Source organism: Malania oleifera, chromosome 7 (assembly GCF_029873635.1).
Source record: "Malania oleifera isolate guangnan ecotype guangnan chromosome 7, ASM2987363v1, whole genome shotgun sequence".
NCBI classification, from domain to species: Eukaryota; Viridiplantae; Streptophyta; class Magnoliopsida; order Santalales; family Ximeniaceae; genus Malania; species Malania oleifera.
In genome coordinates, this window is record NC_080423.1 from 71,046,407 (window position 1) to 71,118,495 (window position 72,089).

At 36.2% G+C, this 72,089-nt stretch overlaps 1 protein-coding gene, 1 non-coding gene and 1 pseudogene across 2 annotated transcripts; 2 read left to right on the plus strand and 1 right to left on the minus strand.

The window, feature by feature from the left end:
• Positions 1-340: 340 nt before the first annotated feature.
• Positions 341-447, plus strand: LOC131161121 (small nucleolar RNA R71). Its single transcript, XR_009138280.1, has one exon. It is a non-coding gene; the product is annotated as a small nucleolar RNA R71 (small nucleolar RNA).
• A 38,430-nt stretch (positions 448-38,877) lies between these two features.
• Positions 38,878-42,425, plus strand: LOC131159900 (uncharacterized). Its single transcript, XM_058115122.1, has 2 exons — positions 38,878-39,199; positions 39,624-42,425. The coding sequence occupies exon 2, from the start codon at positions 39,643-39,645 to the stop codon at positions 42,052-42,054; it is 2,412 nt and encodes an 803-aa protein (XP_057971105.1). The 5' UTR covers positions 38,878-39,199; positions 39,624-39,642; the 3' UTR covers positions 42,055-42,425.
• Positions 42,426-42,865: 440 nt separating this feature from the next.
• Positions 42,866-49,379, minus strand: LOC131160881 (kinesin-like protein KIN-5D; annotated as a pseudogene).
• Positions 49,380-72,089: the final 22,710 nt, after the last annotated feature.

A 72,089-nucleotide genomic window follows, 5' to 3' on the forward strand; every position in this document is an offset into this window, starting at 1 on the left:
ATTAAAGCAAATTGCACACACTTCTGCATAAGCCTATAGTTGCTATGGTTGCCTTAAGGGCAAGCATTGATTTGACTTTTTAGATATGCTGTGCAGAGTGGGTGCCAAGTCATGGTTTGAGGTCAACTAGTAAACTCCCTAAGGTTTGGAAGCAAATGGATTAAGGGGTCGACGAGCAGCAACATTGTGTTGCTGGGAATTCTCAGCTAGGTTCTCAAAGAGAACCTATGCCTCATTCTAATGCTTAGTGAGGAAAGTACCTCCGCACGATGCATCAACCATTGACCTATCTCTCTCAACTAGCCCTTCATAAAAGGTTTGCACTAATTGCCACTTGGAGACATGACGATGTGGGCATTTATGGAGTAGGTCCCTAAAACGATCCCAAGTCTCAAAGAAAAGTTCCCCATCCATCTGTGTGAATCTCATGATTGCCCTTCGTAATTGGTTAGTCTTCCCAATAGGAAAGTACTTTTTTAGGAATTCATGCTGTATGGTGGCCTAGTTGGTCAGCACCGAGTTCGGCTCTAAGGACGTCAGCCAGTATTTGGTCTTATCCTTAAGAAAGAATAGAAAAAGCCTAAGACGAAGAACATCATCACTAAAATTGGGTATTTGAATGGTGGAGCAGATCTCCAAGAACTCATCCAGATGCTGATAAGGATTTTTTGTGGAGTTCCCATAAAATGTGAGCAGCATCAAGATGATCGAAGTCTTAATCTCGAATTGTGTCGCTGAACATATGGGAATCGGATGCAGGACGACAACGTGTATGTATTAGGCACAAAGTAGTCCCTAAGAGGTTGAAGTGGTTGCTCTCCCACCACAGGTAGGCAGGAAGCTCGGGGTTCTGGGATTTTTTCAGTGGGAACTAGTGGTCGTTCAGCCATGAGTTTCAGTTAAGACAACTTTGCAATCTCAGGATTAGAGGTAGGTTTCCTAGAGGACCTATGAGATTTCTCAATCTTGTGATCTAGAGGAAGTATCTCAGGATCCAAAGAATGCAAACCAAACATACACACTTGAGGCACACATATTTAGCATTTCAGAATCAGCAAAAAAAATAATAATAATAATAAAGTAGAAAGAAAGTAAATAAAAACAAAGAAATAATACTCTAAAATTGAAGTTGGCTTGTAACTGTAACTAAGTCCCCAGGAATGGTGCCAAAATTTGGTAGGCTCGCCAAGGATTGGGTCCTTAACTAGCAAAGATAAAATTTATAAAACCTAACTAATCCTAAGTTCAGTAGAAAGTGGGGTAAGTCAGGTGTCAATCCTTATGGACTTAAAGCGCAGTTACCAAACAACTTCCAAATCAGTTTATTAAAGCTTTATGTGAAAACAAGTAAAAAGATGATATTTTGCAATGGGTGAAATCTAACCAACTACAAAAAAGCAATTAAACGAAAGCATGTAACTTAATAACTATAGGTTAGTAATTAAAGTTTATGTTCCCAACTCTTACAAAGAGATGCTGAGGTCCGAAACAGACGCTCGATGTCGTGCCTATGACTATGCTCCTTCAAACTTTGATAGAAGTACTAACCCAAGAATCTCAGGCCAAAAGTAGGAGAGGGTCAATCGAGGGCACAGGGTAGCGAGGGTGCACCAACCATACGGAGCACGGTTGGGAACCAGAGTATACCCTACCTCAATGATCACGAACACCTCCACGGATCCGTAGCCAACAGTTTCCCTCTATTTGAGATGTAGTAGTTCTTATCCTTATATGCAACCTTTCATCATACACACAACAATAAATCAAAGCAAGTAAACAAAAAATAGTAACTTTAAAGCAGTAAAGGAGAAAGCAAGTAAAAAGATCATCCCTTTAGTACTCAGAAGGCCTGTCACTAACAACAAAAGATACATGAGAGTGATCTTGTAATATATATGGAGAGCACATGAATGCCTCCAGTTGTCACAAACGGTCAGACACTTCACACACAAATCGAAACAAGAATTGAAATCTAATCTACTCCTGCTCTAACTTGGCTCTCACTAACATCTTAGTTCTCTCACTAACCTAAGATAGGCCAAAGAGGAACCTAGAGCTCATGTTCGTAGTGAGTACTTATAGGCTTTAGGGTTTACAAAGTTTGTTTCACAATTTAGGAAAGTTTGCAGTTCATCTTGTGTAGAAGATCATCACCATCGACCAAGTCGCTCCCATGCTCCCTTTGTGCTTGCCTTGGTCGAGTCTTGCGAGAAATTAGGAATTCGAATCTTCATTGTCCTCGACTAAGTTGCACTTCAGGGTCTTGCTGGTCAAGTTGATGGTTGAGACTTGCAGGATCTCGATCTTCAGGAATTCTTAAGAACTTGACATAGTCACCCCTTAAGGTTTCTTGGTCGACCACTTGGTAAATGCTCTCAGCAATTCTGGTCTTACGAGACCTTAGTATCTCTCCTTGGTTGCCCTTGAAGGTTACATGGTCAATCACTTGGTCAACCCTTATAGCATTTCGATCTCAGTATGAACTTTGGAGTTTGCAGTGGAAGACTAGGTCGTCCCTGGTGTTGCTGGTTGCACCACTTGGTCGAACAAAGACTTCCTCTCCTTTAATGATATGTAGCTTCAAGAGTTTGGCGGTGCATTTGATTTGAGCTTTATGTCACCCCAACTTCTCCTCTAGCTTCTTGTATGCCTAACTCCTTGGTTTTAACCTATATTTCCTGAAAATACCAACAAACCTTGCATAACTCCGAACAATGATAATAGTGGGTAAGTACACAATAAAGTAAGGATAAACAAAGTTAAATCAGGGTCTAAAATCATGCATTTTAGGGACTCATCACTTACGATATAGAGACTCCCAAGTTCAATTTATGGGCTAAACCTTACTAGTACATAAATAAAATATTTTGTACAAAATAAATGCTCTCAGAAGGCAGAGATGTACAACATGAAAGCTTTACAGTACACTCTCTAATGATATGAAATAAGATCAAGAGTAAGGGTGCTATTTTCAAAATAATAGTTTTTCAATCTTTGAAAAATAATGTATATAATAAGTGCTTCAAAGATTTTACCCTAATAAAAAATTTTCTCCAAAAATATTTTTTAATACGAAGTAGGAGAACCTAGGGTTTTGGTTTTTCAAATGATTTTTGCAACATAAAAAATTATCTATTAAAGCATGGATGCCAAAATAAATGCCCTAATAAAAATGCTCTCAAATGAAAAAAGGAAAGAGAGTAGAAGAGTAAAAGTTTTGCCCAAAAGGAAAGATTTTTGCAATAAAAATAGGTTTGGGGGAACTTTGATTGAAAATAGCCTAAATAAATTTAAGAGAAAAATTTGGCTAATCAAAGTTTCTAATGAAAGCTTATGAAGGGTTATTTACAGAATTTGAAAAAATTATGATCATGAGGGACACATTCGGTATTTTAGAATTTTTTTAATGAAAAATTAATTACATTTTACCATTGGTAATTACCAAAACCCAAGATGTTTGGTCGACCAGACCAAGGCGTGGGTTGGTTGACCTCACACAGGATGTTTGAATTTCTAAAGGGTTTGGTTGGCCGAGCAAAGGGCGATTTCACGAAGCGATTTCCCTTTCTTCGTGGATTCAATCGGCCGACCAAATGGCTAGTCAGCCAAGCCTTGAAGGCTGATCGGCTGAGGTTGATTTTGAACTAAAGGGATGGTCAGCGGGGGATGGTGGAAAAGTCAATTTCTTTGGTCGGTCGACCGTGGACGCTATGTTCATTTTAGGGTCGGTCAGTCGAGGCTTAGTCAAACATTTGACTGTTGCCCTATGGTCTGGTCAGTCGACTGAGTTATTAATAGGTCAGTTGAATAGGCCTAGTTAAAGACTAAGTTTAAGTTGTATTTTTTACCTCAAAACATTTTTAAACCTTTTGTATGATTTTGGCTTTTGTGAAAAAGGTTTGTCTTTCAAAGGTTTGGTCCCCTAAGGTCAATCTATGGTCATTTTGAGCATTCAATCATATCATATATATGCATGTTGAAGAGACCTAAAAAATAAAATAAATAAAAGAAAATAGAAAAAATGGATTTTTGGCCGAGGCAATAGAAAACCAGCGACGGTTTTCTAAAAGGGGAAGAAAACTGGCGATGGTTTTGGGGTTTTATTGTGAATCGGTAACGAGTAAACGACAAATTTTGGGCCAGTTAAATAGAAAACCAGCGACGGTTTTTTGGGAGTCTGAGAAAACCTGGGACGATTTTCTGGGAGTTTGAGAAAATCGGCGACGATTTTCTCAGCAATACTAAAGATTATAAAGGAACCCGAGAGATTCATTTGAAACATTAAAATTAAACTCTCTCTCTCTCTCTCTCTCTCTCTCTCTCTCTCTCTCTCTCTCTCTCTCTCTCTCAATGAAAACCCTACGACCCTTCTCCCTATTTTCTTTGATTTTGACTCCGTTTAAGCCCGGATTGATGATTAGAAACCACCATGAAATTCTTGGGAAGATTCTCTACAAACTAGGTGGAGTGAAATTTTAGTTTGGGGTTCTGGGGCCCTATCCCAAAACTGAGGTAAGAGTGTTGTTTGGGTGTTTAAGGTTGATTTATTAATTTATTGAAGGTATAGGTTTAGATGTGAATGTAATTTTGGGGTTGAACTAAGGAATTGGAATTTTGTAAAATACAGGGTTAAGGTGCAAAGTTGCAGGCATGAGTTAGAGTTTCAGCTGGTATTTTCCCATAAAATAAGGTAAAAATGATAATATTTGTTTGGTTGATATTCAGTAGATAAATTAGGAATATGCAGGTTCAAGAAAAATGTGAACACAATAATTTTGCGAAATTCAGTTGATTGACTGGGGTAATACATGTGTACAATTTTAGGGCATTGAAATTATGAACACCACAAGCATGAAATAGGAAAATAATAAACAATTCTCATATAGTCAGGTAAGGGAACTATGTTATGCTAGTTAAATTAGAAATTTTATCAGTAAAGCATAGTATTTGATTATGAGTTACAGAGTATGATTTTTGAATAGATCAGAGCATGAAAATTATACAGTATTATAGATTATAATTAATGAGTTTTATTTAACTGTGTGGCATGAGTAGTACTGGAATATTACAGAATTTCATATAGATTACAGAATTATGATTATATAGTTTTTATAAAATTATGCTATACAAATTATACAATTTTATTTACAGAGCTATGGTTATACAGTAGTTTACAGAATTATAGTTTATACGTTTATACAAAATTATGACATATAGTTTATACAGTACCATGAAATTCAAATTACAGGATCATGGAAATACAGTATTTTACATAAACATGTATATATAGTGTTTTACAAAACCATGATTATACACAATTTTACAGAACCATGATATACATAGCATAGAACCATGACATACATAAATACAGTTGACACAGATATATAGTTATATTATAGTGTCATGGTTAATACAGAGAATTACAACATCATGGTATATACAGTTTATATAGAATCATGATAAAACAGATAGATATTATATAGTAATAGTATTATATAGTATCAAACCCTAATGGAACAGAGTAGCTTACAAAGCACGGTACCGTAACTATACAGTATAGACAGTGCAACAATATGTCTCAAATAGAGTATGGTATTGCCAATTGTACCACAGGTAGAGTAGAGGGCTACTTGGCATCCAGACCAGGTGGAGCTGGCCTTTTGTGCTATAAAAATAGATAAATATAATAAGGCTAGCACTGGTAGGCCAACTAGTGTTCACTCCCGCCTAAGAGCCGCACAACCTATCATGAGGGGTCAAGTTATGACATACAACCATCCAGGGAAGTTTTCAGAACTATATACATATACAGTATACACAGAAAACAGAGATTATATATTATAGTTAGAAGTATGATTGAATAATTAACTCAGAATTACTGTATTTTAAATGACATAGATGTGGGTTATAGTACAGATACTTTTACATGATATCTCATTTATAGTTTTAATATAAAGTTATGTTTCGTGTATAAACTCATATGCCACACACTGGTAATAACATATTTCTCCTTACTGAGAGGTGTCTCAGCCCATTATTATGAACAATTCAGGTAACCCAGAGAGACGTGCAATGTCGGCTCAGAGATAGAGGAGGCGGCTGAGTCAGCATAGTTTTGGGGTGAGTCTCAGGTTGAGTAGTAGAGCCCTTAGTATTTTGGAATTTTTAGGAAATGATGTACATATGTGTATTTATTTATAGGTGTATCAGTAGTACTCTCGTATTGTGTATTTTGGGATATGGTTGGGATATTTATGTTTTTCCGCTGCATAGGTAATATACATGGGATGCACAAGTTACCACGGTATCCACTTTGGACCATGATGATGACAGATATTTATATACAGGGTATTAGAGTTATGATATATAGCTTGATAGTAAAAAAAAAATGGTTATAAAATTTGGGTTGTTACACATCATTATTACAGACCAAATAATAAAAATTAAATGCTATACAAATTAAATCAAAATGTCTTCTTCTTCTTCTTTTTCTTCGTTCTTCTGACTTCATGGAATGTCCCTAATCATATAAGCTTTATGCATTTTTATGGCTTCCATTTTCACTTCCTTTATGTGTGTATTGAATAATATATCTAATCACATGCAAAGTACACACATAAGATCCTTGGACTTTGTCAGCATCAAAACAAGAATCAGACTCAAAAATTCAATAATCTCCCCCTTTTGTTGATGACAAACGTAACAGAGCAAAATTGGTTAAGCCTAAAAAGGCTCCCCCTAAGAATATGCATAATTTGAAAGATAAATAGTAAATGTCAAGCATATTAAGAAAGAAGACATTAAAAATAATCATGCATTTAAATTTTTGCCTTAAAGCACAAGCTCGGATATTTGTCCCTATATTTTTGCCCTTAACAAAAATTTCCCTTTTTTTTATAAACATTTTGCTCATAAAAATTCTCCCCCCTTTTGACATTAGTAAAAAGGGTTAAGTTAAGTAGAAAACATTTTAAGTATTTAAAAACAGACTTAGCAAAAGAGAACTCCCCTTTTAAAAAAATTTTGATTTTTCTTCGAAAAGCTCCCCCATTTTTAGTATAGATTATAAGCATAAAAATTTTATAATTGTTTGAAAGATATGGTCATTAAGCATACAAAACAGTATAATTGGTTAGTTAAAAGATTAAGATGACATTTTAACATGATTAGACTAGAAATATCATCAAACCATTGCAATTTTAACCACTTCATAAGACTCGTAGAAGATTTGAGTTAAAAACACACGACATATGAAAGTAATGATAGGTTTGAGCATAGAAGTGGTCTAACTAGTTCATATGCATTTCATATATAATCCATGAACTAGTTATGCAACACCCTTTAAAAAAAATAAATTTCACGACATAAAAATTTAATACAAAGAAGCACAAGTCATGAAAGCATTTAAGCACATAAGCAAGAGATAAAATATATTCTATATAAAATCAACTCTTGCGAATATATATATATATATATATATATATATATATCCCTTTATAATTTTCAATAAATGCTAGGGATGATACTAATGCTTGCTAAAATAGAAACTTTAATTAGAAGAACAAGCAAACAATGTTTTTCTGGTTTGGCCTTTAAGAGCAATCCATAATATAACTAGAAAAAGACAACCATATGGATCCAAAAGAATGAACAATTTAAATACATAACAATATGGCAAATTTTGAAAACTTTTCGTGGCCAAGCAACATATTTTAACTTAAGATTTTCAATAAAATCATTTCATTTAAGCACAAGTCACAAAGAGTTCAAAAGATATCTAAGCATAAAAAGGTTGGTGAGCATAACAGCTCCCCCTATCAATTTGAATTCGTGCTTAGAATTTGTAAGCTACTTTTTATTCTTAATAGATTTTATTGGATATATGCTAAACAATTCGTACTTCACCAGTTAAATCATTCCTAGAACACACATGCACCAGAAATTTAACATTAAGTCATGTGCAAGATGTTCATGCATATCAGGAACAATCCATATCAAAGATGATTCAATGAAGACAGGATATGATGTTCAAGGTACCCAAAAAAAATTCGGACTCAAAAAGTAGTAATAATGAAAATGTGAGTCCATGGGGCAAGTGCTATAATCCTTTTTCATAAGGATGGGGCTTAAGCTCCCCTATAAATTTGCATGCATGTATACTTGCACTTAGTTCCAGGATGATGTTCATTTAAGAGTAGTTATCATATATTCATCCTTTCAAAGAATTTCAACATGCAGCAAATATTAGACATTCAGCACATACGCATGACATATTGCATTTCAATTTGATGCACGGTAGCCAGTCAAGGCTATACTCAATAATTATGTAATAGGGGTTCAATATGAAGGTGACACAACTCAAAATACACAATGAGTGTGTGCGAAATGAAAACTCCTCCTAAGTCATGCAATTTGCCTAGATACATGGACTTAAATTTTATGACATGATTATTGACCATTTGATTCCTACATGAAGTTCACATCCTAAGGATTAGGACCAAATGGTGTCCATGAGATAGATTTGTCTAATTTAAAGCATTCTAGGAAAAATTAAGGATTGTTAAAAAATTGTACATATTTTCAAATTATATAGCTTTTTGGGTTTTATATGTACTAACCTGTTTAATTATTTTGCACGTGTTTTCTACTAAGCATGAGAATTAATATTCTTTTGTGATTCACTCATCATTTCAAAAATATTTTAGCATGCATTAAACACATATCTTGATACATGGTTTCATTCTCGGGAAAAATTCTACTGAAATTTCGGCAGCATGTCGTCTATAAATTGAACATATTCCCATTTTTCCATGTACCTGAAACCTAATAGATTCATGCAAATAATTTATATGTGAGAACCTATATCCACTACCAGCATGCAATTCACATCACTGCATCCGTCATGCAGGAGGCATGCAATACATGCATGCAATTTAGTAGGAAATTCAATATAGACTATCCATTAAATATGTTCATTTTAAAAACAATGGATAGTGGTGTATAGTTCAAGGTAGTTCATATCAAAGATATAATCCATCAAGTGAGATTAAGCATTTACATGAAGGATGGATTGTAGGCATTTAGAGCAATGCTTATAATTAACTATCCATTAAAGGATTTGGACATTTCACAATTTATGGATAGTACTTGGCAGTTCAACGACAAATCATCCAATATGAAATAATAATATATTTTTGAAATTAAGCAGATTGCAATAAAGAGCTTATTGGATGAGATTTTAAATTTTCTGCTCCCCCTCAGTTATATAGCCAAGGAATTATATTCAATTAGCATTAATTGGCATAACTAATATTTTATGATATGGGGATGAGCTTAAGAATTTCTTAGATTAAATTTATTATTTGAAAGTGATTTATCGTTTAAGCTCAATGATGAATTTAGGGATATGTGAGTTATAGTAATATGATATACTTCCTAAAGCTCAAGTTGTATGATGGACAAAGTATGTTATATTTAATATATTTATACTTAAGCATTTATATAACATTATTTCTAAATTAAAAAAAAAAACGTTGTCCGTTTAAAAGGGATTTACGAACTTAATCATGCTATAGCCAATATTATCACATAATAACCAATCATAATGATATATATTAAACACAGATTGGGTATATAATTGAACCTTTTTAACATGGCTAGCTTTTCTAAAGTACTTAGTATAACAATAGTGTAAAAACCCGACCCGAGATAGGTGTATTAAATAAATGAGAAAAAAGAAGGAAAATTAAAAAGGTAAAAATCAGCAGGTCTCGTCGACGAGGCTTCTTTTCTCATCGACGAAGTCTTTTGTGTAGCTCGGTGACGAAATTCAATAGCTCGTCAACGAAGAGATACCGAGAGATTTTGGGAAATTCTGAAATCTCAAGCTCATCGATGAGTTCACCTTGACATCGATGAACTTCCTTCTGTGATGCATTAACGAGGATGATGTCTCGTCGACGAGGCTGGTTGGGTCAACTTGGTTATAAATATCTTTTGGCTTTACTTAAGAGTTAAGAAACCAAAATTCTCTCTCACTCTCACTCTCTCTCTCTCTCTCTCTCTCTCTCTCCCTCTCTCTCTCTCTCTCTCTCTCTCTCTCTCTCTCTAAGATTTCAGGTTATTTGTTCCCGAATCAACAATCCAATGTTACCACATGCATCAGGAGGGGAATCTCTACGTTTATAGCAGATCAAAATTTCGTTTCGAGGATTTTCGCGTTTTGATCCAAAATTGAGGTAAGAGTCTGATTTCGTTTCTAGTTCAGTAGATCTATAATAGTAGTAGTGAATATATTGAAATATTGTTCTTCGATTTTTAGGTTTTGGGGTTCTGTGTCGTTATTTTGGACCGATTAAGTTCGTGTTTCAGTTCGCAGGAAAGGTAAGGGGATTCTGTTTATGTCAATTATTTTTTAAATCGAAATTGGTAAAATTGTAGTTTACAATTCTACATATGTTTTGGATACTTATTTGGGAAAATTTATCAGATGAAAATACGGGATTTTTAGGTTCGAGATCATCTTCGTTTATGTTTGAAAATGTATGTTTGTATAAACTGTAGCATCGAGAAGACCGTACCTGTATTTGTAGTAAACTATATTCTTGAATTGAAAACGATATGATTTTTTGTATACTCAAATAAGTGTTGTTAGTTTTGGTACAACCCCAAAAGGGGGGTGAATTGGGTATTTAAAATTTATTGCCTAGGTTAATAGGTTTTATCAGCAGTGCAAAAGAACCTAGGGTGAGTCTATACAATCCAAAGATAACATACATGTGCAGTAAAGGTAAAGAGCATAAATGTAAAGAACAAGCACAATATGTTATCGAGGTTCAACCAACTGTGCCTACGTACCTGCCTCGGCCACACCAGCACAAGAATTACCACTATAATGCTCACTTAAACGGGTGGAGCGACACCTAATACAATCAGGTCAATTCAAGGGGCTGACCTCAACCGACACGCCTTAACAGGATGATGCACCTAGCTTTCCTAACCAGGTCTAAGCTAATCCGAGACTATTCCACAGGGCTAGTCTCCCTTTTTAGGCCTGCGCGTGGAATACAACCAACGTGTAGAAAATGTTTGTACATGAAAATTTGCTTCGTAGACAAGCAAATGTGTGCACCAGTATAGCTCAATCAATAATGCACGCACTAATGATTTGTAAATATGCTTAGCACTCTAGTGTGTGCTTAAACACTCAATCACGTATAAGATTTCAACTCAAATCTAGAGTGTATACCCAAACAATATTTGAAACACACTATGTGAATAATACAATATCAGATTAGGGTTTCAAAATATGCTAAGCAAGTCCAAACAAACAAACTCAATAATGTATTTTAATATTCAAGGCACAATAGAGTTGTTTGAAATACTAGCTTGTGAAAAGGAATTTTTCACACAAAAGCTAAGTTTAGGTAACTTGCAACACATTGCAAGAACCTTAACCCTCAAAGTCTTTCCACTCTAGGTTTATCAAATGAAACCGGTGGAAAAATTTTAAAGCTAAACTCTCTCTCAGAAAATCGATCAAGTAATAATGTAAATGAGAGTTCTAGCTACACAGATGAAGCACAATAGCCTTTGAAAATACTCACAATGCTTGTAGAAATCAAGAATGAGGAGTATGTGAGTGTGATCAAGTAATAATGTAAATGAGAGTTCTAGCTACACAGATTAAGCACAATAGCCTTTGAAAATACTCACAATGCTTGTAGAAATCAAGAATGAGGAGTATGTGAGTGTTTGGAAATATAATTTGGCTAATGAAGGATTTTGAATGTTAAGAGAATTTTTGTCTAATCAAGTTGGCTAATCCTTGCTAATTATAACAAATGAATGAGTATATATAGGCAAGGAGTAATTTTTACCATTGGGGGCATAATGGGTATAATTAAGTTTGTTCAAAAGACCATTAAGAAAATTGACCCTTTTTACCCCTTTTAAAAATTCGGTAAAAATTAATTTAACCCGCGAGGTTCGGGTGCTTGACCAAAGGTTTGGGTGCCTGAACAAACACGGTAAAAAATTCATCTTTCATAGGTTTGGGTGCCTGAATGATGAGTCGGTTGGATGATACAAAGTCAATAGCAATTTGTTCGATAACTTGGTTGCCCGACACACAGTTCGGTTAACCAAACTAGGCTGTTCGGTCGCCCAAGCCTCCTTTTGAACATAAAGCTTCGATTGCCTGAGTAGTTGAAAAGTGCCTTACTAGGCTTTCAGGTGCCTGAGTAAGGTGTGTTCAAAATAGGTTTGGGTGCCTGAACACCAAGTCAACATGTTGACTGGTTTGGTCGCCCGGGTTGCTTTATATGGCAAAGGTTCGGTCGCCCGAACCCTCTCAACTTTTCTCATTAAGTGCATTTGAGCTTTATTTTGATTCCCCTAATTATGATAAGTGATGTAGGGGACTTGTTGTCCTTAGTGTTGGTACCTAAGGTCTAATTATGGTCGTTTTGAGCATACCTACCTACCATGCATGATGCAAATTATTACAAGCCATACACGCGCATAGTTCATAATAAATTACAACCCAGAATGAAGAACTAAAGAAATGAATATAAATTACAACACATAAATCTTCATTCTTTGGTACAAACACTGCACACCATCATGATAAGTCTTTTAGTCCTGAAGCACGCATAAGGTGATCCTGCATGCAATTCTCAGTACAACCATTAGCACCAAGAGTCTTTGTCATAATCAAAATTGGGTGTGACATATAAGGTCAACAATCTCCTCCTTTTTTATGATGACAAATAATTTATGCAAAATTTCGTTTAGCCAAGAAAGACTCCCCTTGACTTTATGTATAAAGATAATTAAAGTAGTGGGTAATGAAAGATTAAGCATAATTAAGCACAGTCTTACCCCACTTTTGCCTCTTCTCCCCCTTTTGGCAACAGTAAAAAGGGTTAAGCAATAAAGTATGAAGGCAAGGATGTCTTTTAGATACAGAAGGTATATTGGGAGGAATTTTAAAAGATTCAGTAGTATGCCATTTGAAAAAGGTCATTCCCAAACATAACCCTGTGCCTAAGTAACCTGTTTGGAGTTACCATGCACAATATATAGCAAAGTTCAACTAAGTAATTCAAACAGAATGTGCATTAAGGAAGTAAGAGAAATATTTAGCACATGATACCAATTGATAATTTTAATGTTCTATGCTCCCCCAATGGATGATTATGCAAGGTTGAAAATTAAAATTTTCTTTTGGCTTTCACTCATCCTTTCAAAAATATTTTCACGTGAATTTTATCATAATAATCTTTTGTTTGCCAAAACAAGCTTGAATTTCCACAAGGTATAGGAAATGAAAACATGTCGGCAAGATACTAAGTGTTATACTTTCATGATAGTGAACCTACCAACTATAATCATGCTGACAAATAAAAATACGAATATTTGAAAAAACATGATATTTTGAAGGGAGCAGGATATATAATCTAGATGTTGTCAAGACATGCACATTGATATCACCTAATTAATGTATTTGCCAAATGATGTATAGAATGAAAGAACAATACATTTCTATTTCTTAGGGCCTAATGATTTTAATATTGAGTGACTCCCCTTAAGAATATGCATTTTCCTAGTAAATCAACTTGAGAAAAATTCAAATGTCATTTTAGAAACAAACTCAAGTTTTAAGAAGCTTAGCATTTCGAAAATGATATATGGTTGTGTGCAATGATTAAAGAAAAATCTGGCAACATTTTATTTGAAAATATGATCAATTCATAATAACCTACCAGTATCTAAGCACTTCAAATATGTACGCATAACCAGCTCCAAGGAATTTAGAATTTCAAAACAAACGAGCTAAGAATAAATACTTAAAGTCTTAGATCAAATTGTATTTACACACAAGGTATTCAAAGATCGTTTCAACCATTTAGGCAAATGTCTACAGAAAATTCGGCAGCATACCGGCTGTAAATAGGACATTTCCCAAATTTTACCTGCACAAAAGCGATTCTCAAACAAGCAATATCTCAAGAGTAATGCATGCGAGAACCTATAATCTACCAGCAAGCAATTCTCATCAACTGCATCCACCATGCAGGAGGCTTTCTACATTAAGTTTGCATTTCAACAGAATAGTCATCCAAGCACAAATATATGCACATCAAGGTACTACAGATATATATATAATCATAAGAAAAAACACAGTCACCATATCATAGTATCTGCGTGTGTTTGTGGCGAGTGTGATCGTCAAAAGAAATAAATAAAGAAGCTGTTTTAAAATACATACAAACGAAATAAAAGTATATCTGAATAAAATATAATAGATGATCAAATAAGGAACTAGAGTATGATGAAATGGATCCATATGAAGCATTCCTAGGTCTCCCCATCGTCATGATCATCATCCTCCTCCTCACCGCTCAACTCCATCTGTTCATCCTCCCTAATGTCCTCTTCATTCATCTCTCGCAGCCGCTCACCAAGGATATGGAAATTAGCCCGTACCTCGGACTGGAATCCAATGAACTAGTTGTAAAGGGAGTCAATTCTAGCCTATGATGAAGACGCTTGCTTAGTCATGGAGACTCTGAACTCTTGAAACGAGGCGGAGAGATCGGTGATAGCAACCATGATCTCGGCACTAGATGGTACATGAGGTAGCTCCTGTGCGACCTCCTAAGCTCCTGGGTTTCTCTCATGTGTAGTGGGCAACCACATGTTGCTTGTGAGCTCGTAACCCATCAACTTCAAAGTGGTGGAGTTGAAGATGTCAAAGGGCTGGACCTTCTTGATGGTGGCAAGTGGTGACCTATTTAGCCTTTCTCTAACAAATATCCTAGATAGAATCCCACCATAGGGCAAGATGATCCTCTTTCGAACGATTTTTATGAACATCCATCATAGGATCAACCTAGGAAGGTCTAGCTTCTTTCTAGTGAAGAGGCACCACATCACGAAGCAATCCAAATAGGATATGTGGTCCCTCGATCTTGACTTAGGCAATATGTTGTAGGAAATTAGGTGGTGTACCACCTTTGCCTCTAGAGTCAAGGATCTGTAGCTAGGAGTGTGGGTCAGATTAGCTACTGGATTCGTTATGACTAAATTAAAAAAAGTACTCATAGTGAAGTCCTACTCAGCTATCCAGGTGGAGGAAGAATCGGGGCAGATGAAGTCGCCACGCTGGATCTCAAAGGTCTCTACCAGGTCGGCATCGTCAAAGTGGAGATCCATCTCGAGCACCCTGGAGTAGTAGTCCTGCCCATCTTGAACAAGATTTGCATAAGAAAGCCAGATGAACAACAGGTACATCGCCCTAAGCTAAAAGGCAATAAATTCATACAATCCTTGATATCAAAACATGTCAAGAACGTTGTTGAAGTGGGTTTTCATGAATGTGATATCAAGGATTTTTTCTAGAATGGGGTCTTTGAGACGAAAGACTCTCTCATACTTGATTCGCCAATCGAGTGTGGGAAACCACTGTTCTAATGGAACACCCGCAACAACACCTCTCTGTTCCCTAGCCATGGAGACAAGTCTAAACTGAGCTAGATGAGGGAAAAATTGAGAGAGATTTCAAAATATGTGGGTAAAAATGAACTATTTTTCATCAAGAACCATATATATCAGTGTGGTTCAGGCGCCTGAGCATAAATTTGGTCGCCCGAACAACTTTAAATATGAGCACCCTCTAAGTCTTTTCGGTAGCCCGAATATAGGTTCAGTAGGCTGAATTTGAGGCACCATTTTGTATTTTCGAGGGTCGGCCGCTTGAATTAAGTTTGAACTATCTGAACTAGTCACTCGAAGTTCTTTGTTTGGTTGCCCGAATATAAGTTCTGGGAACTGAAGAAGTTTGGCAGCCTGAGAAGATTTGAACATGAAGATTCAACTGCCCGAAGTCTGGTCAACTGCTTGGTCAAACTTCAAGTTTGGTCAGCCGAGATGCAAATGCATTGAGGGGTTCGTTCACTCGAGCTTGGTTACCCCTTTTTTATTTGACCAGTTTTTCAATAGTAGAGACCCTATGGTTCTTCTATAAGATTTGGAGCATTGATAGGGCTTCAAGATGAGTTTAGGACAAGATTTGACTTTAATGTCTAAAAAACTCAAATTTGTACGACGAACAGAGTATGCTTAACATTAGATGTTCATATTTAAGCGAGAGTTAGGCATTTTGAACTTTAAATACAAGGCAAACATGTCGTGTCCATGTGGAAGTAGTTTTCTATTCAAACAGCGAATGATTTATATTCTAACCAATAAGTATATTCATTTAATCCAGATTGTTTTTGCAATTGAATTCACCGATTGGCTTGATTCTTCAAAATACTTAATCTACAATATTTTGAATGGTGGATATACAAAGATCTTACATTTATCAGCCCTAAGCCACTTCCTAACCCCTTATAGAATGCTACCCCCTATAGCTAATCCTAACTACTAAGGAAGAACTATGTGATCATGTAATTCCCGTTTGAGCAAGTTCTTCCTTGACTTTCAAAGGGTTTTCTTTTTAACAACCCATACCATTTTTTTTTTTTTTTTCGATGGGTTAGGGATTGGTGATTCCTTAATTTTCCATACTTGTTTGGGCTTCACACCTTTTCTTTTAAATGGGCAATCAAATTTTATGTGCCCCTTCTTTTTACATAAGATGCATATGGTGTGAATGTATGGACCAGACAAGGTACTAGCATACTATTTTGATTCTTTCACAAAGTGCCCCATGTGTAGGTTTTTTATTTTCTTATTTTTAATTCCATTATAACCTATACCTTCCTTATCTAAGGTCGTCTTTTGTGCACCTAGCAATTTTTCAAAGTTTTCCTTACCTCTAGTGAACGTGTAGATGATCTTAGATTGTTCTTCTATTTTCTTCTCTAGATCTTAAATTTTTGAGTTTTCCAAATATTTGCAAGCATTCTGAAGTTTCAAAAGTTCTTTAGACAAAATGTTTGCTTTTCTTTAGACAAAATGTTTGCTTTACTTTCAAGATATGCAATCAAATGGGTCTTTTCATCATCATTATATGCTTTAGATTTCAAGCTAGCCAATTCCTTTTCTAATGATTCATTCTTGCTCTCTAGTCTTTTAATTTTCAAATAATTTTCTCTTTTAGCAAGAATTTTTGAGTCACATTCCTTAATACATGCATCATACTTGTTTTTCAATACTGAGTATTTCTTATTTGATTTTACAAGTAACTTATGAATCCTAATGTATTCAATTTACAATTCCTCATAAGATGGCATGCTTTCACTATCACAACTATCATATGAATCGCAATCAAACATATCATTCAAATCAGCACATGAATCATTTTCATATTTATCAACTAAATCAAAAGGAGCCAAGATAACCTTATCATTAGTCAAAGCAACAAAACACTAGTTACCTCCCTCAAGCTCAGTGGAGCTCGAGTCGCATAGAAAGATGACCTCCTTTTGCATGGATGCACCATATCTCCTCTCAAGTTCATCCCACACCTGCTTAGCACTACTACAAGTCATAATCTCACTTAAAATTTTAGAATCTAAAGCATGAAATAAGGTATTCATGGCATCAAAATTTATCTGTACTAAGTTCCTATCATGATTATTCATTTCACACTCAGATTTAGGAACATTAGTACACCCAATAGATTTCATAGGCACACAATCACCCTGATCAATGACTTTCCAAAATTTCCAATTCAAAGCTTTCACATACACAGTCATTCTGAATTTCCATATAGCATAATCATTACCAAAGAATACAAGTGCGTGTGTGACAAGTCTTCCCTCACATGAAGGGGATGCACTAATACGAGCCATCGTGATCTTTTACTAAGTGACGTTTAGATCTAAGTTACGAGTCTCTGATACTAATTGTTAGTTTTGGTACAACCCCAAGAGGGGGGTGAATTGGGTATTTAAAATTTATTGCCTAGGTTAACAGGTTTTATCAGCAGTGCAATACAACCTAGGGTGAGTCTACACAATCCACAGATAACATACACGTGCAGAAAAGGTAAAGAGCATAAATGTAAAGAATAAACACGATATGTTATTGGGGTTCGGTCAACTGTGCCTACGTCCCCGCCTCGGCCACACCGGCACAAGGATTGCCACTATAATGCTCACTTAAACGGGTGGAGTGGCACCTAATACAATCCGGTCAATTCAAGGGATTGACCTTAACAAACTTGCCTTAATAGGATGACGCACCTAGCTTTCCTAACCGGGTCTAAGCCAATCCGGGACTATTCCACAGGGCTAGTCTCCCTTTTCAGGCCCGCGCCTGGAATATAACCAATGTGTATAAAATGTTTGTGCACGGAAATTCGCTTCTTAAACAAGCAGATGTGTGCACCAGTATAGATCAATCAATAATGCACGCACTAATTGTTGACTTTATAGGTCACACCCTGATTTTGATAATGACAAACTCAATTGTATTTAATAAATATCCAGTTCATGTGCAGGTTTATACTAACATACATTCAAGGGCACGCGAAAACTTGAAGACAATTTCATATTCCCAATTGTAATATCTCTAAGTGAATTTTGTCTGTAATAGTAATTAGGGTTTTTCGGTTTGTAATAAGCTCACACACATCACATGAATGATTTACTTTGTAAGCTCAAACCGAACCATAGAAAGACCTTAGAGTGTACCTTCGGGCGACCGAAGGTCGACCGACACCGGACTTTTTCGGTGTCTTCAAAATTGGACCCCAAGTGACCTTAGGACACTCACCTTTGCACTTGTATGTAATAGGCACTTGAATAGGGTTTGAATGTTGCAAGAAGGGACCGAAATGCACACTTGGTGCACTTTCGGTCGACCGGCCAACTCAGTTCAATTTGGCTCGGTCGACCGAAACCGGTCCCGGTCAACTGTTTGACCCAGGCCCGGTCGACCGAGCACTTATAGGTCATTTGACCTCGGTCGACCGAACCTCCTGGGGGTCAACAGTTTGACCTCCCGGTCGACCGACCATTTTTGTTCTTCAACAACTTGGTCGACCGAAGGGTCTCGGGAAAATTCCCAGCGGTCCGGTCGACCGAGCCATGTAGTTCAAAAAGTGTCCGGTCGACCGAACCTCGGAATATTGAAAAATCGCCCTGCCCGGTCGACCGACCCCTTAGTTCAAAATTCCCCCGGTCGACCGAGCTACTTGAGTCCCGGTCGACCGAACCACTTTTGGTCGACCGGACCTCTCGGGTTGCCCTGATTTTTTTACCGCGATTAAATTTTTTAAATAGGGTTAAATTTTCTTAAGTGTCATTAAACTTTTCTGAAAATTCCTAATAAGTCCCCAACGGTCAAAATTCTTGGTATGTCTATATATACTCCTTCATTTGGTGGATTAAGTACGGATTAGCAAATAAATTAAGAAAAATTTTCTCTCAAGCCAAATACTCATATTTGCCTCCTACTACTTACATTACTTTGAAAACCTACTCAAGCTTACACTCTTCATCTATCCAAATCATTTGTAAGTGTATTGAGTCTTTTATTTTTGGTTAGCTCTTCATATTGCTGTGTATTTGAATCGATTTTTGAGAGCATAACCTGAGTTTTCTTAGGAGGCTTTGCCAATAAGCCTGCCCTAAGAAAGACTCTTTGTGACATCCCAAGTATTGCACTCTAGTTGCAATATTTTAGGAAGTTCATTTTTGTTTGGAGATTGCAAAAAATACTTTCAAACATACTTGAATATCTTGTGGTGTTCATATTGATATATTTGGGAAAGGATATTCGTGTGTGTGTGATATATAAGTCTTTGTGGTATTGTTTGTACAAGTTTTATAAATATATATCATTTACCGAAAACAAAGATTATCTACTTTGCAATACAAGCACGTACGCATTCTATTGATTGATAATATTGAGGCTTGCTTGGTATTCTGTGTTAACACTCTTGACTGAATATTTTGAAGTGCACAGATTATTATTGACACTCTCACGTACGCGTTACACTGATAGAAAACATAGTTGAGAGATTGACATATTTAGACCACACAGAGCTTACATTTTAAATCACTTGTGGTGTTTGTGTTTGTGCGCATTTGTGGTACATATCTGCTTTACTTGAAAGCACAATTGTATTGTACCTTTGATTGTATATCTGAGAGATTCCAGGCGTGGCCTGAGGGGGCGGTAATCCAGCCCGGTAAGGATTGGTGTAAAGGTTGAGGTCAGCCCCGCTAATTGACCTGGTTAAGGTTGAGGTCAGCCCTGTGGTAATTTGACCTGGTTTGTATAGGTGACGCTCCACCCGTTTAAGCGAGCAAGGTATTGTGATAATCCTTGTGCTGGTTAGCCAAGGCGGGGACGTAGGCGGTTGGCCGAACCTCGATAACATATCCGCGTGTCATCTTCTTTTTACTGCTTTCTGATACTTGTGTGATTGTTTAAACTGCTTCATCTGATCTCTGGCACATTTACATCATTTGCACTAGATTGACCCTAGGCTTGTGAACATACTGCTGCTAGGAGGAATACTTAGAAGGTAAAATTTAAAAATACCAATTCACCCCCCCTCTTGGGATCACGGTAAAGCTAACACTAATGATATGTAAATATGCTTAGTGCTCTAATGTGTGCTTAAACACTTAATCACGTATAAGATTTCAACTCAGATCTAGAATGCATACCCAAGCAATATTTGAAACACAATATGTGAATAATAGAATATCATATTAGGGTTTCAAAATATACTAAGCAAGTCCAAACAAACAAAGTCAATAATTTATTCTAATATTCAAGACACAATAGAGTTGTTTGAAATACTAGCTTGTGAAAAGGAATTTTGCACACAAAAGCTAGGTTTAGGTAACTTGCAACAACAATGCAAGAACCTCAACCCTCAAAGTCCTTGCACTCTAGGTTTATCAAATGAAACCAATGGAAGAACTTTAAATCTAAACTCTCTCTTAGAAAATCGATCAAGCAATAATGTAAATGAGAGTTCTAGCTACACAGATTAAGCATAATAACCTTTGAAAATACTACAATGCTTGTAGAAATCAAGAATGAGGAGTATGTGAGTGTTTGGAAATATAATTTGGCTAATGAAGGATTTTGAATGTTGAGAGAATTTTTGCCTAATCAAGTTGGCTAATCCTTGCTAATTATGACAAATGAATGAGTATATATAGGCAAGGAGGAATTTTTGACCGTTGGGGGCATAATGGGTATAATTAAGTTTGTTCAAAAGACCATTAATAAAATTGATCCTTTTTACCCCATTTAAAAATTCAGTAAAAATTAATTTAACCCACGAGGTTAGGGTGCCCGGCCAAAGGTTCGGGTGCCCGAACAGACACGGTCAAAAATTCATCTTTCAGAGGTTTGGGTGCCCGAATGATGAGTCGGTTGGCTGATACAAAGTTAGTAGAAATTTGTTCGATAATTTGGTTGCCTAACACACGGTTCGGTTAACCAAACTAGGCAGTTCGGTCACCCGAGCCTCCTTTTGAACGTAAACCTTCGATCGCTCGAGTAGTTGAAAAGTGCCCTAACAGGCTTTCGGTTGCCCAAGGAAGGTGTGTTCAAAATAGGTTCGGGTGCCCAAACACCAAGTCAACATGTTGACTGGTTTGGTTGACCGGGCCGCTTTATACGGCAAAGGTTCGGTTGCCTGAACCCTCTCAACTTTTCTCATTAAGGGCATTTGAGCCTAATTTTGATTCCCCTAATTATGATAAGTGATGCAGGGGACTTTGTGTCCTTAGTGTAGGTACCTAAGGTCTAATTATGGTTGTTTTGAGCATACCTACCTACCATGCATGATGCAAATTATTACAAGCCATACACGCGCACAGTTCATAATAAATTACAACCCAGAATGAAGAACTAAACAAGTGAATATAAATTACAACACATACATCTTCATTCTTTGGTATGAACATTGCACGCCATCATGATAAGTCTTTTAGTCCTGAAGTGCGCACAAGGTGATCCTGCATGCAATTCTCAATACAACCATTAGTACCATGAGTATTTGTCATAATCAAAACTGGGTGTGACTTATAAGGTCAACACCGTACCAAGAGTTTCTGTTTGAAAACGTATGTTTGTATAAACTGTGGTATCGAGATGACCATACCTGTATTTGTATTAAACTATATTCTCGAATTAAAAACGATATGATTTGTTGTATACCCAAATAAGTGTGGAATGAACTGTTGTATGTAAAATGTTCCAAGTTTTGTGAAACATCTGTGATAGCTAATTATCGTAAACTAAGACGTATAGGAACATGAGTTCCAAAATGTTCCAGGTTTTGTGAAATTACCATGTCTCGGCTAAATACTGTAGGCAAATGCCACGTCTCAGCTAAATATCGTGGGTAAGAGTGTCTAGTTCCATATATGAGGGTGTGAAATACCATATGTATACCAATTGGTCATCGATGGGTGTTTTGAGACCATATTAGCAATGATAACACTGTGGGGCTAAGACTAATGCCAGGTTATCAGGTGCTCCATGTAATGTGGCCCGGCTTTGGCCAAAGAGTGTGAAGACATTGACCATATGTTTGGTGAAATGTATACTGGGGCTGCATTGTGAAAATACTAGAACTATATTGTGTTATGTTTTATGTCGAAATAACACTGACGTGTCACACACTAATATAACCTATTTCTTCCTTGCTGAGAGGTGTCTCACCCCTATCATACAAATATTTTTTAGGTCCATTGAGTAGCCGACGCTAGCATCCTAGTGTATTAGGAGCGTGGTGGTTGGTTAGCTGTGTAGGAGTACTTGTGTATGTACTGTTTTTGGTCAGGTTGTCATTTTGGGTTATATAGACACCTATGGTATGTATTTTATTTTAAGGAATTAGATCCTATTTTGTATAGACTCTGGTATGGTTTTATAAATGTATTAGGTTGAATTATTCCACTACGTATATGGTATATGGTATATGTGATTGTGGATAGGGTATACGTGAACCCTACTGAGTCGGACCCTTGCATTGTATGGTATCATGGAGGATTGTCTGATACAGGGACATGTTAGGTTACTAATTCACACCCTGTGGCCCATTTCCAGGTTCAGGGCCTGACAACTTGGTATCAGAGCTGTTAGGTCTTGTAGACTTGGTCAGGCGTAGTTATGTGAACATACTAGAGTATAGGATGTAGGAAATGGGTAGAGTAGGATAGGGGTTGTCTTGTAGCTAGACGAGGACTCATTGGCGGTGTTCTGTGTTTTTCTTAGAATGACGATTTTAGTAAAATCATGGCAAACCATTGATGGTTTCATGTTTGTGCGGTAAGGTAGACCTGGACCTGGGAGTCTAGAGTTTAACATGATTATTTTGTAAATAATTGTGTTAACTGTACTATGATGTAGGAATGTTAATTCATTCCTATACTATTTTCACTATGGAGCCCAAAGATAGCAATTGGGATAGTAGTTTGGAAGGGACTACGAGTGAAGGGTCACCTTTCGTGCCTCAGGGTTTAACTAGGCATATCATGCGAGAGATCGAGTGAAGTCGTCCACCTATGGCTGTGGGTTGTACCATTGAGAAGTTCACCCGTATGCATCCTCCAACATTTACTGGGGGATTCGACCCGATTGTAGCGGAGAACTGGGTGCAGAAGATGGAAAAGATATTGAAAGTTCTGCACTACACCAACGAGCAGAAAGTTCTCTATGCTACGTTTCAATTGGCAGGAGAAGCTGAGAGGTGGTGGGTAGCTGTGAGTTTTCTTGAGGAGTAGAGAGCCGATTCACTTGGGATGATGTGGGGCCACTTTAAGGAGGTGCTCTTTGAGAGATACTTCCTGGCTTCTGTCCGTAAAGCGAAGGTAGATGAGTTCTCAATTTTGACTCAGGGGACCCTGACAGTGTAGAATTACGCAGCTAGATACATCAAGTTATCTTGCTTTGCACCGTGTATGATCTCGTATGAGTATGAAAAGGCTTGGAGGTTTGAGAAGGACCTAAGAAAGGACATCCATAGGCTAGTGAGAATGCTACAGATTCGGGAGTTTTCTGTTCTAGTGGAGAAGGTCATTGTAGTTGAGGCCGGTCTCTAGGAGGATGAGGTGGCACGAGATCAAAAGAAGAGGTCAGTTCCTTTTAGTTCTTAAACTGGTTCTAGATAGGGACAGTGGAAGAAGAGGAACTATGGTGCAGGAAATCGCCAGAATATGGAATGGCAAGGTCCGCAGGGGGATTCATTTTGTGAGCGTTGTACCAAGTGTTGTAAGTTGCATAACAGGGAGTGCCAGCCATTCATGGGTAACTACTACCGCTGTGGCAAATCGGGCCATGTTTCTAAGAACTGTCCTACACTGATGACTGGTACGACTGCATCGAGTCAGAATCGGGGACAAAACCAGGTGCCTTGGGCAAACACGGCTCAAGTGAGAGTGTACTCGCTTACTCCAGCAGGCACAAAACATGCTAGCAACGTGGTGACAGGTACCATGTTACTGCTTTTAAATAAAACTGTTGTTTTATTTGATTCAGGAGCAACCCACTCCTTTATATCTACAAATTTTGTGAAATTGTGTGGGGCTGAAACCGAAGTAATGGATGAGGGGTTGTATGTGGCTAAACCATCTGGGAGTGTGATGATATGTAGGAAGATATTAGGGAACTTCCTAGTGGTAATTTAGGGAATGTTAGAATTGGTGTATTCCCAAGAGAGGGGGTGAATTGGAATTTTAAAATTTATCACCTAGGTTGAACTGGATAAATAGCAATATATATACACAACCTAGGGTATGCCTATTCAATTTCCAAATGCGTAGATAAATATAATGTGAAAATTAAGTCATACGCATCATTCACCCATAACATACATGTGCGGTAAATATAAAGTGCGGAAATAAAAATGAACACACGATATGTTATCGGGGTTCGGCCAACCGTGCCTACGTCCCCGCCTCAAGCTCGCAAGCTAGAGGATTCCACTAATAGCTCACTTAAGGGTGGAGCGGCACCGTTTACAACCAGGTCAAATTAACACAGGGCTGACCTCAACCTTAACCAGGTCAAATTAACACAGGGCTGACCTCAACCTTAACCAGGTCAAATTAACACAGGGCTGACCTCAACCTACACGCCTTAACAGGACGACGCACCTAGCTTTCCTAACCGGGTCTAAGCCAATCCGGGACTATTCCAGGGCTAGTCTCCCTCTTCAGGCCTGTGCCTAGAAATATAACAGTATTTGAAATACAATCAAATGGTACAATGAATAGGCTTTCAAGTAAAGCGGATGTGTACCCAAATACGCGCAATTACAAACACCACAGTATGATTCAATATGTAAGCTCAATGTGGTCTAAGATGTCAACTCTCAAATAGATTTACTATCGTTGTAATGAGTACGTGAGAGTGCAAACCTAAATGATCTTTGTATCACAGGCTATTCAATCTAAGTGTTCAAACAAAGATATTATCCAAACTTCATATATTCCAATCAACAAGTTTTCTCAATATATATATGTATATGAAGCTCTAGCAATGTATAAGTTTGGTTTGCAAAAGGAGTTTAATCTTTGTATTCAACTATGGATATAAATCAATGAATATTGCAACAAAGATTTTTCTCACACAAACAAATATCTCTTTAAAGCTTTATCAAGACAAAGCACGCTAGATATTTGAATGTATTTTGAAAATGTTTTGCAACCAAAAACAAATACAATCTTCTTAAGATGTTGCAATGAAGGTGCAAATCTTAGAAGATCTATCAAAGTCTTCTTAGGATAGACTTATTAACAAAGTCTCCTAAGAATACTTAGGTTTAGCTCTCAATGAAAATAAATCAATCAAATATGAATGGGAGAGCAAACCTATTAAATATAAACACTCAATCGACTTACAGAGGATTTAAGAGATCGAAGAAGGTAAGCATGAGTGAATGGGGATTGGATATGAATATTATAGGATTTGGGATTTTCAGAGAATTTCTCTTAATCAATATTTTTAATCCCATACTAATTATCCCAAATGAGGGGGTATTTATAGACAACCCTTGAAATATAACCGTTGGGGACCTATTGGGAATAATTAGGAAAGTTTAATGACCTTTCAAATATTTTAACCCTGCTTAAACCATTTAATCGCGGTAAAAAAAATAGGGCAACCCGAGAGGTCCGGTCGACCAAAAGTAGCTCGGTCGACCGGCACTCAAGTAGCTCGGTCGACCGAGGGCATTTTGAACTAAGGGGTCGGTCGACCGGGTAAGGGCGATTTTTGAAATCTCCGAGTTTCGGTCGACCGGACACTTTTTGAACTACATGGCTCGGTCGACCGGAAAGGGAAATTTCCCAAACTTCCGAGGTTCGGTCGACCGGGGGACTTTTGAACTGAAATGCTCGGTCGACCAGACCGCTGGGAATTCTCCCAAGACCCTTCGGTCGACCAGGTAGTTGGAGTACAAGAGTGGTCGGTCGACCGGGAGGTCAAACGGTTGACTCCCAGGTGGTTCGGTCGACCGAGGTCAAATGACCTATAAGGGCTCGGTCGACCGGGCTAGGGTCAAATAGTTGACCCGGACCGGTTTCGGTCGACCGGACCAATTTGAATTGAAATGGTCGGTCGACCGAAGGTGCACAAAGTGTGCAATTCGGTCCCAAATTGACCCAAATAAGTCTATTTCAAGTGCCTAATAAACATATGTGCATATGTGTGTGTCCTAAGGTCACTTGGGGTCTAATTTGAAATCACCGAAAAAGTCCGGTGTCGGTCGACCGAGGTCGACCGAGGGTTCACCCTAAGGTCTTTCTATGGTTCGGTTTGAGCTTACAGATTAAATCATGCATGTGATGTGTGTGTGAGCTTATTACAACCCGAATGCCCTAATTACTATTACAGACATTTCCTACTTAAATATTACAGACCCGAATATAAATTACAACAAATCAATTATATCAAGGGTCTTCAAGGTCTTCGTTTTCCTCCGGGTCTCCGAGTGCCATCATAGGATACTGCCAAGATAAACCTGCACATCAACTTGGCAATCATTAAATACCTGAGTATTTGTCATAATCAAAATAGGGTATGACCCATAGGGTCAACAGGGAAGATCGCTACCGATGAATCTAGTAGTATACGACATGTACGAGTTTGAAGTTATACGAGGGATGGATTAGTTATCCTCCAGTTTTTCAGTGATTGACTGTCGTAAAAAGGTGGTGGTGTTCAAACCTCATGGGGAGCAAGAATATGAGTTCATGGATCATATGTGCGTTCGACGCCACAGATTCTGTAAGCTATGTAGGTGAGAAGGTTACTCTTGGTCGGTTGTCAGGGGTACCTAGCTTGTGTGAAGGAACCACCTTGAGATGATCTAAAATTTGAAGATATCTGAGTGGTTAACGAATTTTCGGATATACTCCTGGAAGACTTACCCGATTTACCTTTTGATCGTGAGGTGAAGTTCACTATTGAATTGCTGCTAGGTAAGGCACAGATTTCTAAAGCTCCATACTGGATGGCTCTAGTTGAACTTAAAGAGTTGAAGGAGCAGTTGCAGGAACTACTGGATAAGGGCTTTATCAGACCTCGTGTTTTGCCTTGGGGAGCTCTAGAATTGTTCGTGAAGAAGAAGAGCCAGTTGATGCATATGTGCATTGATTACCGTGAGATCAACAAGGTAACAATGAAGAACTGATACCTATTGCCTCGTATAGATGACCTATTTGACCAGCTGCAAGGAACGTAGATCTTTTCAAAGATCGATCTACGATCAGGGTATCATCAAGTGAAAGTTAGGACTGAGGATGTGGCGAAGGCTGCTTTTCGAACCAGATACGGTCACTACAAGTTTCTGGTCATGCCTTTTGGGTTGACTAATGCCCCAATGGTATTTATGAACCTAATGAATAGGGTTTTCCATAAGTACCTGGATCAGTTCATAGTGGTATTCATTGATGATATTCTGGTATATTCCAAGAGTTCAGAAGAGCACGAAAACCATTTGAGGTTGGTACTTCAGGTTTTACAGGAAAATAAGTTGTATGTCAAGTTGAAGAAATGTGAGTTCTAGTTGAAGCAGATCGCATTTCTTGGCCATGTTGTGTCGGGAGGTGGTATCTCAGTTGATCCAGGTAAGATAGAAGCAATAGTTGACTGGGTGAAACCGAAGAGCATACAGGATGTTCAAAGTTTCCTAGGATTGGCTAGGTATTACCGGCAATTCATGGAGGGATTCTTTAAGTTATCTTGCCCTTTGAAACGATTGATAAGAAAAGGTGTGAGATTTGAATGGACCAGTGAGTGCGAGTAAAGTTTCTAGGAGTTGAAACACTGACAGGTCACTGCTCCGGTTTTAACCATCCCATCTAGGGACGATGATTTTGTGATTTACAGCAACACTTCGCTGAAGGGTCTGGGATGTGTGCAGACGTAACAGGGGAAAATAATTGCTTATGCTTCTCGAAAACTCAAGGAGTACGAGAAGAATTACCCCACGCATGATCTGGAGTTGGCGACAGTAGTATATGCGTTGAAGATCTTGAGACACTACTTATACGGTGAATAGTGTGAGATCTTTACAAACCACAAAAGCCTCAAATACTTTTTCATGCAGAAGGTGTTGAACATGAGGTAGAGGAAGTGGCTAGAACTAATCAAGGACTACAATTGCACCATTAGCTATCATCTGGGGAAAGCTAATGTGGTAGTTGATGCGTTGAGTTGGAAGTCAAAGCATGCGACAATATTGACAGTGTTAGCTTAGCATCATATCGAACAAGATCTAGAGAGTCTTGGCATGGAGTTGGTGGATGGTAATCATCAGGCTTTCCTTGCTAACTTGGTGATCCAGCCGACATTATTAGAGAGGATTAAAGTCGCGCAGGCTAATGATGCAGAGTTAGTTGAGGTTGTAGAGAAGGTGCAGCAGGGGCTGGTTGTAGATTTTAACATCTCCAAGGGAGGTTTATTGAGGTTTGGAAAAAAACTATGCATTCCAAACGACGAGGGGATAAGGAGGACGATTCTGGAGGAGGCACATCACTCTTTATATATAGTACATCCAAGTAGCAAGAAGATGTATTGGGATTTGCGCGAATCTTTCTGGTGAAGTGGCATGAAAAGAGAGAATGCTTGATTTGTGGTGCAATGCTTGACGTGTTAGCAGGTAAAGGCTGAACATGAGAGGCCGGTAGGGCCGTTGCAGCCATTGAGTATCTCAGAGTGGAAATGGGAGCACATCTCCATGGACTTTGTCACTGGGTTACCACCATCAGTTCACAGGCAGAACGCAATTTGGGTAATCATGGACAGGTTGACTAAATTTGCTCACTTTGTACCAATGAAGGTTAGCTACTCCTTGAGTAAGTTAGTAGATTTATACGTGCAAGAGATAGTCAAAATGCACCAGTGTCCATAGTTTCAGATCGAGACACGAGGTTCATTTCTCGATTCTAGAAGAGCTTACAAGAAGCACTGGGGACAAAGCTTACTTTCGATACAACGTTCCACCCCCAGACTAATGAACAGTCAAGGAGGACAATATAGATCTTGGAGAATATGTTACAAACTTGTATGTTAGGTTTCTACGACAATTGGATTCAATTTCTACCGTTAGTGGAATTTTCCTATAACAATAACTTCCAAGCTAGTATTGGTATGGCCCCGTTCGAAGCATTGTATGGTCAGAGATGCAGGTCTCCTCTGTATTGGGATGAGATCGTTGAATGGCAGATATTGGGTTCCGAACTCATACAACAGGCTTCTGAGAAAGTCAAGTTAATTAGGAATAGAATTGAATCAGCTTAGAGCCGGCAGAAGAGTTATGCGGATGTTCGCCGTCGTAAGTTGGAATTCGAGGTGGAGGGTAAGATATTTTTAAGAATCGTTCCAATGAAAGGGGTGATTAGATTCGAAAAGAATGGCAAGCTAAGCCCGAGGTATATTGGACCATTTGAGGTACTTGAATGAGTGGATCCGGTAGCCTACAGAGTTGCACTACCTCCAGCACTCTCTTGGATCAACAATGTGTTCCATGTATCCATGTTGAGAAGGTACGTGTCAGATCCATCACATGTGATTAGTTACGAATCCTTAGAGATTGGGGATGCTTTGGCATATGAGGAGATACTCGTTCAAATTCTGGACCAAAAAGTTCAAAAGCTGCATACCAAGGAAATATCGTTAGTGAAAGTTCTGTGGTGAAATCACGTGGTTGAGGAAGCTTCTTGGGAGTTAGAGATAGAAATATGTCGGAAATATCCACAATTATTTTGAGTAGTAACATTGGTAGTAGGATTGGTATGGGTATGTATGTAATATTCTGTTATTGTAGTAATGATGTGTGGATGGTCTCAGGGAGAGTTTTGTAATATTGTGAGCTCCCGAGAGATACGTATGTAACCATGGTATTCCTCTGCCATAAGTGAGGGTATGTATGTATTTGGGATGGGGCTGCTATGTGGATGGTCGCCGGCTCTTTCTAGAGTCGGGTATGCGCTTGGGCATGTTGTTGAGTTGGTAAATGAGAGATTACAAATTTCAAGGATGAAATTTTGTAAGGAGGGGAGATTGTAAGAACCCGACCTAAGATAGGTGTATTAAATAAATAAGAAAAAAGAAGAAAAATTAAAAAGGTAAAAACTAGTAGGGCTCATCGACGAGGCTTCTTTTCTCGTCGACAAAGTCTCTTGTATAGCTTGGCGACGAAATTCAGTAGCTCGTCAACGAGGAGATACCGAGAGATTTTGGAAAATTCTAAAATCTCAAGCTCGTCGATGAGTCCACCTTGACGTTGACGAACTTCCTTCTGCGGCTTGTCGACAAGGACGCTGTCTCGTCGAGGAGGCTGGCCGGGTCAACTTGGTTATAAATATATTTTGGTTTTGCTTAAGAGTTAAGAAACCAAAATGCTCTCTCTCTCTCTCTCTCTCTCTCTCTCTCTAAGATTTTGGGTTATTTGTTACCTGAATCAACAATCCAACGTTACCACGTGGATCAGGAAGGGAATCTCTACTTTTATAGCGAATCAAAATTTTGTTTCGAGCATTTTTGGGTTTTGATCCAAAATCGAGGTAAGAGTCTGATTTCGGTTATGGTTCGTTAGATCTATAGTAGTAGTAGTGAATATATTGAAGTATTGTTCTTCAATTTTTAGGTTTTGGGGGTCCCGTGTCGTTGTTTTGGACCGATTAAGTTCATGTTTTAGTTTGTAGGAAAGGTAAGGGAATTTTGTTTATATCAATTATTTTTTAAATCGGAATCGGTAAAACTTTAGTTTACAATTCTACGTATGTTTTGGCTACTTGTTTGGGAAAATCTATCGAATGAAAATACGAAATTTTTGGGTTATAGTTCTGAGAAAATTGGGGGTTCCGGGTATGATCTTCATTTCTGTTTGAAAACGTATGTTTGTATAAACTGTGGTATCGAGATGACCATACCTATATTTATATTAAACTATATTCTCGAATTGAAAATGATATGATTTGTTGTATACCCAAATAAGTGTGGAATGAACCGTTGTATGTAAAATGTTCCAAGTTTTGTGAAACATTTGTGATGGATAATTATCGTAAACTGAGAGGTATAGGAACATGAGTTCCAAAACGTTCCATGTTTTGTGAAATTGCCATGTCTCGGCTAAATATCGTGGGCAAGAGTGTCCAGCTCTATATCTGAGGGTATGAAATACCACCTGTATACCTGTTGGTCACCGATGGGTGTTTTGACACCATATTAGCAACGATATCGCTGTGGGGCTTCAGCTAATGCCAGATTATTGGGTGCTCCATGTAATGTGTCCAGGCTTAGATCGAAGAGTGTGACGACAATGACTGTACTTTTGGTGAAATGTATACTGGAACTGCGTTGTGAAAATATTAAAACTGTATTGTGTTATTTTTTATGTCTAAATAACACTTATGTGCCACACACTAATATAACCTATTTCTTCCTTACTAAGAGGTGTCTCACCCCTATCATACAAATATTTTTTAGGTCCTTCGAGTAGCTGACATGAGCATCCTAGTGTGTCAGGAGCGTGGTGGTTGGTTAGCTATGTAGGAGTACTTGTGTAAGTACTGTTTTTGGTCGGGTTGTCATTTTGGGTTAGGTAGACACCCATGGTATGTATCGTATTTTAGGGAATTAGATCCTATTTTGTATAGACTATGGTATGGTTTTATAAATGTATTAGGTTGAATTATTCTGCTACGTATATGGCATATGGTATATGTGATTGTGGATAGGGTATACATGAACCCTACAAGGTCGGACCCTTGCATTGTATGGTATCATGGAGGATTGTATGATATAGGGACAGGTTAGGTTACTAATTCACACCTTGGGGTCCATTTTCAAGTTCAGGGCATGACAAATAGTGTGTACTAAAATTTGAAACATTAAGCACAAAACACTATTTAATCATTTAAAGCATTGTGACCCCCTATATATCCAAAATAAAATCTTATGAGTATGAATGAATTTCTTTTCAAGTTCGTCATAAGATAGCATGCAATAATAATAAAAATTAAACTTATGATTCAATAAAAGATTCAACAAAAATATCACATGAATCATGACATGAAATAAATAATAAAGTAGAAGGATAAAGATAAACCTTTTCTTTTTATCCTTCTTAATCATTTAAGCTCAGATGGCGTTCTCCTCTCTCTCAGTTTTTCTATACCTCTAATGGTTCCCAAAATCCTTAGCACTTAAAAATGATAAAAATATTAGTAGCTAAGGTACAATGCAAAATGCATGACACTCTGATGATATGCGTTTCTAACAATGTCATGCTCATTCAAATCATTTTAAAATTTGGGAAACTTATGCATTTAAAAACCATTTTCAATGGGATATGATTTCCATTTCCAAACACTTTTCATAACCTCCAATCAATTGATATTACAAAAGCATTTTCAATTTCAAATAGTAAAATTTTCACAATAAAAGCAGTGGAGGATTTGCAAAGGTTTGATCCTTAAAATAGGGATACACCAAATATGAGCCATTGTAATCTTTATGCAACTAGAAGTTAAGCTTATTGCAACCAGACACTGATACTAATTGATGTGAATGGTGTGATCCCAAAAGGGGGGTGAATTGGGTATTAGAAATTTCTCCTAGTTTCAATCCAGATCACAACCAGTATTACACAACCTAAGGTTTATCTAAGCATTCACAATCCCCCCAATTGATTAGGTATGCAAATATTTAAAACAAATAAGATATTCTTAACAATTTAAATATTTTTATATAATTACCACATCATATCCCATTTTAATTTAAAGCATGTATATAAAATAATTTACATATTAATGCAAACATACATGAGCGTCGCACGTCTCATTTAAATTAAATGTGTGCATGCAAATAATTATAACTGTAAATAAACAATCGTACACATATGAAAATTAAAGTGTGAAAATATAAATGAGATAAAGAGAGAGAGACACATAGTATTTGTTATCAAGGTTCGGCCAAACCAGCCTACGTCCTTGCCTTAGCCATACCCCCCCCCCCCCAAGGGTTTCACTAACCTTACTCACTTAATAAGTGGAGCACAAACCATTTACTACCTTTCCTTACAGGGTAAGGTAAACCTCAACTCAATTACCAGGTTAACCCGAACTGGTCTCCCTCACGAGGCAGAGACACCCCAGATCAATTCATGGGCTGAGCCATAACCAACACTGCTTATGAGGCAAAGATACCTCAACAACACTTTACAGGCGGTGCCAAAACCTAACTCAATTTCCAGGCTAAGCTCAACTGGTCTCCCTTACGGGGTAGAGACTCTCCAATTCAATTTACGGGCTGAACCCAATCGGTACATAAATAAATATTTTGTACAAAATAAATATTTATCAGAAAGCAGAGATGTACAACATGAAAGCTCTACAATGCACTCTCTAATGAAATAAAATAAGCTCAGAAAGTAAGGGTGTTTTTTTCAAAATAATATTTTCAATCTTTAAAAAATAATGTATATAATAAGTGCTTCAAATATTTTACCCTAATAAGAAATTTTCTCCAAAAATATTTTTCAGTACGAAGTAAAAGAACCTAGGGTTTTGGTTTTTCAAATGATTTTTGCGACATGAAAATTTATCTATGAAAGCATGGATGCAAAAATAAATGTCCTAAAATAAAAATGCTCTCTTTCTAAAAGTTTTTCAAATGAACAAATGGAAAGAGGGTAGGAGATAAAAATTTTGCCCCAAAGGAAAGATTTTTGCAATAAAAATAGGTTTGGGGGAACTTTGACTGAAAATAGTCTAAATAAATTTGAGAAAAATATTTGGCTAATCAAAGTTGCTAATTAAAGCTTATGAAGGGGTATTTATCGAATTTCATAAAATTATGACTGTTAGGGACACGCTCAGTATTTTAGAATTTATTTAATGAAAAATTAATTATGTTTTACCACTAGTAATTATCGAAACCCAAGAAGTTCAGTCGACTGGACCAAGACGTCGGTCAGCTGACCTCACGTAGGATATTTGAATTTCTAAAGGGTTCAGTTGGCTAAGCAAGGGGCTGGTTGGCTGAGTAAAGGGCGATTTCCCTTTCTTCGTGGATTCGATCGGCTAGCCAAATAGCCGGTTGGCTGAGCCTTGAAGGTCGGTCGGCTAAGCCTTGAAGGCCGGTCAGCTGAGGCTAATTTGAACTAAAAATACGGTCGGCCGGGGAAGATGAAAAAGTCAATTTCTTTGGTTAGTCAACTATGGACGCTATGTTCATTTTAGGGTCGATCAGCTGAGGCTTTGTCAAACATACTTTTGCCCTATGATATGGTCAGTCGATTGAGCTGTTTATAATATGAATAGGTCGGTCAATTGAGCTGTTTATAATATGAATAGGTCGGTCGATTGAGCTGTTTATAATATGAATAGGTCGGTTGATCGGGCATAGTTAAAAACTAAGTTTAAGCCCTATCTTTGCACTTAATACATTTTAAGACCTTTTGTATGATTTTGGCTTTTATGAAAAAGGTTTGTCTTTTAGAGGTTTGGTCCCCTAAGGTTAATCTATGGCCATTCTGAGCATTCAGTCATATCATGTAGATGCATGTATTATTACAGACCAAATAATAAAAATTAAATGCAATACAAATTAAATCAAAATGTCTTATTCTTCTTTTTATTTACTCTTTTTACTTCATGGGATGCACCTCATCATATGAGCTTTATGCATCTTTATGGCTTCCATTTTCAATTCCCTTATGTGTGTGTTTAATAATATACATGTTCACCTGCAAAGTGTACACATAAGATCCTTGTGCTTTGTTAGCATTAAAATAGGGATCGAACTCAAAAAGTCAACACGCTCTTTCATGTGATTCGTAGCACTTAGGGTTCCTTGAGAGCATTGAGAGAACAAACGTGGCGACTATGACACCTTGTGAGATACTGTTGAGCCTTTCGTTTATTTCTTGAGTTTTTGATGTCAAACTCTGAGTTCATGGAGCTGAACTTTCCTTTTCAGGATTTTCTTTGCCCACTAGTCTCAATTCGTGCATTTTCAAGCTTAGAGGTGATGTCTAGTGGGGAGATACAAACCAAGGTCTTATAGCCTACTCAAGACATGAAAATTAAGCCACCCCTAGAGATAGACTTACTTCATGGACTCTCTTTTCAGCTTAATTTCCTTTCGGTGGTATGAAGACGACATAAAAGTTGTGAAAATTGTCCTAGATAACCATGAAAAAAAATGCATAAAAGAATGAGCAGAAGAGAAAAAGAAATGAAAAATAAATAGAATAACTTATCCAAATATAAAAGGGTCAAGCTAGGGACACAACACATATGTTCCTGCACGTATGAAGATTATTCAGTTGTTTGATGCATAAGATGTACTCATGCTTGGTATATGAATATATCAATATAGGGTGATCTTGGTTGGATGTAGAGAGTAGGTGAGAAGGCGCTAGGGTGAAGGACCCAACACCTTATTAATAGGCTAGTTCCCATTCTTGTGAGACTAGTTTACTCCATTTTTTGCGTAAATTCTTCAAAATATGTGGGATGTTTGATCATGACATTCTTACTCACATATGAGAGTGAACCTATCTTCTTGAGTATTTTTTAGGGTATACTAGTGAGGCTAAGTCAAGATGATCATTCTGTAGGTGTCCAAGAGTTAACCTGAGTGTAACAAATCATGCACTTTACACATGTCTTGTGATATGGCCTATCCATACTTGAATTTACATGTTGATATTAACTCTGAATTGTAATTTCTGGTTGATTCTCTGTGAGCTATTCTTTTCATGATGGATGTACACTGTTGAGACTTGCATGAGTAATTTGTCATAGAGTTGTGAGTATGACGAAGTTATGTATGGAAGAGCCTGCTTGGAATTAGGTTATATACCTGTATGTGAAATGACATAATTGTGTTGCATGTTATCTTATTTGATGTTCACTGATATTGGCGTTTTTGGGTACTGCCCTGGGAACCCTCATGAGACTACAAATAGTCTACTAGGGTCAACCTAGGGGTTTAAAGCCTTAATGCATACGGTAAATGCAATCGTGTTTCCTACAAAATAGGAGGTAGATAGGATTTTCTTAGTTTTCTTAGTTTTTGCTTTGCTCAAGGACTAGCAAAGTGTAAATTGGGGGTCGTGATGAGTCCTTAAAATGCACTATTTTAGGCCCTCATTTACCTTTGTTTTGTCTTTTTTTTTTTTTTTTTAAATTTTGTAACCTTTATTGTCATAGTTTGGAGTTATGCAAGGTTTGTTCATGTTTCAAGAAAAACAGGTTAAAACCAATGAGTTAGGCATTATGAGAAGCCAAGGGAGTGATTGGAGTGCACAAAGCTCAAATCAAATGCTCAGTCAAACCCTTAGAGCCTTAATTCATCAAAGGAAAGAAGACTCTGTTTGACCTTGTGGTGCGACCAGCAACACATAGGGGCAACCAGGTCACAAGCTATAGACTCTAAGGTTCGGACTGAAATAAGAATGTTGCAGGGTTCGACCAAGTGATCGACCAAGCGACCCTTTGGGGCAATTAGGTTGAGATATTGAAGCTTACTGAGCGAGAGATACTGAGAGTCTCGACCAAGTGTTTGATCAAGAGACCTTGAGGGGCAGCCAAGTCAAGATCCTGAAGTTGAGTTCCTGCAAGTCTCGACCAGCGGCTCAACTAGTAAGACCCATTGGTGTGACTAGGTCAAAGATGCTGAAGTTTGAATTCTTGATTTCTCGTGAGCCTCGACCAGGGCGTGACCAGGAGAAAGTATGGGTGCGACTAGGTTGACAGCAACAATCTTCTACATAAGATTTCTTATTAACTTTTCTATTTTGAATTTCAAATCTTGTAAACCATTTTGAGTATAAAACAAAGTTCTTTCTATGTGCTTACGGTTCCTCTTTTGTCTCTTTTGGGTTAGTGACAAACCTAAAAAGCCATTAAGAACCAAGTAGAGTAGATTTACTACTTTTGATTTACATTTTTGTTCTCGTTCATGCTTGATTTCGTGAAGGCCTATGACAACCTTCTCATTCCTTGTGTTGCCAAGTAGATTAGAGTTTTCAGTTGTTTGTTTGATTGTTAATGACAAAATATTGAGTTTGCAATTGAAACCATCTTTACATGCTTTCCTTTACATGCATTCCTTTACTGCTTTCCTTTACATGCTTTCATTTACTACTTTCATTTCAATACTAAGCAAGTTTACATCTTTGAGAGTGATGATACCTAAGGGATAGGATAGCCTAGTTAGGGATTCGGTCATCTATACCGATTAGGCTACAATTTATGTACGGAGTGGATTCATGATTGTTGAGATAGAGTTTACCCTAGTTCCTGATTGTGCTTCAGATGATTGGTGCACCTTCGCTACTCTATGCCCTCAAATGGTTCACTTAGTCGTTAGCCTAAGACAGATAGTTGACCGAACATAACTTGCGCTAAACAGCAGTCTAGGCATGATTTATAATCTTAGATCTGCTTTGTAGGAGTAGTGATAATATAAAATTTACATGCTTTGAGTAAATTGTTAGAAAATCCCATCAAAATCTCATCTTTTTTCTTTTACACGAAGTTATAGTAAACTATGCTGAAAGTAATGAATAACTGCACTTTAATCCATGAGGGTCAACACCCGACTGACTCGCTGTTCTACTGAACTTGGGAGTAGTTAAGTTAATAAATTTTATTTTTTATAGTTGAGGACCCAAACCTTGGCGAGACAAACCCTACTAGTGAGAGACTGCCAAACAAACGAAATCCTCATATCTTGAAGTATATTAATTAGCTTACTCCTAAACTTTCTATTATGTGCAACCAAAATAATGAAATAGATATTGAAAATGTTTATAATTGGATCATCACTTTGGGATGGAGAGACATTATTTGTCATTATTTAGTATTAGGAAAAGTCTAATATGTTTAGTGTGTAACCATGAGAAACAAATTGAAATACTTAACATTATTATATTAAATTAATCTTTATTTTTACTCTATTGCATGAGCTAGACAAAAAATACTGTTTTATCTAACATTTTTTTTAACTAAAACACTTACTTGACATAGCACCTTTTAATGACTCGTGTTTTTTTGTCCAACGTCTTTTATTTTAAAAATATTAGATAATGTAACTTATTTATTTTAAAAAAAAATGCCGAACTATCTAATATTTGGAGACATTACTTTGAAAAATGAAATTTCATTCAAGCTGTTTTTAAATATTTTTTTATTAAAATAATATTAAATTCGGGAAAGACCCTAGAGCTTTTAAAAGAATTTTTCCCTCATTGGCACTTTGAATGAATGCCACGTCACAGAATTTTGATCAATTGAGTAAAATTATGGAAAAACATAATCAATCGTAGCCGTCAAATTTCCAAGAGCGCGCCACTTGGCCTGCATCCCCGTCTCTTATTTATTTATTTATTTATTTATTTATTTTCTCTGCTCTCCTACCTCTCTCAAGTCTTAACCCCATAGCCGATTCTTCTCCCACATCAAACGATTCCCATTCCTCCATGTCACCGTCTTCTTCCTCCGTTCTCTGAGACAGTACATGTACACACACTACAGGAAACAATCGCCTCTCGCTCGCTCTCTCTCTCTCTCTCTCTCTCTCTCTCTCTCTCTCTCGCCGAATCAAAACCCATACCGAAGCCTCGCCTTCGTCAGGCTTCAAAAATGTCGATTCTTGTCTTCGTTTCTGCTTTTGCTCGAGGCTCTCAGCTTTTCTCATTTCCTCGCATTTCAAACGGATGAACCGTTCGAGTGCTGAGCTGAACTAGGTACTATTCTTTTTCTCTCCGTTCGGTTGCTGAGAACACTGAGGAAGAAAGGAGGAAATAAGATTTTGAATTTTTTTTTTTTATTGAGTTGCGTTCAATGAGTTGGACTCTGTTCAGGTAGTGTTTCTATTTTTTCTTGGTTCTGATGTAATTAAAATAGATATCTCTTGCTTGGTGTGGAATAATTTTCTATTTCTCTGCTTTCTGAGCAACCGAGTTGATTTTGTATACAGAGTGTAGTTATTCATTTGTTTCTGTGTACTTCATAGAACAATTGAAAAGTTAATGTTTGGCGGTTCTACCTTTCTATTTGATGATCTGCTTCTCCGATTTTGTATAATCAATTGATACTTTTTTTTTTTTTTTTGCCATTCCCTGACGTCAACCGTGTTTTCTTTTTCTTTTTTTTTTGATTCGGTTTCAGTTCGTTTTTCGATCAGTGCATGTTGATGATGGTAAAGAACAGTGTTAGGGTTTCAAGGTTGAAAGGAGAGGTGCCCCGCGGGTGTAGAGATAGTATGTTGGCTGATAATGTTGATCTTCGGAGTGGATATCTTCTGCCAAAATCTTACAGTGGTGATGTTTACAATGGTACTGAAGTTAATTATGATGAAGGCATAGATGACGAAGTATTTTTGATTCATCATTTTGATGGATTAAGTTTGAGTCCAACTTGGGATGCTTCCTGTCAACGAAGGTCTCTGGTTGACCCAGAAGAAATATGTGGAATGCGCAATGGAGGAGGGGCATTGAAGTATTTGAAGGTTCCTTTGAAAAAAGAATGGTTGGGTAGCCAATTATCATCTATAAAACATGAGTTTTGTAAGGATTGTGCTTTATGTAACAGCTTTCAGGTAAGAGATGATATTGGTGTGGAGAAAACAATACATAAAATGAATGCACAAAGAGATGTAGAGGCGGCACATGCTTTAATGGAAATGGCCAATCATGGGTCAAATTTATGCAAGAATGATTTATATTTGTGTGGAAAGGAGCATGATGTTAAAGGGATGCTGGACATTGAGGTATTGATAACTGAAGTTAATGAAGATGAAGTTTCTTGTAATATTCATTCCCGACTTGCTGCAAAAAAGGCCAAGAAGCATTCTGGAAAGTTTCAGCAATCTGTAGTTGAAGATCAGATAGAGAGACATAATGGTGAAATGGTACCCTGTTCATTGTTACAAAAGAAGAGGAAGAGGAAACTTGAGAATGACTTTTCTTTGCCCTTATCCAAGCATGCCAATTATAGTGGTGGGGAAGATGAAGATCTATGCGAAAATATTGGGCTTCTGCAAGATCATGCACTGCCTAACAGATTGCGTAAAGGAGAGTGGCAGAATAATGAAAGTTGTGCAAGCAATGGCCATCCACAATTAGGAGTGCCATTGGCAAGGAGCAACTGGATCACAAAGAAGCAGAGATGGAAAGCATATATGAAATCTGCCGAAGGGCCAGGCAGAATTGATGACCTGCACTCTAGTTTCTACAATGTGGTTAATGAAGATGCCAAATGCATGAAGAATCCAGAGGACTCGCCGAAAGTGGATATTGCAACTGGTTCTTTATCTTGGGGAGCTAGCAATTTACCATTTTCAAGGGGTTCATCCATTGTTGAGACCGTGGAAAAAAGGGCTATGAAGAAGCATCATTTCACTGTGATCACTCCCACAATTCAATCTGGTTTTTCATTTTCCATTATACATCTCCTTTCAGCTGTTCGCACAGCGTTGGTTACTACACATGCAGAATACGATGCTTCAGCGCATAACGAACATTGGGGGAACAGCAGACATGGGTTTCATTCTCATCACGACAGGGGTATCAGTGATGCAAAACAAACAGAACAGAAGAACTTACCCTCACTCACCATTCATGAAATTGTCAGGCGTGTTAGAGAAAATCCAGGAGATCCTTGGATTCTTGAAACTCAAGAGCCGCTTCAAGATTTAGTCAAAGGAATTCTGAGGATATTTTCTTCCAGAACAGCGCCTTTGGGGGCTAAGGGTTGGACTGCATTAACATTCTATCAAAAAGTTAGCAAAAGCTGGTCTTGGATTGGTCCACTAAGTTCTTTTGACATATCCAATCATAATTGTGTAGGTGAAGAGATATCTCCTGAGGCTTGGGGTGTTCCGCGAAGAATTCTTGTGAAGTTGGTTGATTCCTTTGCTGACTGGCTGAAAGGTGTTCAATTGACACTTCAGCAAATTGGAAGCCTTCCTGCACCACCTGCAACATTAATGCAATCTACTGTGAACGCCAAGGAAAGATTTAAGGACCTAAGAGGTCAAAAGAGTCTCACTACCATCAACCCAAGCACCGAGGAAGTAAGGGCATATTTTCAGAGAGAAGAAACCATTAGGTATCTAGTTCCAGAGAGGACTTTTTCTTATACGGCGGCTGATGGAAGAAAATCAACAGTCGCTCCCCTGAGAAAGTGCAGCGGGAAACCATCATCAAAGGCCCGACATCATTTTATGCTTAGACCCAATCGACCACCGCATGTCACCATTCTCTGTCTTGTAAGAGATGCAGCTGCTAGATTGCCTGGAGGTATTGGTACCCGAGCTGATGTTTGTACTCTCATAAGAGACTCGAAATTCATTGCAGAAGATGTTTCTGAGACGCAAATAAACCAAGTTGTTAGCGGAGCCTTGGATCGTCTTCACTATGAACTTGATCCCTGTGTACAGTTTGATAAAGATAGACAGTTTTGGGTTTATTTACATGGAGGGAGAGATGAAGACGACTTTGAGTACAATGGTGCTTCTACAACAAAAAACTGGAAACGTAAACAGAGGAATGTTGTAGAGCAATCTGTTCAAGAAAACAGTTACTGTCACTCATTATAGGAACTGGAAGAAACACGGGTGCAGTTTGGTTTTTGGATATGATATGAATGTTGAAATCAATTTTGTTGTTTCTTTACAAGATGGAAGAACTGCTGATCAATATTTTGAAGCACGTTCCCCTTTGGACAAGGGATCCTGCATTATAGTAGTTACATAGGTAGGGAAGCCCCTCGTTTTCTTTCCAAGCATAAAAAATTGCCTCTGTATGGATGCGTTTAGGTGTGTGAAAATTGAAGATTTTGATGGAAAAATGTTCAGTTGAAAAGGTTAATAGGGAAAGGTTAGTTGATTCTTGTATATGGCATTGATGTCAAATGTTCAGAGCGAAAAATTTTTAACAGCTAGTTACGAAAATTTCTATATGGACTTCACATTTGATGTGTGAACTTGCTTAGTTGGTCAAATATTTCCATGTGCTTTTGACCTGGAGGTCATATTCAAGGTATATGCAGCAATAGACTCTCTCTCTCTATGTGATACATTTGTACGTTAATCTCATGGCACAATTAATTCTATATAGGATTGAAGTAGCTCAAAAATCTTTATTATCATGAAATTCATTAGAGGGCAAATTTTGAGCTAATGGTTTTCATGATCTTACATGACATTTACTTTTGTGAAATATTTGTACATCTTCAAATGTTTTTGATTGGACCACTCCATGCATGCAAAAACAAGTAACAGAAAATGCAAACCAAATTTCAAGTCACCAACGCTTGGTAAAAGAAAAAAAAAAATAAGGAAAAAAAAAAAACTAAAAATAGGGAAAGAATTTTCAACACAGCTGAAGAGACGGGCAGTGAGCACATATTCAAGCAGTATCTCTGTGCATTCTACGACAGTAGTCAATAGCAGTGAGAGACTCAATTTTCTCGAGGGCTGAACAAGCGTTTGAGTTGCCTCCCCATTTGGCCTCCCAAAATGTGTGTACTAGCTACTCGGATGCTAGGGGTTTTAGTTTTCCAACTGATCCGGTGGTCAGTGCATTAAACGGTCTCGACCTTGGGGTAGAACAAGAAAGTTTGTCAACCTGAATGTTTGATAAAAAGATGAATAATGAGATGGTGAAACTAGAAATCTGAAAGTGTCAAAAAGTTAGGTGTCAGTACTCTTACCATGTATTCTTCTATTAAGCGTTTCTCTACAAGTTCTGTAATTTCTAGAATTTTTTGGCAGTGAGTTCTTTTTATTCCTTCCATTTCCTCGCAAGAAGGAGCAATCAGGGACTTGATATTCCCACGGGCATCGTGGTCAAGTTTTAACAAGTCTGGAAGAGTAAGATTTCCATGTCAAGTATCCTATGCATATATCTTGCACAAGTTTTTACCAGAAATCAATTTGGATGCAACATGCAACATACATTCAATGGAAGAAAGAATAATCTTGTTCGCTGCATCTGCTTCTCCAAGTGCCGATGAAGCAGCAGATGAAAGACGAGAATGGATTGCCTCGTTGGCTTTCATATCACCCCTGGGAAAAATAAAATAAAAATCAAGATAGATTTATAACCGAGCAAACCTCAAAAGTAAGATCAACCCCACATGAAAAGCTTACTTAAGAATGGAGTTTGCAAAATCAATGCATCTTTCTTGTAGACTAAGAAGCAATTCTTGGGCATTCCTCCATTGTGTTGCACACAGTTTTGCCTTGGACATACTACGCATTGACAGCAGGAAGAAACCAGGGAAACAGACAAATAGCATGCTTAGGCATATGCAAATGTGGTCAAGTAAGAATTTAAATAAAAAATTATAGTCGTTGGAAATTTGTAATGGAATTGTCTTTACCAGTGTTGAAGCCCTTCTTCCAAGCAACTCTTCTCACTTTTCTCTGTAGTGCTATCATTGAGATAGTGAGTCTTCATTTCGTTCAGGCAGTTTGTCCATTCATCATTGAAAGAAGAAGTGAAATCTTGCATGTCTAACATTTCCTGCTTTAGCTTGCGGGTTCTACTAGCAGTATTCTCCCTAAGGCTGTGCACTGCTGTCAGAAGCTGAAGAACACATGGATAAATGCTCAAATGTAGCAAATTCCCAATTTCTATGGTAGATCATATGCTTAAATGAATTTTCTATCAGAAGGCCTACGGCACCAAGAAGGTAAGAACTGCTGCTTGGTGGAATTTACGTAAGTCAGACTCATTTGTAATCACTTGAAGGGATGAGTTAAATAGCATCTCAGTATATTCTATTTCACTCAGCTGAAAAATTATGTTTTGTATTCAAATGATTTCAGGAAGAAGCAAAACAATTGTGCATAAAAAAATATTTTATAAAGAAAATAAACAAAACCCCATTGAAATATCTTGAAATCAGTTTTCATCCAGGAAAGAATATTTTTGTATAGAGGCAGAGAAAGATGGCGCATACCCCAACTTAAGTCCAAAGAATATTTTTAAATTTTGAGTTTCTATCTGCAAACAGGTGTGACCATTGACATTTTTCCCAGGGATAAAAAATATTGTGAAGTCATTCTCAGTCTATGCCCCAAATTATGAAAGATAAAGACAAATACAAGAACAAGGAGATGCGGAAGAAAGGATTCAAAAGCAACCAAGTTCTCAAATCTATAAAACTTATATGAAGAACGCTACGAAATAGTGCAAGATTCATTTCATATTACTGTTAGAAAAAATCCAAGCAGATAGGACCAACTGTCAGAAAACATTTCCATAATAATAACCTTTGTCCAATCATTTTATTGTATATATATATAGTATCTTATTACATTAAATTAAAGAGGGTAGGGGTTACCAGAGTTTTCTTCTTAGCATTTGAACTTGCTAGTAGCTCTGCCACTTTTTCTAACAGCTGCCTTTCCTCATAGGCTGCATGCTCCTATAGTGACAAGTTAACTGATCAAGAAATATGCTAATGAGGTTCTGATAACACTGACATTCAAACGAAGGTTTTGTGCATAGTTACCTCAAACTTCTTTTCAAGCTCGCAAAGTTTCTGCTCACTAGTTACTTGAGCTTCTTCAATTATTTGGGTCAGATTGGAAACTTGCATGCTTATGGTCTTGAAGAAATCCACTGCAATTTTAGAAATAAAATGTGTTGTCTGCAGTCTTCTTGAGTGACTCTGTGTATGTCACAAAAGAACAAATTAATCTGAAAGTGATATCAATAATTCAGCAGCAAAGGGTAACCATTCAAAATCTCCAATCTATGATTTTAATGAAATAAGAACTGACAGCTGTTAACCTCTTGGTGCTGTAGTGCATATGCTGCTATATTTTCCCTTTGATTATGAAGTATACATTGTAGATCATTAATTGAAGAATCAGTCTCGAAAGAAATACTCTTAAGAATCTGTTTAATACAGCAAGGATAAGGCACATCAGTAAGCAAGTGACAAACAAAGCACTTGATCATAAGGAAAATATAGTTGCATACTTACATCTGCAAGGGAAGAAGAATGCTGAGATATTTCTGAGCCAAAATTTCCACAAGCTAATTGGGAATTCTCATAAAGTTCTTTGGCTAATTCATTGAATGACTTGATGCCCAAACCATATGAATCGTTGAGATGGACAAGCTGTGTTTTAAGTTGTTCAGTAGCCTGCAAGTATGACAGAAAGACACAAGCTAAATTGTGTCTGGAGTCTATTAAAGGCATACAACTACTCAAAATTAATTTCTTACCATTTCCTTGGTAGATAAAAGGAAATCTGCGTTTTCATCCATTCCTTTCAGTTGCTGCTCCAGCTGTGTTATACAAGTTCCCATACTCTTATGCAAAATTTCTAGTTGCTGCGTTAGTTGCACCTGAAAGTTTTGGAGAAGCATTTTGTTTCCATCTTCTATTTCATTTTTACGTTCTGTTAATCAGACATGGTTAGCCGTATCAATGCTTCAATTTTCTTTGCAAAATAATGCGCAAAACACAGTTAATCTATAGTAACTGAACACAAACCAATTTTGGCAAACATGTGAGATAACTCTGATACAGCATTCTCTCTCTCGGCTTCAAGTTCAGATGCTCGTTCGGTAAGTTCCTTTTCTAAAGAATGACAATGATTATTACCATTTGAAAGCAATCTAGTAGCATAAAAAAAAAAAAAAAAAATCAAGAGAAGCATTCCCCATGATTGCAGACATGAAGCAGATAAATAGTGATGCATAACAATCACAAACAACTGGCCAAAATACACCCCATAATAATAGCTTATACCAATAGTAAGGGATTCAAATATATATGCTCCTGTCGTCAAACTATTACATGCTTTCAAAGTAAATGAAAAATTAATATTGCCCTTCAAATGATTAATTACCAAAGTCTATGATTTTGAAGGAGAATAACTGAATATTTCGTGAATCAGTGGCAACATTTGACACAACAGAGCAGATCTGATTGGAATGCACATCAAATGTTTCTTTGGTATTAAAAAATATTTTTGGAAAGAATACTTCGGCAGTATGCTCACCAGAACTGAGAAGATGAAAAATCATATGTTCCTTTTCTTTAATTGTTGCATTTGCGAGTCTATAGCTGTCTTCTAAATCAATAAACGCCTGCTCGGTTTGCTCATATTTATTCTGCCATTAAAATATTATATGGGGTATTTTAGTCCTTTGGGTTAAAGGAGGTGAATAAGGGTAAGCATGGTCTATAAGGAAAGCTGGGGATGACAAAGTATGATTAGATGTCAAGATACCTGAGTCCTTTCAAGTTTCCTCCTTAATTCTGCTGTCAACCTGTGCTGATAATTATAGAGCTCCTGTAGTTCCCTCATTTGCTGCTCATAACAGTTATTCCTCAGCACTCTTTAAGTTGATATCCTGGGTGAACATAACAAAGTGAATAATCTTTGAAGATTGCGTTATTTACCTTGTTCTTGATGGCGGAATGGTGTTCCATGTACTCAATTTTCTTTGCCATTGCCTATATATAAGATAATAGGAAGATTTAAAGCAATTGTTTGTTGTAAGCATGAGTAGTGAAATTCAACTAAATAGCTAAGATATGAACCTTCCTTTCGGCTTCTTCATGTAGGTAATGGTCCTGTGGAATATAGATGCCATTTTTCTCTCTGGCAGCATTTACTTCTGCAGAAATCAAGAAACATAACATGCATTTGTTCATTAGGTATTAAATTTAATAAGGTATATTATTTTCTGCACTATCTAATTGATAGAGTAATTAGCTGAATTGATTTAATAGTGGAAGCACTCAACCACCTCGCTTAAGGTGCTCTATCTGTGCATAGAGGTCTTTAATCAATGTGGATTTTATTATCTTCTGATTGACCTTAAAATATAAGAACATGAAACAGTTATAGTGTGTTGAAGTGATATGGTTTTTAAATGTTAAGAGTTGAAACGCTGACAAACTACAATAAAATACTTGCCTCAGGTTTGTTCTTGATATTTTTAGCCCGGTGTGCATAATCTAGGGTGCTCAGTGTCTCCTCCAGAGAATGGATTGATGGAGATATTGTGGCAATTATGCATGTCTTTGTTTTCCCTCCCAATGAATCCCTCAATAACCTTGTCAGTTTGCTATCCCTAGTATTCCAATAAATTTTTTTGATAGGTCACGATGGTGTCAAGGTTTTGCCAGACATCCAGATTTCAAGAGAAGACTCAAGTCTATTGCAGTTCATACCTGTATGGAACATGCCCCGAGTTCTCAAATAAAGCGTTAATAACTCGACCAAGTGTTAATAGGCTTTTATTGATCTCTCCAACTTCCCTTGCTCTCACCTGTAAGATACGCATTCTTAATGTCAACGTCTCTGGGGTGAACTGTAAATTTAATGACCTCAAAAAGATCATCTCATATGTGCAAAATATGACATATCTCAGGCCTACGCAAGCATGCCTGGATTATAGAAGTTTGATTGGGAGCATTCCAAGTATATGATAAGTGGTTTATACCTCTCTTGCACCAGACCGTACTATATTCTCCGAACCAGCAAGGTCAACAAGATTGAGTTTTCCAGACCTGACAAACTCCTGGCCCTCTGGAGCACTCTCTCTAGTGTGAATTGTAATAGACAATATTGAGTGAGAACGGCTACTATCCTTAGTGAGAAGCGTATCTGCAGTCCGTCTTTTTGCACTCCCTTTCTCCAAGATTCTATAGATTTCATTTGCACTGGAGACAATTTCCTCTTCTAGGCCTCTCACAAAAACGCTTCTTTTGCCATCTTCCAGAAGGACTATTGGCCTCTTCGATTTGTTATCTAAGACTGTCGGACAGTCATCTGTGGCCAAAAGATCTGTTATTTCCTCATTGTAAAGCTCCAAAAATGTTACTTTCATGCTATAATCTGCATTTTGGGCTTCAAGAATGTTAAATATTTGCTGAACAGCTCTTGGAATTACCCCTCCATCATTCTGGAACGCTTGTTCCTAGAACAAGAAAGAAAATATAAAAATCAAGCCGAAGAAAGATTCATAGAAAAATGCATAAAAGTGCAGAAATTTAAGCTTGAAGCTTGATCACAAATAAAAAGCAACAAAACCTCTGCTCTCACTCCTCCTTGCATTGTATAAGTTTTCCCTGTCCCAGTCTGCCCATATGCAAAAATAGTGCAGTTATAGCCCTCAATAACTTCGTTTATAAGAGGTGATATGGCCTGATCATAAAACTCTTTTTGCATGGATGTTGGACCAAACACCTGGACCAAGTGCATCAAAATTACGAACCTTTGCATTGTTCTTGGTAAAAGAAAATGTGGGTGAAGCTGAATAACAAGAAGGTCGAATCAAAGAAACAATACCAACAACCGACCTTGTCAAATGTGAAGGTCCTGTATATCTGTTTATTAGCTACATTCAGAATTGCAGACACTTCTCGTCTATGCTCATCGCAGGAAATCACAATAGGTGTTTGCTCGCCTGTCTCGTTCTTGCTCAATGGCCTACAAATGCAGAACATCATCAATAAACATCCGGCCAAGGACGCACTTCACAAACCCATGCTCCTTTGGTTAATCATCCGAAGGAAAAACTGAATGTTCCCAAGTTGAAATGTTGCATTTGATTGATCCTCGTAAAAAAAGAAAAAGGGTTGGAATGTTACAACTACCAAATCGACCTTAACCCATTTTAAGATTCTAAATTTCCAGTTGTTCCTGAATATTTCAGCTATAAACTGGAGCATAAGATCAGAGAAACAATTCCATATGCTAGAATAAGTGTAAGCACCAAACTTTTCTCACCTGCAACGAATGATAACCTGGATATTCACCCCTTCATCAGGATTATTGGTCAAATATCCATCTGTGGAAGCCTTCTCGCTTGGCCGTGGAGTTTGAGCTTGTGACAGGGGAATCAGAACCCCTTTCCCTTCTTGTTGTGCATGTGAATAATCCATGATTGTTTCTATGAACTCCTTTTCTGCATGAGAAAAACAGTGATGCAGCAGAGTGTAACAACTGATCTCATTAAGAATCCTCAACTTTGTTCAAAACATAATTTTTAACTTTGCCCCACAAATCCCGCTTCAGCACAAACAACTAAAGTTTATGAATCACTTTTTCAATGTGGGCAATGGCATTTTAACTTCAAATAAAATGACTATGCATAATTAACAAGATTTCTCAACTACAGATCAGAAATCATTCACCACATTTGAGTTAGCTATTGAAGTTTACAACGCAACAACAATACTAACTAAAAGGGCTTAATCACCAAATTCATGTTCTTAACAATTTGATGAGAATATAAGATGGTGAAAAGAGCTCAAAATTACGCTTAATCATAGGCATAAAAGATCGATCAGCTCTCGAAATCCCAGGGAAAAGTTCACGGCAGAAAATTGATAACGAGTTTGGGAAGAGAGAGAGAGAGAGAGGTTGACATACTATTTGTAGGTTAAGAGTTGCATGCAGATACCAATGAAGAAGAAACTGAGACAAATAAAAATTAAATAAAAGTTGGTGATGCAGCCGTTACTTTTGAAATGAATGAGATGCTTTGAGTTTGAGATGAACGTTAAGGACACACATTTCTTGGTCCATGTCCGACCGTTAGAAGTATCAACCGTTTTGTTCCACCCAACCCAAAAGAAGTGTAATTTTCTAAATGGGCCTTTCACTGGAAAATGGTTGCAAATAGGCCCTCTCCTCTGCCTATGACATTGCTTAGGGTTCGCCCGTAGCCCCTACGTATGATCAAAATTACTTAAATTGTATTTAGAAAGTTTATTTTAGATAGGTTAAAATTTGAACTTAAAAAAAAAAATTCTAACTATGTAGAAACAAAATGAAAAGTAATACTACCATAAATGTTAGAAAAGAATTCATATTATTTTGCCATTCTACGAGTTAAAATATGGTTCACAAACATGCAATACAAGTAATTCATATATACTATTTCCATACAAGCACGCAAGAGTTTAAAATTATTTATAATATATTGGAAAATTACGTTTAAACTACGATATCTCAATTAAAAAAAATACAAATTTATAAGCTAAATGATTTGTCGAAAATCCTTTCAAACAAATACCCTTGAGTTTTTAAAAAATGCTTACACATGCATATCATATAATAATCTACTCTATCAAAACAGTACTATTTTAACATACATATTCTTAGCATAGTATATTTGCACATACATACCATCACTTAATCGTTCAAACTGACTTTTTTATTTTTTATTTTTTTTTTTGTGTTGGCTATATTAGATAACATTTCTATTTTAAAATTTTAATTTTAAGAACAATGTGTTTTTTTTTTGGTAAATATACTATAAATATCAAGTCAAACAAGTATAACTACAATAGTGTATTGTCAATTTGTTTGAATTATGGAGACTAAAATGAGATCTATATAACAATTTCATTAGAAAAAAAAAAAAAAAAGAGTTCTCTTAAATCTATATAACATATGCTCAATCTTTCAAAGATTTCAATTTATCTCTACTATTAGAAAGGGATTCTCCTTTTTCGAACTGGTTTTTAATATTCCCATATCTACCCATAAAAATTTTTAAGAAGTCCCTATACTGTATATGTATATTTTAAACATATTCCTATACCTACCCATAAATATTCCAAAAATACCCATAATCACCCGTAACTTTTCTAAAATAGTATTTTTAAAAATATATTTATTTAATATTTTTTAAAATTTATTTTATTATTATTATTACTCAAAAAGCACACCCACGGCTAGTAGTATAAAATATAGTGTTATATGTTATTATAAATTATCATATTTTGATAATTATAGAAGCATATAGCAATGGAACTTTTATAAAGATGTCGTGTTTGTATAATACCAACACTCTTTGAATACTTCGAATATCGTAGACATATTGGTGATGCATTGTAATGTGATTTTATTCTATTTTATACAGAAAAAAAATCATAATTACGATAGAGTACGTAATTTAATATCTATCATAATAATATATCTAAATATCATTATATAATATTAATTAACATATCTTTGTTGTGTCTAGTATTTGTAGGATTTGTCATGTCCCTTACACATTTTATATTTTTGCAATGTTTGGTATTTGTTCATATTTTAAGATTTTAAAATATACATTTTTTATAAATGATTTTAAGATTCATATTTTAATTTATAAACCTAATTATAAAAGTATATTTCCAATTGTTTTTTAAAATTTATCTGAACTCAAGACTATCACTTACAATCACATGTAAAGTACTTGCCATATTATGTGTGTACGTGCTCAACACACGTATGAAAAATGCACAAGAGAAAAAATTATAGATTGTATTATATATCTATTTTCTATTCAAACAACACATTATTCATAAGTTTATTTTTAAAAAATGTTCAACGCCCTTAAATTTTGGACAAATTAAGTTATGACTATTTGTAATAAAAAACTGAAATAACTTAATTTCACTTTCTATAATTCCTTAAGACTATTCTTATCTTTTCTTCATAATTTTTGAAATAAAATTTTAGTGTACATGTTTAGTAAAGGTATTAATTTAGAATTTTAATGTAAAATTAATGTTGAAACTATGATAATTTAAAGAGTCTTTTTTTTTTGGGATGTCACTCCCTACCATTATACTTACTCGAGAAGAAAAAGGATAGGATATGCCATCCTTATCACAAAACTCTTACGATTGAGAAATTGTATTGCAAGATGATTTAGTACACCCTTTTTGGAAATTAAAGGCGATTTCTCTCTAGTAGATTAGGGGAAGGGATTTTTTTTTTCTTTTTTTTGGGGTGAAGTTTTGAAACTTGAGACTACAATTCCTCAATCAAGGTTTACGGAATGGCATCCTAATTTTGTTTGGAGAAATCTAATATTGATAATGTTGGTAGTATGGGTATGATTTTTCAAGTGTTCCTTGTCCTATAATGGCATTGGTAACGTAAAAGTTAAAATGTTTAATGACATTGTTAGAACATTACAGAATGTTAGACATGATTCGAAATTGAAAAATATTATGTTTTCTCTAGGTTACTTAAAAAAAACCTTGCACAAACTTTCAACAACTCCAAGCAAGGGAATTTTGAATTAAGGTGCCAAAAAGGGTTCTATGATTGTTATCTAGGGTAAACAAGTTGACAAAAATTAGTATCGGCTATTAGGTGATACAGTTACAGGTAGTGTAGTGACTGCTTCATTGCATATTGATATAGTTGGCACTATACTCTAGCATATTGGGACATATAAGTGAGTTCAATTTGATGAAACTCCATAAGATGAAATTGTTGAAACGATTGAAAGAGTATAGAGTTTAGTTTTTGCAAGTATTATACATTAGGTAAATAGTGTAGAGTGAAATTCAAGTTAGCCTTCTAGAAAAGTAGAGGCATTTTAGATTGTGTTCACATTGATGTTTTGGGAGCTTGCGGTGTTACCAACTAGGAATGGAGCATAGTGCATTTTTAGCTTCATTAATGACTACTCTAGGGAGATTTAGGTTTATTTCATGGAAAAGTTATTTTCCAAACTCAAGTAGTGGAAGTCAGAGGTTGAAAAGTAGACACAAAGGTTAGTGAAGTGTCTCAGTTAGATAATAGGTTGGAGCATAAGTCAAATAAGTTTTTGAAAGGTTGTAAGTGTTGACTTTTTGAGTCCGATTCCTATTTTGATGTTGACAAAGCACATGTTTTTTATGTATGTATTTAGCATGTGAACAGGTCCATTAATTTAACACACACACACAAGGAAACGACGATGAAAGCTTGCAGGACTTAAAGACTATACAATCAAGCGCATTCCATGAAGTCGGAAGAGTAAAAAGATGAAGACATTTGTTTTTAATTTGTAATTGCATTTAATTTTATATCTCTTATCTGTAATAATGTATGCATTTGCATGATGTGTTTGAATGCTCAGAACGACCATAGATAGACCCTAGGAACCAGCACATCTTACCAAAAACCTTTTCCTAAAAAGACTAAAATCATATAAAGTTTTTGGAATATCTTTAGGGTCAAAATTGAGGCTAAAATGAAGTTTACGAAACTGACACCGAATTTTTTTAGTGTCTTCAAAAGGACCTAGAAAAGACCCTAGGACACTCACCCTTACACTTGTATGTGTTAGGCACTTGAATAGGGTGATTATGTATTGAAATAGGACCGAAATGCACAAAATGTGCACATTCGGTCGATCGAACCCTCATGTACAAAATACCCCAGTCGACTGAACACGGACCTAGTCAACTAATTGACCACAGCTCGATCGACCGAACTATGTAGTTCATTTGGCCCCGGTCGGCCGAACCTCTTAGAGAGTCAACTTTTTGACCACCTGGTCGATTGAGCCCAAAATGTAGTCCAACGTTCTAGTTGACAGAGGGTCCTGGGGAGATGCCCCAACGACCTGGTCGACCGAACTTAATAGTTCAAATCTTCCTGGTCGACCGAACCGCACTATTCAGAAAAATCACCTTTGGGACCCTTGCCCGGTCGACCCACACCTCAGTTCATTTCTTGCCCGGTCGACCGAACCTCAAGAACTTTGTTCGACCGAACTTGTCCTAGTCAACCGGTGCTCTCGGGTTGGAATATTTTTAAGTGTTTAAAACGTCATTAAAACTTAATTAAACTTTTCCAAAATACCGAATGTGTCCCCAACTGTCATATTTTTCACAAACTCTATAAATACCCCCTCATTACTCCAAATTAGTAACTTTTGATTAACTCTAAATTTCTCTTTAATCCTTTGTACATTAATCAAAGTTCCCCTAACTCATTTTTATTACAAAAATTCCTTCTTTAGGGCAAAATTTTTATACAAAACTCTCTAACTCTTTTCCACATTTTCATTTCAAAATTACTTTTGAAGAGAGCACATTTATTTTTGGGCTTTTATTTTTACATGCTATACTATAACATGCCATTTATTTTTGAAAAACGTTTTTGAGAATATAGCTTTGGTTTCTCTTGATTATTTCTTTGATAAATATTTTTAGGAGAAAATTGTTGGTTGCACAAATATTTTTCTTGAGCTTAACTCCTAGATCCTCCAAGTAGTTTTCATTCGCATAAATCTTTGTTGAAGAACATAGTACACATTTTTCATATACATTCTATTTGTGCAAGAATCATTGAAAGAACAACACCCTAGGTTCTCCTATATTATTATTAAAATATATTTTTGGAGAAAACTTTTTATTAGGGTTTAAATTTAGTTAAGCACCCTTACTCCCCTGAGCATTATTTCATATCATTGGAGTGCTTTTTTTATTGAGCTTATTGTGTACATTTCTACTTGTATTTTTCAGAAGCATTTTCATGTACAAAAATGGTTTTAATGTAATGGTTGGGTTCAGCCCGTTAATTGAAGTAGGGAGTCTCAGCCCCGTAAATAAGACCGATTCGGTTCAACTCGAAATTGAACTGGGGAGTCTCAGCCCCGTAAGTGAGACTAGTTTGGCTTAGCCTAGTAATTGAACTAGGGTTTTCCTCACCTCGTAAGGAAAGGATGTAAAAGGCTTTTGCTCCACCCAGTTAAGTGAACAGGTATAGTGGAATCCTTGGGGGTATGCCCAAGGCAAGGACGTAGGTTGATTTTGGCCGAACCTCGATAATAAATCTTGTGTCTCTCTCTCCCTATCTTATTTAAATTACTGTACTTTAAATTTAGTATGTGTATGACTATTTGTTTACTGTTATATTCAGTTGCATGCACACATTTACTTTGAATGAGATACACGTGTATGCATGAACCAATAGCTTAATTATTTTACATACACGCATTTAATATTAAACGGGATATGATATGTGGTGAATCGGCTAAATGTTTTAAATTAGCTGACAAGTTTTAAATGTCCAATTCACCCCCCTCTTGGGATCACTCCAATTCCAACAGTAAGTTGGAGCGAATCGTTGAACATTTTATAGTTCGTTGAACTACACAACAAAAAAGGTGGTTGAAAGGATGAATATGACCCTACTTGCGAAAGGTAGGAGTATGAGACTACATGCAAGATTGCCTTAGATATTTTGAGTAGATATAGTCAGTACAACTAGTTATACTATTAACAAGTTACTTTCTCTCAAGCTCACATTCTTAATTAGCTTTGATCCAAATTAGACCATAAATCTAAAAAATGTATTTTCATTGGCTATAAAAAAAAAAAAAGATTAAAGAGTTCAATCTATGGAATCTAGAGGACAAGAAGGTGTTAATGAGCATAAATGTGGTGTTTGATAAGGCATCCATACTAAAACACAAAGAAGATGAAAAAAACATTAAAGTTGTCAAGGAGGGACCAAAAGTGCAGGTGGAGTTTGGTAGACATTAGGACTAGCAACCAAAGATATCCCAATTTAGAAACATGATTAGTGAGAATATGAGAAACATAGTGTATCGATAGAGAGACTTAGGTGCACTACCCAAGCATCGCAAAAAAAAAAAAAAAAAAATATGCATATGATATCCTTTGCCTAATTTAGTAGCAATGGAAATCCATATTATTTCCATGATTCAAGTTTCAAATCTAAAGAGAAATAGGTGGATAGAAGCTATAATGAAAGAGGTGGAGCCTTTGCACAAAAATCAAAATTGGGAGTTGGTGGAAGCTAAGGGAAGGAAAATAGTGAGGGTGCAAATAGGTGTTCAAGAAGAAACATGATGTTTTAGAAAGAGATGGTAAATTATTCAAGGTTAGACTAGTGGCAAAAGAGTACTCTTAGAAGGAAGAGATAAATTATGATCAATTATTCTCTTCAGTTGTTTGAGAATCCATTTGGGTTTTATTATTCATCACCACATAGTTTGATCTGTTACATAGTTCTAGCTAGTCGTACTAGCCAACCTACACCTTAGCCCTCAAAGACCCCCTGGTACTATGTTTGCAATATTATATACAACATTGAATAAGATAATTGAATATTAAATGTGTTGACCTTAGAGGTCATATCCCGTTTTGATTATGAAAAATACTCTGGTATTTAATGGTTAATGAGTTTGTGTGCAGCATCAATCGAAAGTATCTGATCGGTGCAAACTGTAAGTGCACAGTATCGTAGTTTTATAATATAATGAAATGTAGAGTATCGTCCTTAGGGATTGATGTCTTAACTTTATCAAGTACCGAAATTTTACTAACCTTGATTTTATTTAGAAAGATTAATAATTTTAGACTACAAAATTTAAATAAAACTACTTTAAATAAACTATTCAAGAGAATTTAAAATTGGATGCCACTTATCAAGTTACTGATAGTGAAAACTTTTAGGAAACCGATTTCACCTAATTTCTCACTTTGCTTTACTCATCTATCTAATTAGATTTTCGTTTTGTCTGTTTGTTAGCAAATCTCCAATTTTTTTCCAAAAGCCTCTTTCGATAGTAAATCAGAACCTATTCTTGTTTATTATTTAACATAAGAAAATGCAAATTAATAACGCAAGGACGCAATAAGACCATCGATTTTTAATGCTACGTTGGTTCATTCAAGTCTTTCGATCTTTATATTTACCTACGTTAAATTATCCAAGATCTATCCTATAATCCCCTATTTCGGTAGCAAATCATAAGACTAACATCATCTAATTAATGACTAGTTAATTAAAAGCATTAACCATAGAATGACTCAAACAAATATTAATGAAAACTACTTCAAATTAGCATCAAAGAGTAAGAATAGTTCCATCTGACTACATCGTTATCCTCGAATTCAAAAATTAGTTCATTATGAAAATTAAATCTAACATAACAGATTTCACTATATTTTCTACTATTTGAAGCGTACGGGAAAAATCAGTACTCGCAGCACTGCCGTTGCTCGCCAAACACCCTGAGCACCACCGTTGTTTGCTGCCTTCCGATTACAAAAAGATTTTATTTTTCTATGCCTCTAGCGCTCCTTTACCGCTGTTCGTGTTGTTTTTCAATGCAGCGCAACACCTCTAAATGACTCCAAGAAAGAAGTTCCAAAAATAAAATTCCTCCAACCCTATTTTTCAATCTCCCTTATGCTCCCCCTGTTCGGTCTTCCCCCAAAGAAAAGCAAAAAAGATGCCCCTCCCCAAAGACGTCCTCCGCGTGTGGTGCGGCCTCCCCAGTGTGCTCTTCTGCCTCCCTCTAAAAAAAAGTTTCTTTTCAAGTCTCCAATATTCCAACCCTAGCCTCCGCCCCCAGCGCATCCATTCATGAGCCGTCCAGCGCATGGGCTGCATGCGTGGGTCACATCACCCACTCCCACGGCCCAGCGCACACTCTCGCTTATGAATGCGCATGCACGGCCCAGGTCTCCATTTCAGTTCTTTACTTCACAACTCACACCCATAGCCTACAATTTTGGACTTTCAATTTCATATATATATATATATATATATATATATATATATATATATATGTTTGTGTGTAGTTGGTAAAGATGCAATTGGAAAAATATATCTATATTTGTAAGCACACTATTTTTGACTTTTCCAATTGCATCTTTACCAACTACACACAAACATATATATATATATATATATATAGACACACACACACACATATATATATATATATATATATTTTTTTTTTTTCTCTTTAGATTTTTCTTTAATTGTCCAAGAGAACCTTTGGCGCGTACTTTTGGTACTCATGTACACGGCACGTGCATTTTTATTGTCGGCTTTAAGATCCAAAAATTATCCCGCAATAATAAAACACGAACATCCCTAAATTATCGACAAAATAGGATAATTATTTCAAATGAGTTCAATGTTGAAATCCCAAACATAATTAGACATTTTAATTAAAATAGTAATCTTTAATGCATGATATTAAAGTCATAATTAAGCAACTGTGGCGCGCAATTAGTATCATATGGTGCACGCACATAGGCTTAAAGAAGATAAAGACCCGGAATGTTTATTCATTGTAATTTAATTAAATTATTATTCGGGTCTGTAATAATTAAAGTTTAATGGTTTGTAATAATTAATACATTACATGCATGATAGGGTAGATAAACTCAAATGACCATAAGGAAACCAAATGACCATAGGACGGTCGACCGACGCTGGATTTTTTCGATCGACTCTCAAAGACCTTAGACTAGCCATAGGATAGTATTATGCATGTAAATGTTCTCTATTGACTTAAAATTAATCATCATAAGTATATGGACAACATTATAAGTAGAATGGACCGAAATGCTCAAGGATGGCATGTTCGGTCGATCGAACTCAGTTACACTGAGTTCGTTGGTCGACCGAACCCCCAAGGGTCAACAAGTTGACCGCTCGGTCGACCGACTAGAAGAATATATACAATCACTAATCGGCTGAACCTCCCTGAGTCAACAAGTTGACCGCTCGATCGACCGACCAAAAACATATGGCAAATGCCCTGATCGACCGAACCCCCACGTGGGAGATTCGAACAGCCTGGTCAACCGAACTTCATAGTTCAAAACAATCTGGTCGACCGAACAATGGATTTGGAAAATCGCTTTAAGTTGGTCGACCATCTTCTCAGTTCACTTTCACCACGGTCGACCGAACTATGACACTTGGTCAACCAAACCTTAAGTTTAGTCGATCGACCCTTTTGGGTTGGCGAATTTTTACCGAGGTTAAAAATAGTTTTATTTTTATTAACCTCACTTAAACGTTTTCTAAAATGGCTAATATGTCTTGAACGGTTATAATTTTGGGGAATTCTATATATACCCACTCATTTGCAAAAATTAGTCAAGGATTAGCAATCTAAATTAGCAAAAATCCTATGAAATTAAAAAAATCGTACTTCCATTTTTGAGCCTCCTACACTCATTCTTACTAAATTTTATTGTTTAAATCTCTTTGTAAGTGTGATTGAGTGTTCTTCTCATAGGCTTAAGCTCTCTATTGTTCTTGTTGATTGAAAGTATTTTAATAGAGAGCAAAACTTTAAGTTTCCCTAGGAGACTTTGTTAATAAGTCTTCCTTATGAATACTTCATTAAATTTTGCATTGTCATTACAATACTCAAGGAGTTCATATTGGATTTTGAGTGTTAAAAATATTTTATACATCATTTTCAAAAATATCTCTTGTGCTTATCTTTGAGAAATTTATTTTTATCTGTTTGCTTGAGTGTAAAGGATCTTTGTTTCTATACATTTTGATTGAAATTATCATTTTAAAACAAAGATCAAATAAGGCTTTACAAATTATTTTTGAATATCTTTTGTGACTTATTTTTCAGAAAAATATATGTTGAGATACTGGAAGCATACTTGTGATCTTTGTTGCTACACTGTGATTGAGAATATTATTTTGACACAAAGATCCTATGACTTACACTCTCACATACTGATTGCATTTTTTTGCATAAAACTTTGAGAGTAGATACTAAGACTACACTGAACTTATCTTATCATATCATGTGGTAGTGTATTGATTACATCAGTACATAATCTGTTTATTTGGGAAGCATATTTGTTGTACACAAATTTTATTGAGAAATATGTTGTACTCTAGGCCTGGCCTGAGGGGGCGGTAATTTATCCTGGTAAGGATTAGTTGTTAAAGGTTGAGGTTTGCCTTGTGTTAATTGACCTGGTTGTAAAGGTTGAGGTCAGCCCTGTGCTAATTGACTTGATTATTTAGGTGCCACTCCACTTGTTAAGTGATCTTATAGTGGTAATCCTTGTGCTTGTTAGCCAAGGAGGGGACATAGGCAGTTTTCAAAACCTCGATAACATTTCTGGTGTCGTCTCCTTTACTGCTTTATTGTGCATGCTTGGTTAAATTTCTATTGCTGTTTAAATTCCATCGTATATTTACATTTATTTATTTTATATGCACTAAATTGACCTTAAGCTTGTGCAATAATGATGTTAGTGGATTGAACTAGGGGATAAAATTTTTAAATACCAGTTCACCCTCCTCTTGGAATTGCATCAAAGCTAACAATTGGTATCAGAGCCTCATTACTAAACTTAAACATTATTTAGTAAAAGATCATAATGTCTTGTGTTGGTGTATTCCAATCATGTGAGGATAGGTTCTCTGCAAACCCTCTAATGTTTTCTAGTGAAAATTTTTCTAATTGGAAACTTAGAATGACTATTTTTATAAAATCATTGAATTGGAGGACTTGGAGAGTCATTACTCAAGGGGATATCGTACCTATGGAAATTGTCAATAATGTTGAAATCCCCAAATCAGAAATTGAGCTGAATGATAACGATATGAGTTTAATTCAAATAAATTTTGATGCCATGAATATTCTATTTTATGCTTTAGATACTAATATCTTTCGTGAAATAAGGGCATGTCAAAACGTTAAAGCAATATGGGAGGAACTTGACAAGAGATATGGAGCATCTAAGCATGAAAAGTCTATAGCTCCATGTGATTCCGACTCAAAAGGCCATGAAGGAGAAAAGCAGTGCTTTATTGCCTTGACCGACGATGAGGTAAATTCGTCTCCTTCAACTTTATCAAATAATTCATTATTTGATTCATGTGATAAATCTTGTGATGCATTTGATTCTGAATCATGTGATAGTTCTAATTGTGAAAGCATGCCATCTTATGAGGAATCGCAAGTTGAATATGTTAGAACTCATAAGTCTCTTGTTAAAACACTTGAATGCTATACTATTTAAAAAAAACAAGAATAAGGCATCATTGAAAGAACTTGAATCACAAATTCTTGTTAATAAAGAAAAGGATTTGAAAATCATGAATTTAGAAAACAAGAATGCTATGCTACAAAAAGAGCTTAAAGACGTAAGATTCCAACTCACAATTGAAAATGAAAAGGATCTTCATATCCTTGATCTTGAAAATAAAACAAACAATATGACTAAAAAATTTATGAAACTTCAGAATGTTTGCAAAGGTCCAGAGAACTCAAAAATTCAAGATCTAGAAAAGAAAATAGAAGACCAGTCTAAGATCATCTATACATTCACTAGAGGTAAAGAAAATTTTGAGAAACTCTTAGGTTCACAAAAGATGACCTTAGATAAAGAAGATATAGGTTTTAATGGAATTGAAAATAGGAAAAGGAAGAACCTATACATAGGGTACTTTGTAAAAGAATTAAAACATTATGCTAGTACCTCCTCCAGTCCATACACTCACACCGCATGTGTCTTGTGTAAAATGAAGGGGCGTATAAAATTTGATTGTCTGTTTAAAAGAAAAGGTGTGAAACTCAAACGGGTCTAGAGAGTCAAAGAACCATATAATCCTAACCCATCAATAATCAAAGGTAGAAAAATGGTATGGGTTGTCAAAAAGGGAAACTCCTTAGGACTTAAAGATGAACAAATTTAAATTGGAATTACATAAATGCTTTCCTTAGGTTCTAGGTTTTGGGGGAGTGATGTCTATTGGCCTACGAAGTGGTCTATGCTTAAAATGTTAAATCTTAGTATGTGCATTCATTATACACTTTCACCATATGCTATGAACATTAGAAAATCTAGCCATTATGCAATCTCAGATAAAATATCCAATTTAAACTTAACACACACACACACACACACACACACACACACACACACATATATATATATATATATATATATATATATCATAATGATTGGATAAAATATGAAAACATTGGCTATAGCATACTTGAATGAAAATCCACTTCCAAATGGACAAGGCAATTGTGCGAGGCATATTATTCTCAATGCTTAATTCATACTCGAATATACAAATCTTAAGTTAAGCATATCTTGTCCACTGCATATATTTGAGCTTTAGGGAATCCATCTCGATATATATTATTTTCACCTAAACTCATTTTTGAATATAAAAGCCTTAACAATAGCTTAGTCATCACTCTAGGCTTAAGAACTAATGATCATTAGTCCCTATTCCAACTAGTGCTTACTCAAAGACATCCTTCCATAATCAAAATTAGAGGCAACCACTAAGGGATTCTAGTTTCACTAATTAAAAAAAATATTTCCTTTTGTGCTTAAAATATAAAAATCTTCTATTTTTGGTTCACCATCCCATCCATAGGAACTCTTTACCAAACCACGATCATATCCTGTAAGGACTATACCCATTCCTTGGTTGTATCCTTGCTCCTCTATATGATCATACCTAAAGGATACTTTCCAATCACCAAAAAACAGTGTTCCAAAATTCATACTCTTTTAGTTGCTCTTTATCTAAATTGTTTGGACATATCCACTTCCATGCAAATATCTTGAATCATGTCCACTCATAATGAGTACTCTTTGAACATAACATATGTTGCGACGTCCCAGGAGCGCGTGTGCCCCGGGCGGCGAGGTTAAAATCAATTTAATATTTTCATGAAAAAACATGGTATAGGAGTCGCCACTAACCTTTAGTGCGGTTAGAACACATGATTACTACCCCGTTAGGGGTAGAATCGGTCTATATTACCAGAGTTAGGCTCGGGAGTTCGGTTACGCGAGGGGAAGGTACGAGCACCCCCTACGCGCCCATTCTTACGAACGGTACCTAATTAATTTAAAATTATCCCTAAGTTAATCTAATAATTCTTTAAATTACTCCCTTTTTTTTATGAATTTATAAGTACATGTAAAAAATAAATACATAAATAAATAAATAAATAAATAAATAAAATAATAAATAAATAAAGATAATATATATATATATAGATATTCCCTCAGAGCTTAGGGTACGTGATGCCCGAAGGCTCATACCATCGCAATAAAATCATAGGGAAATAAAAAACCAAAAAATATTTAATAACAAAAATGTAATAATACTAAAATAGTTACAAGTTAATACAAGTACTAAAAATAAATCAGTTGAATATACGTATGCTTCAAGTGAGAATAATGATAGTAATAATAATAGAGATAATTAATACAATAATAATATTAATAGTAATAATAGATAATACATTAATGATGATAATAATAATGGTAATAAATAATAGAAGTAACAAAGATAATATACGTATTTTGATAATATGATACTTACCTTACTATTAACACGCAGTTAAGGACATGCACATATATATAAACAATTAATTAAGGAAACAAATCAGTCTTAGGATTAAAATATGGAAACTAAGTAGCCCTAAGATTAATCTGTAAATATACAATAATATATATGGAAAACAATTAATAAATTATGGTAACAAAATCAACCCTAACCAACAATGATAATACAATAAATCAGAATATGATATACAATGTTAAAAATATATAACAGTAATGCAATAATTTTAAATATGCAATAATATACAATATCAATAAACACAAATATATAATAAGGATAAAGCATCAAACAATTAAACATTAATGTGGACATCCTGAATAAATATACAAATAAAAATAAATATATTGTCATACAAACCCCCTAAATACATATACAAATAATAATAAAAAAAATTGCATATATAACAATGATGAAATATTAACAATAAAAATGCCCTAAATAAATATACAAAACATGAATACCTAAGCAATGCTTTTTACAAATAATAAACAACAATAATATCTAGTGATAATAACAAATGATACACAATAATAACTATATGTTAACAATATGAAATAACAAACCCTAATAAAATAAGAACATATATATGACTACAAAAACAATACAAAATAACAAATCGCAATATTACTTACATAATATAAGCATACATTTGATAATAACATGATAAGTAAAAAAACCATAATATTACTTATTTAATAATTATGCAATTCAAAATTTTAAAAATTGAAACCAGCCTCAACAAATATAAAGGAAACCTACAAAAATGAGAAAACATTGATTAGTATCTACAGTAATTATTTCAAGAAATCTAAACAAATATCACTGCAATAAAATGAAATTATATACACAATATTTAGAATTTTAACATATATACAATAGACGCCTAGATTTGAATATTAACTAAATACCACAATAAATAATATATTAATATACTAAAGTCTTAAACTTTGAATATTAAAAAAAACATGAAAAGAAACATAAAAGAAATACACGTGCACGTGTGTGTGTGTGTGCAAATACAGCAGTGGCTTACCGTGGGTGTTGCCGGAGACGAAGGTGGCTTCGGGTGGTTGCAGCAGAGTTGCAGAGGGAGAGGCGCGTGAGGGAGCTGGGCGGTGACGGTGACCTGACGTGACGAATGGGTGAGGATGGAGAGCTGCTGCCGGGGTTGCAGAGGTCCTCGGGTCTGCTTGTGGTAGCTTGAAACAGAGGAGCTGCTATGGCTGCCTCGGCTGGACTTGGGGAGGTCTGATGGTGCGTCGTGGCCGTAAGATGGAACGCCAGAGCTGGTCTGCGGTTGCCGCCGCGAATGAGGGTGGAAGGCATCTACAGGAGGGTGGTCGGAGAATCGCAGCGGGTCCTGGAATGGCTGGAGCTGTGGGGTTGCGTGACTGTGTAACGGCGAGGATTGGACTGGCAGGAAGTAGAGGGGTTCAAGAAGAAGAAGAAGAAGAAGAAGAAGAAGAAGAAGCAAAGGAAGGACTGGCCGTGCTCTGGCTTGGCTGTGTGCAGCGCTCCCGGCTGTGTGTGCAGCAAAACAGGTTTTTTTTTTTTTTTTTTTTTTTTCTTGCTGTGCCTCTGCGCGATGTTGTGCCTCTGCAGCGCCCCCCCTCCGGCTGTGTGTATAAGAGCCTATATATAGGCTTCTAACCAAAACCCTACACCAAGCCCTAAATAATAATAATAAATAAATAGTAATAATAATGTGCAAAATAATAATAATAATAATAATAATAATAATAATAATAACAAAATAATAATAATAATAAAGATAAAAATACTAATACTGATAATAAATAAATAATATTAATGATAAAAATAATAAATAATAATAATAATAATAATCAAGAAAAATAAAAATAAGCAAAATAATAGTAAAGTAATAATAATAAAAATAATACTATAATAATAAAGTAATATCTAAAATAATGATAATTATCATAATAAAAATAATAATGTAAATAATAATAAAAAATACTAAAAATAATAATGATAAATAATTAATAATGATTATAATAGTGAAAATAATAATAATAATAATAATAAAATAATAATAATAATAGTAATAAAAAAATAATAATAATAGCAAAATAATAATAGTATTAAAAATAATAATATTGGGCCTGGGTAAAAATAGGTTGTCTACAACATAAATTTTAATCTTTCAAGAGTATTAATCCAAAATTCCTTTCATAAGCTCTCAAACATTAAATCAAATCCATTAGAGCTTCAGCTTTGGGAATTAAGTTAAATGACTAAAATGATTGCTATTGGTTTCAACATATATGAAAATGTAATAACTGAGAAACCTATGCATGAATGATAAGAAAGACAAGCCATTTGAACTTAGGCCTCTCACGTATTGTAAATCATAAGAAAAAAGGCAAATATAGGCTTAGAACTCTCAAAGAATATTCATTGTGACTTTTTGGTCCATTAATCCTAAGAACTCAAAGCTAAGCTAGAATCATTGAAAATAGTATAACTCTTGGTTATTGAACTTGAAGATGAAAGAAAAGGCATCAAATGAGTTGAGCGCATAACTCAGGGGGGGCATATATTCTTTCATGATTATATACATTAAAATGCTCTCAATTTTTATTTATGCTTATATGTCTGTATGCTCTTGTGAAAACAACTCTGCACTAATCTTGTAAGAACCCAAACTATGATAGGTGGGTTTAATTAATTAAGAGAGGGGCGAGATGGTAATTTAACAAGCTTCGTCGACGAAATCAGAGTTCGTCGACGAAGGCCTTAATTTTTTTATCGACAAAGTTCAGAGGCTCATTGACGAGAAGAGGTCGAGGGGTTTCGGAAAATCAAAAATCTCAGGCTCGTCAACGAGGCCATCATCTCATCGACAAGCTATCTATATGACCTCGTCAACGAGGACGCAATTCGTTGACGAGAACAACTGAGTCAAGGGTACTATAAATTGATATTTTCATTACTTCTCAGCTAAGAAATCTTATTTTCTCTCTCTATCTCTCTAGAAACTCTTCCTACTCTCCATCTCTCTAGAATTCTTCGTCATTCATCGTGAGAATCGTTAATCTAAGGTTACCACGAGGATCGTGGAAGAATTCTCTACAAGTTCTATGGATCGGATTTTCGGTTCAACTATTTTCGAGTTTTGGCGTAAAATCGAGGTAAAAATCGATTTTCAATTTTGATCTGGTAGTTTTATAGAGAACAGTGTTGCGAGTATTTTTTGTACTAAGATTTGTAGGTTTTGGAACTCGGTTCGCTAGTTAGAGGACTTGGAGTTCAGGATTTGATCATTGGGGGAAGGTAAGGGGAATTATATTTATGTCGGTTATTTTTGAAATCGGATTTGGTAGAACTGTGGTTTACGGTCCTGTGTACATTATGGTTACTCATCTAGGGGGGATCTAATGGGTAAAACTATGGGTTTTTCATGATTACAGTTTTGGGAAAAAAAGGGGCAATGGGTTGCATCCTTGGTTTTGTTGAAAACTGTATGTATATGATGATTTATATTGTGTTATAGGGATGGCCGTGCCTTGACTTGTTTAAACTGTATGTGTTTGGAAAACCATGATTTTAGATTACCAAATGAGTGTGGTTTGTTTAGTTATATGAGCATGCATAGTTGTGTTTTGTTGAAATGCAAGTAGGAACGAGATTCCAAATTTGTTCGAAGTACTGAGAGTGTCCGACCCTATATCCATGGGCATATGAAATCGTTAGGCCATGTTTGGCAAGAGTGTCCAACTCTATATCCGAGGGCGTGAGCTTTAACGGCTGATCACTGAAGGGTGTGGATCCACCAGTTTGTGTCTATACGATGTCATGAGACTTTGGGACTATCCATGTGCCGGTGGTGCGGTGTTTCGTTGGTTAGCTGCGGGCCAATGCCGAATATCACAAGCCGGTTTCAGGACAAAGGGTGTGACGACACTAGAATTGCTTGATCATGTGTGTGTACGTGTATGCACTATTGTGAAATTAGTACTAGAACTGCATTTATCTGTGTATATGTTGCGTCATAATAACATTCAAATTCCACACACCGATATAACCTGCATTCTTCCTTACTAAGAGGTGTCTCACCGCTGCTGTATGTACATATTTTTTAGGTCTTTCGAGTAACCAGAACTAGCGTCCTTGTGTTGGGAGCGTAGTGGCTAGTGTACTGCGGTAGCGCTTAGGTAAGTGTTAGGACTTTTGTTTGTGGGTTAGCATTTTGAGATATGTTGGGCACCCAATTGTACATTGTTTGATAGAGTCTTGATTCTGTTATTGTATAAACTCTAGTATGGTACCAATTATGTGTAGTATGACCTTTCTCCGTTGCATATATTCTATTGTGTTTGGATGCATTTTGGGTGCCTAGGTACCCTACGGGGTCGAACCCTCATCCATTGTCTTGTATCTTTGGATGGTTTGTATGATACAAGGACATGTTAGACTACATTTTCACCCTGGGTCCCATTTCTGGGTATGGGGCGTGACAAATCTCATAACTATCCATTGTTAGTTACTGGTCATGTCATATGTTGGATAGTTCATTTCTTTTACGAGTTGTTGATTGAACTATTGAAAAGCATGCTTGTGTTGAAGGCCTCCTACATTGTGGATGCAGTGATATATTTTGCATGCTAGTTGTGGATATTAGGTTGTGGCTTGCTTTATATGATTTATCTGTTGAAAACATCCCACTATCAGGTACAAGTTTTATGGGAAAATGTGTGATTTGCAGACGACATGCTGCCAAAATTTCGACAGGAATTTTCCTAACATAAAACTTTATCCAAAGATGATTATAATAAAATTAAATTCAAAATATTTTGAAAGGATGAGTGAAAATCAATTAAATAATTAAACTTCATCCTAGCATAATCATCATACATTTAAAGGAGCTCAGCTCCATCCCTATAGAAAAGGCTCAAAGAACTTATATGCATCATTTCACTTTTTGAATATTGAGGCTATTCTGATATCATTAAACATTATATCTAGCACTTAAAGTTCTATGATTTGATATTAAATGTTCTTGGGTCATGAATTGCATAGAATGCCTTAATATCTATTTCCGATGCACTTGTTGTCTATAGGGATGACTATACTAATTAGAGATAAATATTGTTAATAAATATCCAGTATAGTTGTTGAAGAATGGTTTGTGTGCTCACTTATACTTTGGCATATTCAATGAAATCAATCCCTTGCAAATTATAAGTAATTTATTTCATCTAAGCCATGGTTCAAATTGATAGGGGAGCATCTAAACTGTCCTATTATGCTCTCCATCTTTTAACTTAGATATGTTTTAAATATAGTGTGGCATGTGCTTAAATGAAATGATCTTTGTGAAAATATTAAGTTGATATTTATTATTTTGCCACAAGCTGTTTGTGTTTGCCATATGATCTTGCATGTGATTTTTAAATCTTTAGGATCATCATGGTTGTGTTTTTTTGGTTAAATTTTTGTATGTGCTTAATTAACAAACCAGAAAAATGTTGCTTGCTTGAATGATATTTTAAATTTTTTTTTTGCAAGCAACCCCCAGTACTTTAAGCAAACATCTCCACATAGGATAATTTGTATAGTTTTCATTCACACCTGCACAAGGTTCATATCCACACAGAATACATCGTCCACACAGGACTCCCATTCATACAAAAACACACGGTCCACACAAGACTATCATCAACGCATGGTCCATACAGGACTGGTCCACACAGGACTATCATATATACAACATACATGTTCACATAGGACTGGTCCACACAAGACTATCAACCACACAGGTTACACGGTTTACACAGGACTAATCATCGCATAGATTACAACACATACCATCATGTTCATGGTAAATAGGTAAAACAAACTCGTCATACCACTGCCAATGTTTTACCCTCAATATAAACGCTCATATAACGACCTCCTTATACCACTACCAATGTTATATGATGATTATATTAGGTACGAAATAACGACCTCCTCACACCACTACCAACGTTATATCACAATTTACATGAACAACAACACAAATCAATAACAAACCAACCACTAAAGCACATCCACGTATCTACCACAGTATACAATCATACAGTATCCACAACCAACCAGTATTTCAACCAAGTAGAATTCATAGCCCAAACAGTATTCAAAATCACACAATAAATCATAATTCCATAGTACTCGCAACCATTTAATTATCAAAGTTAATTTCATGTCACACGATTTTTTCCAATATAATATATAATCAAAAATAATATTTTCAATGCCTGCACTGTTCAAAATAATTTACCTAAATATAGATAGAATTTTATACCCAAAATTAAACTAGTTTAAAATTAATAAAAATCTGTTATAAAGTATTTCCCCTTACTTGCTCCTCAAGTTCCTGCCTAAACTGAACAGAAAATGAGACATTGTAATCCAAAATTCTCAACTCACTCAAATCTTAGAAAAATATTCATTTAATTCTACATAGTCTCCAAATAATTATATTTAACAAGGAAACTCCAAGATATCTCACTTACCCTGATTTTGGAGTGAGTCCCGAATACTCGAAACCAAAAATCTGCTCTGCCTATGTTGCAGAGAATCTTCTCAAGAGTCTCGTGGTAACTTCTAATTGTCGAATCAGGCTAAATCAGGGCCAGATTCAAAGAGAGAAGGCAGAGGGGCCATTTTTAGAGAGAGAAACAGAAGAAAAAAGAAATCCTTGGCTAAAGATTTGATTTTTGCCTATTTATAGGCAACTTGCCACGTGGCCTCATCGACGAGACATCTGGACTCAACCACGAGCCCAAAAACACAGTTCGTGGACAAAACTAGGAGCTCATCGATTAAATTCAGAAATATAGGAACCTCTCTCGGTAAACCCTCGTCGACAAGACATGTATACTCGGTGACGAGCCTCAGAGGATGGCTCGTCGACGAGAAAATGAAGTTCGTCGACGAGCGCCTGCTTATTACCTTTTAAAATTTATTTTCCCCTTCTTCTAGTTCCTATTTTCCTTTTATTATCTTTATTACTATTTTAAATAGTTAAAATTTTCCGAGTGATTACATTCTCCCCTTCTTAAAAGAATTTCATCCTGGAAATTCGTTAATCTCCCATTTTCACAACTAAAAAGCTAACTAACCACATTCATACTTTTCAATAAATTCAAACATATGCAATGTCGAATCATACAAAGTCAACAAAATTAATACTTATGCTAACGTAGACATATTACCTGCACCTTTAGCATTATCCCCCTCAGGTGTACCCAACATATAAACACGTGTCAGGGCACCGCCACCGCGAGGCACTGGGTTATTCCTTTGATTTTGATTTGGAGCGGGTGCATCTATAGCACACGACACTCCTACTACGGCATTCTCCCCAATGCCGCTGGTTACATCTAGGGTAGTGGGGGCGTGACGAATCGCCCTATCGTCCCCGATCATTTATTTCTAGTCTTTGACCTACAACATCTCTATCTCCCCTCCATGAACCTTGTCTGACATTTATTTGAGGATGGCAAGACACATGTATCCTTCTTCATTCTAACGCCTCTACACCTCTCTGCAGACTCGACTCTGCAACAGTGGCTTTCTCCACCAGTTTCACGAAATCCTGAATCTGCAAACATGTCATGCGCTCTTGAATCCTCTGATTCATACCCCTTTCAAACCATCTTGCCTTTTGGAATTCATTTGGAACCATAGAAGGTGTAAATCGAGATAGTTCTAGAAATTTAGTAGCATATTGTTGAATAGTGAGATGCCCCTGAGTCAGGTTGAAAAATTCTTCCGCTTTTGCATTTCTGGTGGTGGCAGGAAAAAACCGGTATAGAAGACATGCTTGAATCAACCCCAGTCATCGCTATAAGTACCGCTCGCTGTTCTTCCAACAGCTTCACTACGTGCCACCACCGTTTAGCTTCTCCAGCTAGCTTGAAGGTGGCGAAAAGAACCTTTTGCTCCTCAATGCAGTTCAATACTGCCATTATCTTCTCCATCTCTTGCATCCACGTCTCAATCTTGATCAGGTCAGTACCACCCTTAAAAGATAAGGGTTTCAAATGGGTGAATTGATCAATCGTGTAACCCTAGTGCACTAGTGGGTAGCTTGTTCCCCCCGAAGTCTTGTCTCATCTTTTCCCTAACTTGACGAGTTATTCCTCGCAACAAACGAGAAGTGTCAATCTCATCCTCGTTGGAAGCTCCCAACTCGCTTCCTCTTCCTTCATCCACTCCTTTGCTTCTAAAATCCATTCCTAAATATATATATATATATAACAAAGGAAAATTTAGAATCTCTACATCTTAATATATATGACAAAATCATAAAATAAGAAACAAATTTAACATTCAAATCCTCAATTAAATATCCAAAATCCAATTATCCGCAATCATCTTAACCATCAAATTCAAATTCCAATTTCTAGTTTCCCTGCTTGGAAACATTACCATTGATGGACTTTCCGTGGTTTTTTGAAACCGTCGGCTGATTCAGAAAATCACAGAAGTCTGTTAAGGGATTTCTAGCTCTAGGCTATGAAACAAACTCAAACTCCTCTCAGTACCCTAACCTACCTATTCCTACCCTTATCCAACTCAAACCTTTACTCTGGTATTATTTCTCCTAAAGTATGCAAGACCATTATGCTCTGATACCAACTATAACACCCCGAACCTGCCATACAGGGCTC

Excerpts from the sequence above, each read along its gene's own strand:
- LOC131159900 (XM_058115122.1), top strand. The coding sequence starts at position 39,643 with ATGTTGATGATGGTAAAGAACAGTGTTAGGGTTTCAAGGTTGAAAGGA.